Source organism: Rutidosis leptorrhynchoides, chromosome 6 (assembly GCF_046630445.1).
Source record: "Rutidosis leptorrhynchoides isolate AG116_Rl617_1_P2 chromosome 6, CSIRO_AGI_Rlap_v1, whole genome shotgun sequence".
Taxonomy (NCBI): domain Eukaryota; kingdom Viridiplantae; phylum Streptophyta; class Magnoliopsida; order Asterales; family Asteraceae; genus Rutidosis; species Rutidosis leptorrhynchoides.
The window spans coordinates 322,986,465-323,058,553 of NC_092338.1; the positions used below are offsets into that span (position 1 = coordinate 322,986,465).

General features: G+C 32.8%; 1 long non-coding RNA gene across 1 annotated transcript; it reads right to left on the reverse strand.

Annotated features, from left to right (window-relative positions):
• Positions 1-37,874: 37,874 nt before the first annotated feature.
• LOC139851396 (uncharacterized) lies at positions 37,875-49,124 on the reverse strand. Its single transcript, XR_011760607.1, has 3 exons — positions 49,033-49,124; positions 38,251-38,297; positions 37,875-38,117 (listed from the first exon to the last, which is right to left on the reverse strand). It is a non-coding gene; the product is annotated as an uncharacterized lncRNA (long non-coding RNA).
• Between the last annotated feature and the right edge of the window lie 22,965 nt (positions 49,125-72,089).

Here is a 72,089-nt window from a genome sequence, read left to right on the forward strand (position 1 = left end):
ATTTTACGGCAAAGCCTAAAAATCTAAAAATAAAAATAAGTTATGGCAAAACTAAATTTAAAATTAACTACGAACGATAAAAATATTACGATTACACTAAATAAAAGGATACAAAATATAAAAATAAAAAGTGATAAAATTACTTATTTTTATAAAAATATTATTTTCATATTTATTTTATAAAAGTATTAATTTTTATATATAATAAAACTAAATATAATTAATTAAAACTAATTAATTAAAACTAAAACTAGATAATAAATTAATTAAACTAATTTAGGGTTTTTAAAAAATAATAATAATTAATATAATCCGTAATTAATACGAAGTAGGGTTCCTGGGTGCGCCTGTCAGGGTGGCTCCGCGAGTCGTGGAGTTTTAAGCTTGCAAACTCCGCGAGTCGTGGAGTTTGAAAGACGTTTTTTTTTTAATTTTATATTGTTTTTCTAAAATGATATATAAATATATTTATAGAAAAATAAATTAAAAATATAGCGTTTCGCCGAATCCCTGGCAGCGGCGCTAAAAACTTGATGTCGTAGCGTGGGGGTACGAAATAGTTTATATTTTTACTAGGAAATACTATTAAATATGCTACAATTTTATACAAGTTTTAATTATTTATTTACAAATGGGATATACCTAAACCTTGCTACAACACTATAGGCAGTGTACCTAATCGTAGAGTAGTATAGTTTTTAGGAAGTCCGGTTCGTTCCACAGGGAGCGGGCTTATTAAACACTATATTTTAAATAACTATACTTGTACAAAATATATATAATTATATATTACAATTATTATTATTATAAAAGGGGTTTACCGTTCAATGACTGGTTTGTCGATTTTATATTTTAAGCGAAGCGTATAGTAAATGACGATATTTAAATAACGATAAAATAAATAACAATAATTAAAATGACAATAAATAAAAGTACGAGGAAATATGAAATAAAATATATTATGCTTATTTAAACTTTCGTAACCATGATGGTTGACGTGTTGATTTTAGTTTTATACCCATGGGTTAATTGTCCTTTGTCCTGGATGTATTTGAAATCTATCTGGTTTTTGTCCATAATAGTTCATCGGTCATAATTATAAACTGCTCAGCAAATTTAACCATATACCCTAAGTCAAATATTCCAACTAACTGGGGATTCGAACTGTAACAAGGTCTTAATACTTTGCTTAATGAATACACCAGGTTATCGACTGTGTGTAAACCAAGGTTTTAATACTTTGTTAACAATTACACCAATTACCCTTGAATTTAATCCACCCCTGTTTTAATGAGTCCATTGACTATTAATCCATCCCAGTGTCCGGTCAAATGAACAATAATTCGTACTTATAAATATCCCGCCCATCGTGTCCGATTAAGCGTATGTGGTTATATATAGATACGTCAAATCATAACCTTTATATTAAATTAACTAGGTATCGTTAATTTAATATAAAGCCCATTAATAGCCCATAGTTTAATTTCCATAAGTGTCGTTCTTTTGTCAAAACCCCAATTATGGTACAAAACCCAATTACCCCATCTTTAATATTTAGCTCAACATCATAATTACTTCGGCTCAAATAAGCATAATAATAATAACTTAAGTACGAGACATTAATTTAAAAATGAGAACATAGCTTACATTGATTATTTATCGCGTAGTAGTACACGGACAGAGCTCCGACTTTAAAACCCGTAAAAATAACTTTTACATAACCCAAACTAATCTAATATAACACTATATATATATATATATATATATATATATATATATATATATATATATATATATATATATATATATATATATATATATATATTATATATATTATATATTTATTTATATTATACTACGGAGTATTATTATTATTATGTATATATATATATTTTTTTTAAACTGCAGAAGCTCGTGGCCTTTTATAGGCATTTTGGAATCTGGCTGCTCCGTGAGTCGTGGAGTTTTTGGCCTTCAAACTCCGCGAGTCGTGGAGTTTGATTTTCCAGCTCACATCATTTTGGATCTTTGCTTATCGATGTTATTAAATAATAATATAATATATATAATTTTTAAGAATTATTTATATATTATATTTTATTTATGTGCATAGTTGACTTGTAATTTTTGCACCGTTGCGTCGCGCGTTGAGAGTTGATTCATGTCCCGGTTCTGATTTTTCGAACGTCCTTGCGTACAATTTAATATCTTGTACTTTGCATTTTGTAACTTGTACTCTTGTCATTTTTAGACGTTTTTCATCAATAAATTGAACCTTTTGAATTGTATCTTGTACATTTGAGCTTTTTGGACGTTTGTGTCTTCAAATCTTCGTTTTCGCCTTTTGTCTTCGCACTTATTTATTTAAACAATTACAATTTAAAATAGGACAATTACAACTAGATAATTTACATATTGGGAGGATATTGCTACTAAATATATGTTCATTTGAAGCACTATCAAATCATCAGCGTCAGATCATGAGTCGGCTATCACCTCAGGATCACTACGTACCGACCCGACCTGCTTACTATCCTCCACACCAGCCCGAGATGAGACCACCATATACTCTCTACGACCCTAACCAGGCCTACCAGTACACCTATCACCAAACATGGAACCCGATCGATGACATGAACTGGAACCCCTATCCAGATTGATATAGTTCCATTGGTGATTTTTATGAATTTTATCTTTTTATTATTTTTATTTATTTATGTTTAAGCATACAAATATTGATACTTTTATGTAATATTTAATATTTTTATTATGTTGTACTAATATTTCATATTTGATTTGAAAGTGTGATTTTAAGTCCCATTTCAAATTACCATGCATGTTTATATTTGTATGTATGTATATTGTCAATTGTATACAACAGGGTAAAACAGCGCATTTTCAAAGACTGGCATTAAGTTCAGCAAAAGCTACTAATTTTGACGACAAAATGAAAAACAAATGTGATGTAACAACAAGACAGAATGAACAAATGATGTGCACCATTTATCATTCAACAAACAAACGCCAATATGTTTGGAAACTTTGGTAAAATTTAATCGTTTTTCTACGCTAATCACCCTCAATAATTTAAAATGTTACTGATTTCTTGCAAATGAGGGCATTGCAAGATCTTAAGTGTGGGAAGGGTTAAATTCTTTCGGATTTTAAAAAAAAAAATAATTTAAACACTTGGTTACCATTAAAAATACTAGTAACGCAGTAGTTGTATTAGAATCTAGTGCTCTCTGATAATAAAGAACAACCCTAGTCTTATATACTAACTACCCAATTCTAGTAAAATTTTCAAAATTTTCAATTAAATGAATTCAAAATCATGTTTATACATATTTATGAACGATAAAACTAGGTGTTAACACCGAAATTATTGTTACCTCGGAAAGGACATAAATTGAGAAACAACCCAAAATGTTAGAATTCATTTAAAATGGAATAGAGGACAATAAAAAGGCAAAGAAAGGAAAATAAAAGCCAAGTGTGGGAAAAATTTACCAAGTTATTTAAAATATATATCACATATTTTTGTACAAATAATTGAAGATACTTTTGTTTTGGACAAAATTAACCGTTTTACCCGGTAAATTGTAAGATATTTGAAAGAAAGATGGATCTACACGATGAATCAATTCCATCATTAAAAGGAAGTAAAGTCTTCCGAAAAAGACACGCGCTTCTTGATTTAGGTCAGGAAGTTGTCGTCCAGACCAGTTGTAGAGTCTACGAAAAACCTTGAAAAGTTTTCTCGAAAATCAGCTGGAAATCCACGGACCTCAGCATCAAACAGGGTCGCCAAGTGGTCAGACTTATCCTAATCATGAGAGGATCTGTCTCGTAAAATAGGGAGGGCACCGTGCAAATTAGCTTGATAAGACTAATGAATCAGATCCCCAGAAAGGATAATCTCCTTAAAGATCAAAAATCAGCTTTTAAGACTGATATTACTCAATCCTAGAGATTGACTTTTAAATATTGAGAATTACAAACTCATGGAATTCAATGATATCTAAACTCGAGCTTGAACGAGAAAATATTTTGATCAAAATTACAAACCGATTTATTTTCTGAAAACCCATTTTTAATGCGTTCATTACCATTGAACGTAAAATCCTAGGAATTTATCTGGAATTCATTAGGTCACCTGAACCAAATCGGGTGTCAACCGTAAGAACGGTGGTTGCATAGCATGGTCAAAGACAGGACCTTGTGCCAGACCAAAAAATTATAGAGTGAGCTTTACTCTTGCTCCTACAAAGGATAGTAATTGCATCCGACACGATATAGACCATAATTAAAAGCATGTCAGGGAACATTGCCTTAACAGTTGCTTGTTCAACGCTTTCCTTTACAACCGGACGGTAGTTTACCGAAAGGTAATATACGGAGAAAATAAACTGGACGTGTTGCTTTCCCAATACAAGGTTAGAAAGTGGGTGACACAAAACCGCAAGTTTTGAGCTAAAATTTTCAAATCTGAAACCCACCAAACCCACAAAAACATTTTGCAAACACCGGTGAAGGGTTATTCCGGAAAACTTATCTAGGGTAAAAGCTAGATTGAATTTTCAAAAAGATCAAATGTTTTCATAAAGATCTAATTTCCTAAAGGATCTAATTTTTCATAGTCATGTGGGACTGTAAACCACATCGTTACTACCATTGTTCATAACGCCGTATAGAAATCACTGATGTACAAAGTGTGAAGAATAAAGAAGTGATTCTAGTATTTTTATTTAATTATGACATCATCATTTTATAGATTTAATATATACTATATATATATATATATATATATATATATATATATATATATATATATATATATATATATATATATATTAATTATAATTTTAATTTTAATTTTAATAATAATAAGGGTATGTTAGCGAATGTTGTAAGGGTGTAAGTCGAAATTCTGTCCGTGTAACGCTACGCTATTATTAATCATTGTAAGTTATGTTCAACCTTTTTAAATTAATGTCTCGTAGCTAAGTTATTATTATGCTTATTTAATGCCGAAGTAATCGTGATGCTGGACTAAATATTAAAATTGGGTAATTGGGCTTTGGACCATAATTGGGCTTTGGACCATAATTGGGGTTTGGATAAAAGAACAACACTTGTGGAAATTAGACTATGGGCTATTAATGGGCTTTATATTAACTAAACGATACCTCGTTAATTTAATATATAGACTTATAATTTGACGTATTTATATATAACCACATACGCTTGACTGAGTACGGTGGGCGGGATATCTATAAATACCAATAATTATTCATTTGACCGGACACGGAACTGGATTAATAGTTAATAGACTTGTTGAAACAGGGGTGAATTACATACAAGGGTAATTGGTGTAGTTGTTAACAAAGTAATAAAACCTTGGATTACACGCAGTCGATAACCTGGTGTATTCATTAAACAAAGTATTAAGACCTTGTTACAATTCGAATCCCCGATTAGTTGGAATATTTGACTTCGGGAATAAGAATAATTTGACGAAGACTTCCGCACTTTATGATTATGACTGATGGACTATTATGGACAAATCCGTATGGACATATCGAATAATCCAGGACAAAGAACAATTAACCCATGGTAATAAACTAAAATCAACACGTCGAACATCATGATTACGGAAGTTTAAATAAGCATAATTCCTTTATTTCATATTTAATTTCCTTTATTTCATATTTAATTGCACTTTTAATTATCGCACTTCAATTTATTGTCATTTTAATTATCGTACTTTTTAATTATCGCAATTTTATTTACCGTTATTTTATTTATCGCACTTTAATTATTGTCATTTATTTTACGCTTTAAATTAAGTTATATTTATTTTTAATATTTTACATTAGGTTTTAACAGCGACTAAAGTTTTAAAATCGACAAACCGGTCATTAAACGGTAAAAAAAACCCCCTTTTATAATAATAATAATACTACTTATATATAGTTTGTATTTTTTAAAAATATAGCGTTAAACTTGGCGAGTTCCCTGTGGACGAACCAGACTTACTAAAAACTACACTACTGTATGATTAGGTACACTACCTATAAGTGTTGTAGCAAGGTTTAGGTATATCCATTCTATAAATAAATAAATATCTTGTGTAAAATTGTATCGTATTTAATAGTATTTTGTAGCAAAAATATAACTATTTTGTATACACCTCTACGCACATCAGTGCCCAAACCTCGTGAACCTCGAGTCTCTAAGGGTTGAACTTTACATGGATGGTCTCCCTAAGAGCATCAAACATGGAGTGATGTCATCCAAGCCTGCTAACCTACAAGAAACTTTGAAGATGGCCCGCCAATTGATAGAAACGGTGGACGAAATTGAAGTGCCGGCACCTAAGGCTGAGGATAAATCGGGTGGCAACAAAAGAAAGTGGGAAGCCCCCTAATCGAGCAACAACAACAACAACTTCACCAAGAAGCCCTTCACCTCTGACGGCAAGAAAGGTTATGCCGGATACCTACCTTATTGTAACAAGTGCTACAAACATCATCTTAGTGAATGTGGTAAACCATTTTGCATGAAATGTCAAAGAAGTGGCCATGTGGCCCACGATTGTAGGAATACCGCTCCCGTCGCTCAAAAGGGGCCCAATGTACCAAAAACGGGTGTTTGCTTTGAATGTGGCCAACCGGGTCATTTTAGGAATGCGTGCCCAGAGAAGAAAGCCAACCCCAATGCACGCGGTCGAGCTTTCAACATTAACGCCGAGGAAGCCCGAGATGACAACTAGTCACGGGTACATTTCTTCTCAATAACTCTTATCTTTCTTGCTTATTCGATTCGAGTGTCGATCAATGCTTTGTATCCAAGACTTTGGCTCATACTCTTTGCACTCCACCACTTCCCCTAGACACTACTTATGCCATTCAACTCACCAACTGAAAACTATTGTGTGCCGACAAACTTTATCAGGGGATGTACGTTAAACTTTTTGGCTAAGGAATTTGAAATTGACTTGAAACCTATAGAACTAGGGAGCTCAAAACCTATTTGTTAAAAAGAAAATGTTTCCCTACGAATGTGTATAGATTAGCGTAAATCAAATAATTTCTGGTTAAGAACCGATATCCTTTTCCCCGTATCAATGACCTCTTTATCAATTACAAGGATCTCGTGTGTATTCCAAAATCGACCTCCATTCCGGTTATCATCAATTGAGGGTTGAGGGAGAAGATGTCTCCAAAACCAATTTCCGAACTCGTTACGGTAGTTATGAATTTCTTTTAGTGTCGTACAGTAACTAAGGCTTCGTCCGTATTCATGGATCTTATGAATCGCGTATGTAAGCTTACCTAGACAAATCCGTCATCATATCCATAGGTGATGTCCTAGCCTATTCAATTCAAGTAAAGAAGAAAATGAACGACATCTCCGTCTCACGCTCGAGCTCTTGAGAAAAGTGCAACTCTACGCCAAATTCTCCAAGTGTGAATTTTAGTTAAACGAAGTCCATTTTTCAAAACCATGTTGTTAGTGGTCAAGGTATTAAAGTAAATCTCGCAAAGATCGAAGTCACAAGTAATCGGAAAACCCTCACTACTCTGACTTGTATTCGTAAAATTTTGGATCTCACTCGTTATTACCGGAGACTCATTTCCGACTTTTTCCATATTGCTCGTCCTTTAACCTCGTTAACTCACTAAGGGAAAAATTTAACCTCTCCGTGTCCGAACCTTGAACGTGATTATCCACACCAACCTTACTAGCCAAATTCGTGTAGCACAAGATAGAACTCAAATATGGAAATATTTCTACGTGAATGCCTGAAAGGCATCCTATTTCGACTCGAAATCAAGGAAACTGAAATTCGTTACATTCGTATGAAGAATTGGAATACTTAATTACGGACCCGATCAATCTTCTCATCACCACGTACCACATTACATAACTCTGTTATTTCACTGTTACCGTCTAATATTACTGGAACCTAAGATAACACACAATCCAAGGATACCTCTTTCTTCTTTGACTTATCGTCCTAATGTTTCCAAAATATGGCCAACTACTACTCAACTCCGAACTATACAACTACGTGTACTATCTCGTTCCCACCAAGTCTCAACATTTGGCCACAAGATGCGCAATATGGCTACATCAAAATGAAAACTCATCCTATTTTAAATTCTCATTTCCACTACAACAAAAGTGGGAATATAGGACCCTTTTTCTGGGACCTAGTAAAATAAGGTCGTAAAAGCTACTTAGATAGGACCAGACGATATTGAGGGTCCCATTATGATATACTCTTTTAGAGTGGGGTCCTAAAGAGCTCTTTTCTCGGACACATTATTTTTGTGTGTCCTAATATCAAATATTTTCATAGGACACTAAGAAAGTTGATCCTAATAGAGGAGCTTATAAGGCCTTTATTCGTTAGTGTCTCATTATGTGTTTATGTAATAGGACACTTGTTATGAAAGTCATATAAAATATACGTTTAGAGGCCATTTATTTTCGAGAGTCTTATTATATTTTAGCATAATAGGACATTTTGTACATATGTCCTATAAATGTATGTTATTAGGACACTTAAATTAATAATAGACATATGAGTTTTTAGGGTCCCAATTATCATATGAGTTAATATGATATAATAGGACATTTAAATTGTGGATCATATAAAGAGACTTTATAAGACATTTAATTGTTGTTGTCTCATTATTTGGTAATGTAATAGGACACATGATATGGCGATCATATCAAATGTACTTTTAGAAGACGTTTATTTGTGTGAGTCGTATTATAGTAGACCATAATAGGACACTTAGATTTACTAAAAGGACTAATTAATTTTTTAAGTCTTAATTATCATATGATTTAATAGGACACTTTAATTGTGAATCATGAACTAGAATTTTATAAGATATTTAGCGTTTTAATGTCGCACTATGTGTTAATTTAATATGACGTTTTATATAAAATTCATATGAAACAAACTATCATAGGACATATATTTGTCCTGGTCGTATTACATCATAAGCGAATAGGGCATGTGATACTTACGTCCTATCATTGTAAATTCTTAGGACACTTTGATGATTTTAATACGACGGAGGAGTTTTTGGGGCATAATTATCATATGATTTCATAGGACACTTTAATTGTGAATTATTAAACAGGACTTTATAAGACATTTAACGTTATGATGTCGCATTATGTGTTAATTTAATAGGACACCTTATATAAAAGTCATATGAAATAAAATATCATAGGACATTTATTTGTCTTAGTAGTCTTACATCAAAAGCTAATAGGACACGTGTTACTTATGTCATATCATTGCAAACTTTTAGGACACTTTGATTTTATAATATGACCAAGGAGTTTTTTGGGCCATAATTATCATATGATTTCGTATGACACTTTAATTGTGAACCATTAAACAGGATTTTATAAGATATTTAACTCGCATTATGCGTTAATTTAATAGGACATCTTATATAAAAGTCATATGAAATGAAATATCAAAGGACATTTATTTGTCTTAGTAGTATTACATCAAAAGCTAATAGGACATGTGATACTTATGTCCTATCATTGTAAATTTTTAGGACACTTTGATTCTTTAATATGACGAGTAAATTTTTGGGGTCTTAATTAACATATGGACACTTTAATTGTGAATCATTAAACAGAACTTCATAATACATTTAACGATTTTGTGTCGCATTATGTGTTAATTGAATAAAACAACTTATATAAAAATCATAAGAAATGAAATATCATAAGACATTTAATTTTCTTAGTTGTATTACATCAAAAGCTAATAAGACATGTACTCGTTATGTCATATCATTGTAAATTTTTAAAACACTTTGATTCTTTAATACGACGGATGAATTTTTGAGGTCTTAATTATCATCTTATTTAATATGACACTTTAATTGTGTATCGTTAAATGAGACTTTATAATACATTTAACGGCTTCGTGTCACATTATGTGTTAACATATGAAGCTCAAGTTGTTCCAGTTTCACCGTGTTTATTGGCCTGTTTCTATGGTGGATGGTGGGCTAGCCCAATCTGGCCCAACAAAAGAGATCACTTGGGTGCTATTTTGAAAAACATGATAACTCAAATTTAGCTTTCCTCTCTAAAGACACTCATTGTTATTTAACATACTTACTGATTTTATTATGTAAAAGAATAAAGCTTTTTTTGTTGACAATTATAAAAAGCGTTGAGTAAATAGATATTGTATACAAGTAGATCGATACAACTGCATTTCATTACACAATATAATGAAAACTTAAGAACATCATATCACAACTGGTACATTTGAGAAGCAACTATGTTTTTAACAAATTGTCAGGATTAATCGTAGCCTCACGAACAATATTTGAGAAACATGTAATTGTAAAGAGGATTATCGGTAATGACACTGTTAGCTTTTCGGGAAACATGAAAACCCACTACATAATCCTTTCTCTAATAATAATCACATTGGGAGTGTTGTCAATTGGTTTGACAGACAATTTTGAACTCTTGTCTTTATTGGAACTGAGAGTTCAATTCTCTCCATTTCCTAAATAACCTGTATGAGAGTTGTATATTATCAACCAAATTCGTCACTAGTAAGTCAGCATATATAGATGACTATGTGTAGCTAAATACAAAGCAAAATAACATAAAAGTACTACGATATGCATAACCGAAAAGATACATAACCCAAAATAAACATAACTAGTTCCAAAGAAACTGAAATAACCAGTACTGGACACAAACAAAACAACATCAGTTTCATCATTAAAAGATCACAAACCCGGAAGACTTATTGGTCTCTCTCTAAGCATTTTATCAAACAACTACTCGTATATACCAAGGATCAATAACATCCAAAAGCAAAATAATAAGATCCACATCATATAATCCAGAATAGTAAACAAAATATCCAAAAGATACTAGTTGCAAAGTATTGCACTACTTATCAAATAGTACCGAAATTAGCATAACGATCAAAGTACATAACCCAAACTAAACAAGAGTTCAGTCTGCACCAAAAAAGCACAAACCTAAACAAACAGTTGTTGATTACAAGTTACCAACTCAGAAGGTTTGCGAATCACTGGAAGTACCTGAAGTTTCATCATTTATAGGACGACAAGCAGCAGTTGATTTTGTGAATTTAATGGCAGATTGACCAGCAATATTACCAGATGAAGGACCGAGAGCACGACTAGAGGAAGGAGCAGGAGGAAACGAATGACCAAGTTTTCAACAAACCGCAATGGCAAGTAAAAGCATATATATACACATATATGGTCAATAAAACCCAATACCAGAAGCAGTTTTTCAACATATAGTAGTCAATGAAGTATCAATCAGCATAGTTATACATGTGATGACCCGGGAATTTCCGACCAAATTTAAACTTGATCTTAATATGATTTCGACACGATAAGCAGAATCTGTAATTCGAGTCTCAAAATTTTTGAACTGTTTTAATATATTCACTTAACCTTTGACTACTCCCGACGATTCACGAACAATTGCGTATAACGAATGTGTAAAAATATATATAAATATAAATATAAGTATGTATATAACATTTTGAGTTAATAAAATACCTTTAACAAATTAGAATTAATTATGTAAAATAATAAACAGAATACTTAAGTATTATCAATAATCAATATTATTAATATTAATGTTATTATTAATTTTTTAAATTTTTATTTAAAAAGTTATGATTATTAAATTTAAAATGTTAAATAGAAAATTATTATAAGGAAGATTAAAGATATAATTTTAATTATTGTCATGATTATTTATTATCATTGTCATTTAAAATTATTATTATCATTATTTTTTTAATTTTATAATTATATTTATTATTATCAGTATTATTATTATTTATAGAATTATTATTATTATTGTACTTATTATTATATATATAAAAAAAGATACAATAAGTGAACTTATAATTGAATCAGTTTCAAGTCATTATCCAACTTTATTTGATTATGGGTTTTGTCTGCAAAAGAGATACAGTCCATTCCAATTAACAAGAATCAATTTACAGATTGATAACAACTTGTTGTTTTTACTTATCTTTCCTTCTGTCCTTGTGATTGATTCTGTCGAGTCAATTAAGCTACAAAACAAGTTTTAATCGAATCTTGATACAGTAATCGATTCCACTATCTACAATATATGTATTATTTTACTTGTGCCAAATCACCTCCACAAACACACACATCTTATTTTATTTTTTTCCTGTTACTTGAGTGTAAGCATCACTGCAACCATCTCCTCTTCTCATCCGAAAACTACCACAACCACATCTAGTCCTTCATGTTTCTTGTTTAAAAGAATCATCAATAGCAACCACAACCCGGCCAACATGCACCACCTTCACCTCTTTCTCGATCCATCTCTCTTAACCATGATCGAAGATCCAACAAACAATCACCAACAAAGCTTGATAAGCTAGTACTTTTTTACTATTACTAAACCGCCATCTTTAACAGCTATACCACTGCCACCGGCCATCATAGTCGAATGACACCACCACCTAAGCCTCACAACCGTCGGCCACCTTTAAACCACTACGATCAACTCCATCACCAAACCCACAACCCTACTGTCACAAATTCTTTTCCTTCTTTGAAACTGTGAACCGATGGGTGAATGATGATGATGATGTTATTGTTTTTCTGCTTGAACACTGCTACTATCGTGTGTTTTAATCTTCATCGTAGGTGAGTGCTACTGCGTGAGGTTTCTATAATCAAAGATCACCATGATTTTTTTTATTTAATACACTTGAGCCACTTGGAAATAAAAGGGACGTTCTAATTTTTTTAAAACCATATGATTATGTTATGAATGATTAAAGTGTGGATGTGTGGTGTTTTATAATCCAAACAAACCCCACTTGTACAAAGTATGGCTACTAGTGGGATCCTGATCAACATTCCACGTAATCCTTGAGGTCCGATTTTGTGCAACTACTGCATTCCTTTCTTTTATTTCAATCGAGCTTAGTATTAAATTCCTGGACTTAATTTAAGTGTAACTTAGGCCGTGAGTTTTTTGTATTTCCGATGGGCTCAAAGTAAACATGGGGCGAGACTTGAAAGCCCATCATTCTTTCCTCATTCCTATTCGACCACACAACAACACACTATTTAGGGTAAATGTTAATGGTGATGAAGGGGTGATACACGAATGAGGATAGTGGTACGTAATCAAGATGATGATTAGGGTGATTTCATAATGATAGTTACAGCTTAGATGTAGCGACGATGATGTTAAATGATGATAAAGATGAAGATGGAGGATCCATGATAAAGATTTATTATAAATGATGATGTTATGATGCGAGTATGATGATGGTCATCATAATAATGATTATGATCGAAGAAAAAGATGATGGGTACACGAAGTTGATGATGGGATGATGTCGATGAAGACAGGATGATCTGATGATACTTAACGATGATATATGATAATGATTATAGTGATCGTTAATGAAGTAACGAGAAAGAATGATGATGATTATTACTGAGGTTGTGAAGAAGATGAAAAGTTGTTTCTTATAGTTAAAAACTTTAATCTGTGAAGTAATACAAGAATGTATCGAATGGTTCCATGGTTCAGTGGGTGTTTGTTATTCGAAGGGTCGCGAGTTCGAACCATGCCTGTGTCAAACTTATTTTTTTTAGGTATAATTACTTTCATACAAGTATTATTATTAATTATTGATATTAGTACTAGGTTAATTATTAATTTATTATTATTATTAGTATCATTATTAATATTAATAATATGGTTAGGATCTTAGGACATAAAGGATGATTAATTTATTAAATAAGTTAATATGATTTAAATGTTAATGGTGAAAATGATGAGAATAAATATAAGCACAAAATAATATATAATTGTGATAAACATTATCATTATGATTATTATAATATTATTATTATTATTATTATTATTATTATTATTATTACTATTATTATTATTATTATTATTATTATTATTAAAAGTATCATTTTTATTAATATTATCAATATTATTATCATTATTAGTAATATTAGTATTAAGAATTATTATCAAAATTACTATGTTTATTGTAAAAATAATACAACTTTTATTTTTATCATTATCATGATTGTATATATAGTATTATCATTTTTATTATCATTATTATTATTACTGTCACTATTTTAGTATTATAATAACTACTATTTTAACAAACAAATGATATTTTTATATATAGTTATTATATATATATTATTTAACATGTTTTCTTTTTTTTAAAAACTAAAATATTATTAATTAATGTTACATATAATATATAAACATATTTTAATTTAATCATATATGTAAACTTTAATACATTATAATTAAAACAGTTCAATATGAACCTAATATAGAAATACTAAGTAATTATTTAAAATATATATATAAATAGATATAAATAAGTTATTTATTAATAGATAGTATATATAAACTTGATTAAATATTATTATATGTTTTAATATATATAAATGATATAGGTTCGTGAATCCGAGGCCAACCCTGCATTGTTCAGTTGTTAAATATCGTCGGATGTATTTTTACTACAAAATACAGTATGGTGAGTTTCATTATTCCCTTTTTAAATGCTTTTGCAATATATATTTTTGGGACTGAGAATACATGCGCTGCTTTTATAACTGTTTTACGAAATAGACACAAGTAATCGAAATTACGTTCTATGGTTGAATGATCGAAACTGAATATGCCCCTTTTTATTAAGTCTGGTAATCTAAGAATTAGGGAACAGACACCCTAATTGACGCGAACTCTAAAGATAGATCTATCGGGCCCAACAAGCCCCATCCAAAGTACCGGATGCTTTAGTACCTCGAAATTTATATCATGTCCGAAGGAGGATCCCGGAATGATGGGGATATTCTTATATACAAATTGTGAATGTCGGTTACCAGGTGTTCAATCCATATGAATGATATTTTTGTCTCTATGCATGGGACGTATGTTTATAAGAAATGGAAATATGAAATCTTGTGGTCTATTAAAATTTATGAAATGATTATTTATGTTAAACTAATGAACTCACCAACCTTTTGGTTAACACTTTAAAGCATGTTTAATCTCAGGTATGAAAGAAATCTTCCGCTGTGCATTTGCTCACTTTAAAGATATTACTTGGAGTCATTCATGACATATTTCAAAAGACGTTGCATTCGAGTCGTCGAGTTCATCAAGATTATTATTTAGCTAATTATAATTAGATATGTTATGAAATGGTATGCATATCGTCAATTTTCGATGTAAGGAAGTTTGTCTTTTCAAAACGAATGCAATGTTTGTAAAATGTATCATATAGAGGTCAAGTACCTCGCGATGTAACCAACTATTGTGAATCGGTTGTAATCGATGTGGACTTTGTCCGGATGGATTAGGACGGGTCCTTTCAGTTGGTATCAGAGCGGTGGTCTTAGCGAACCAGGTCTTGCATTAGTATGTCTAACTGATAGTTGTTTAGATGCATTAGTGAGTCTGGACTTCGACCATGTCTGCATGTCAAAATTTTTGCTTATCATTTTGTGTCAAAAATTACCTGCTTATCATTCTTAGAGAATCACTTGCTTATCATTCTTAGTCAAGACACGACTTACTGCCGCTATTGCATAGACAGTGTATAGATAAATTCATATCTTAGCATGTCTGTTGTTGTTACCTTTGCCTGACAGTTTCCGTAGATTCCTCCGTAACTTATGGGATTTTAGTATTATATATGCATATGTAAATTATGTATTGCAGGGTACTAATCTACATCCTATAATCTATTTCTTATCGAAAATCCTCCATCTGATCGTACGAGATGAATCCTGCAACCAGTTCGAGTCCCTCAGATTCCGATAGCTATTCCGATAGTTATTCCGACAGCTATTCCGACATAGATGTTCAACTAAGCTCCGAAAATAGCGTCATCGTCATGAATCAACCAATCAGCCATTATCGATTCATGTGATGGATTCGTAGTCGACTTAATCAATGGAGACGCACAGAAGGCGATCCCTTCCACCAACCGAATTCATTTCTTGACAATGAATCTGAAGCGTTTACTGGCGAACCTGTTCGAGACACCATTTTCAGTCTCATTTCCAGGGTAACTCGATAAGATTATATTCTATCCACAATTCTGAACCTTATTCATCCGCTCGTTCCGACCGACAATCATCCTGAAGTAATAATTCAACGAACTTCGCGCTCGAATAATCAATTCAGAGATTATGGTGCAAAATGTACCAGCTTCAGCAACATCACTGGCACCAACAGTACCATCAATAATAGCACCAATACCATCAACAATCCATGCTTCAATATCATCATCTATACTTGGAGTATGATCTTCGTTCTACGTATCATTCTACTTCATTTATCTTCGTTCGACATGGCGAATATGTAATCTCTAAAGTTTTAGAGATTATTTATTCTAGTTCCAACCGAAAAACTAAATGAGTTTAATATTAAGTTAACTCATTAAATCCATGATTACATCTGAAGAAAATATATATGTATATATGTTTTCATAAAGATTGTAATTAAAAATTCTTTTGTACAAACTGTTAATGGTGAAAATATTTTTAACGGATAGGTAATACCCGAGTAATATTTAAGATTTCACATTAAAAAGTTACATTGTACAATCTTCAAATCTGATTCAATAGTCATTTCCTATCCTACTTACATCCACAGATATATGAATCCGTTCACCACAAAATAACCATTTCCATTCAAATTTCATATTTGGACTTTGACCTATCAGAATCCAACAAGTGGCATAATGAAGGAAACATTTGACGGAATAAAAGTTGTTAGAAACAAACAAATTAACTATGAGAAATTTTGTTAAGAATCCACGCTAACAAAATCCTAGCTAACTGTTCATAGCTAACTGTAGACTAATCAACTGAGGACTACCAACAGTGGATAATTAAAATGAATTAAAATATTAATTATAACATATGAAACTAAACAAATCTTCAAGTTTGCCACTTGATTTCATCTTAAACCTGATTTGTATCTTGACGATTACAATCTGCGTTCAAACCTTTCATGATTCTTGAAAACACCTCAATCGATAGGATGAACCAACCGCACTTCATCTACGGAAGAAAAGATTGATGCATATAGTGATGCACTTGAAAAATTCTCAGAACTTGAGTAAACGTTTAACACGTATCTGTGCTAACTTCTTTGGCGTTGTTATTACAGAAAGTAACTTTACAATCTCTCTTCAAATTAGCAAATTTTGTCACAGCTCCAACAAGTCAACTTCGACTTTTCGTTCGAAACAACCTTATTATCTCCTTGATTTATATGCATGCTCTTTTATTGTTACCGGGGAACTTTTTATATTCCACCATATTACCAGCAGATGTACCAGCAACCTCGTCGCTTCTTGGTTTAAATCTCTCCGACAAATCGCTATATTTATCTATTGAAGTCTCATCATGTACTCATCTGCATCTGATAACGAGAATTACCATACCAATTACCGGGAAATAGCAATCAGTATTTTGAATCTCGCAATGTCTCTACATTAACAGTTAAATGTATACATATAGCATTTATCTCTTGGAATTAAGATTTTCCATTTCAAAACTCTGAAAAGCACCCAGTCTGCGAATTAATACTCTGAATTTTGAGGAAGCTGAATGAAGCAGTAGAAACCGTAGACAACCGTAAACGACCTTAACCGTCGAAAGTTTAATGATAAAGAATGGAGTATTGGAAACACTCAATAGAAAATTTAGTACCGAAAAGCGGATTTTGCGAAACTATGAAGGAAGCCGTGGACAAATCACAAAGAATAAGTTTGACTTCAAAGAATTCAAATGAATCAATGCATGCTGAAGTCTTTAGCAAATATCTTGCTCCTTACTCTAAACCCTTGCGGACAATATTCTTCATCATCCTCTGATCTTAGAAATTCCAAGATATCATCGTATCTTTCATTATAAATATCCTCCATATTTCTGAAGATCTTTTCGTAACTATTCTTATCTGAAATCATTAATCTATTAGTGCTATCAGTGTTACATCATATAGAAACTGTTAGTTTCTATATTCTGTAAACTTTCGAGCTTAAAATATGAATGTTATTGAAGTAATGTTGGGAATTGATGCATGAGTTAGTATAATATAATGACACTTGATCAACGTGATTATATTACAGTAAGTCATGCTGAGTTTCTAAATAAAACATGATGATTCACAGATTATAACGTCATCATGTGTCATGGTACATAACTCTTTCATTCAAATTAACTTCTGAACATATCAATAAAATATATTCTTGATAGTTTTATTCTCAGTGATTCTGGTAATTTGGCAAATCAAATCGTGCTATTACGTTCTTTCTTGATTATAACATTAAATTCATTCGAAACTCCATACTTATAAATTCTAGACCATTACTCGTTTTACTAAAGATCGAGAGTAGATTAAAAAGACAAAGAGCTTCGAAACATAAGAGAAGATATAAAACTCGACAACAACACTGAAATTACAATAATTAAAAATTAAAACATCAAGACAATTAAAAATTTAAAAGATTACGACAATCAAACTAAAAATACTAGATAGTTCTATTCTCTGAAGACATTGGTATTTCAGCTGCTGCTTCAGCTGCTGCTTCAGCTGATTCATCGAGGTAACGATAACCCAACGTCTCTTTATCTTCAAGAAACACATACAGAGAAATGCGTTTACCACGATCTTCAATGGTATCTTTTATAAAGTACCATTGATTATCGGTACACAAAAAACTTGCTCTACAATTTACATCATAATCGTCTTTATAGAAGAACACAGACGTGAATTCACACGGAACTTTTTCCTTTAGAAAGGATAGCAAGTCTTGTAAACCAACATCACGAATGTCGATATCTTCAAACGAAATACTATCACCCCACTTGTATTCCTTCATTTGATTACGAAAATCACCTCCGTAATGAACATCGAATGAAACAATCATTGGAGAAAGTGTTAGCATTTTGCAGTTTGGGAGTGTTTGATTTTGATTTTGAGAAAGGTGGAAATATAAAAGAAATATATGTTTGAGTGTATAAAATGAAGTATATGGTTGGTATTTATATAGTATAAAAGTGGCCGTTGGGATTTTTTTTTTTTTAGTTTTATTTTACTAACGGCTAAAAATTGAGCCGTTGGGACCTCTCTTATGATAGTTTCATTCGTACTCTTTGAATAATCGAATTATTTTATCCATATTACTCAATAATGATAAAACTCTATTTTATCAACTCATATTCGTCAGGAAAACATATTTATTGTTAGCCATGACGACCTCATTCAAATTTCGGGACGAAATTTCTTTAACGGGTAGGTACTGTGATGACCCGGGAATTTCCGACCAAATTTAAACTTGATCTTAATATGATTTCGACACGATAAGCAGAATCTGTAATTCGAGTCTCAAAATTTTTGAACTGTTTTAATATATTCACTTAACCTTTGACTACTCCCGACGATTCACGAACAATTGCGTATAACGAATGTGTAAAAATATATATAAATATAAATATAAGTATGTATATAACATTTTGAGTTAATAAAATACCTTTAACCAATTAGAATTAATTATGTAAAATAATAAACAGAATACTTAAGTATTATCAATAATCAATATTATTAATATTAATGTTATTATTAATTTTATAAATTTTTATTTAAAAAGTTATGATTATTAAATTTAAGATGTTAAATAGAAAATTATTATAAGGAAGATTAAAGATATAATTTTAATTATTGTCATGATTATTTATTATCATTGTCATTTAAAATTATTATTATCATTATTTTTTTTACTTTTATAATTATATTTATTATCATCAGTATTATTATTATTTATAGAATTATTATTATTATTGTACTTATTATTATATAAAAAAAGATACAATAAGTGAACTTATAATTGAATCAGTTTCAAGTCATTATCCAACTTTATTTGATTATGGGTTTTGTCTGCAAAAGAGATACAGTCCATTCCAATTAACAAGAATCAATTTACAGATTGATAACAACTTGTTGTTTTTACTTATCTTTCCTTCTGTCCTTGTGATTGATTCTGTCGAGTCAATTAAGCTACAAAACAAGTTTTAATCGAATCTTGATACAGTATTCGATTCCACTATCTACAATATATGTATTATTTTACTTGTGCCAAATCACCTCCACAAACACACACATCTTATTTTATTTTTTTCCTGTTACTTGAGTGTAAGCATCACTGCAACCATCTCCTCTTCTCATCCGGAAACTACCACAACCACATCTAGTCCTTCATGTTTCTTGTTTAAAAGAATCATAAATAGCAACCACAACCCGGCCAACATGCACCACCTTCACCTCTTTCTCGATCCATCTCTCTTAACCATGATCGAAGATCCAACAAACAATCACCAACAAAGCTTGATAAACTAGTACTTCTTTACTATTACTAAACCGCCATCTTTAACAGCTATACCACTGCCACCGGCCATCATAGTCGAACGACACCACCACCTAAGTGTAGTGACCCGAACTTTTCCATGTTTATATATATATTAATTGAGATTGATATTTACATGATTAAATGTTTCCAACATGTTAAGCAATCAAACTTGTTAAGACTTGATTAATTGAAATATGTTTCATATAGACAATTGACCACCCAAGTTGACCAGTGATTCACGAACGTTAAAACTTGTAAAAACTATATGATGACATATATATGGATATATATATAGTTAACATGATACTATGATAAGTAAACATATCATTAAGTATATTAACAATGAACTACATATGTAAAAACAAGACTACTAACTTAATGATTTTTAAACAAGACATATATGTAACGATTATCGTTGTAAAGACATTTAATGTATATATATCATATTAAGAGATATTCATACATGATAATATCATGATAATATAATAATTTAAAATCTCATTTGATATTATAAACATTGGGTTAACAACATTTAACAAGATCGTTAACCTAAAGGTTTCAAAACAACACTTACATGTAACGACTAACGATGACTTAACGACTCAGTTAAAATGTATATACATGTAGTGTTTTAATATGTATTTATACACTTTTGAAAGATTTCAATACACTTATCAAAATACTTCTACTTAACAAAAATGCTTACAATTACATCCTCGTTCAGTTTCATCAACAATTCTACTCGTATGCACCCGTATTCGTACTCGTACAATACACAGCTTTTAGATGTATGTACTATTGGTATATACACTCCAATGATCAGCTCTTAGCAGCCCATGTGAGTCACCTAACACATGTGGGAACCATCATTTGGCAACTAGCATGAAATATCTCATAAAATTACAAAAATATGAGTAATCATTCATGACTTATTTACATGAAAACAAAATTACATATCCTTTATATCTAATCCATACACCAACGACCAAAAACACCTACAAACACTTTCATTCTTCAATTTTCTTCATCTAATTGATCTCTCTCAAGTTCTATCTTCAAGTTCTAAGTGTTCTTCATAAATTCCAAAAGTTCTAGTTTCATAAAATCAAGAATACTTTCAAGTTTGCTAGCTCACTTCCAATCTTGTAAGGTGATCATCCAACCTCAAGAAATCTTTGTTTCTTACAGTAGGTTATCATTCTAATACAAGGTAATAATCATATTCAAACTTTGGTTCAATTTCTATAACTATAACAATCTTATTTCAAGTGATGATCTTACTTGAACTTGTTTTCGTGTCATGATTCTGCTTCAAGAACTTCGAGCCATCCAAGGATCCGTTGAAGCTAGATCCATTTTTCTCTTTTCCAGTAGGTTTATCCAAGGAAATTAAGGTAGTAATGATGTTCATAACATCATTCGATTCATACATATAAAGCTATCTTATTCGAAGGTTTAAACTTGTAATCACTAGAACATAGTTTAGTTAATTCTAAACTTGTTCGCAAACAAAAGTTAATCCTTCTAACTTGACTTTTAAAATCGACTAAACACATGTTCTATATCTATATGATATGCTAACTTAATGATTTAAAACCTGGAGACACGAAAAACACCGTAAAACCGGATTTACGCCGTCGTAGTAACACCGCGGGCTGTTTTGGGTTAGTTAATTAAAAACTATTATAAACTTTGATTTAAAAGTTGTTATTTTGAGAAAATGATTTTTATTATGAACATGAAACTATATCCAAAAATTATGGTTAAACTCAAAGTGGAAGTATGTTTTCTAAAATGGTCATCTAGACGTCGTTCTTTCGACTGAAATGACTACCTTTACAAAAACGACTTGTAACTTATTTTTCCGACTATAAACCTATACTTTTTCTGTTTAGATTCATAAAATAGAGTTCAATATGAAACCATAGCAATTTGATTCACTCAAAACGGATTTAAAATGAAGAAGTTATGGGTAAAACAAGATTGGATAATTTTTCTCATTTTAGCTACGTGAAAATTGGTAACAAATCTATTCCAACCATAACTTAATCAACTTGTATTGTATATTATGTAATCTTGAGATACCATAGACACGTATACAATGTTTCGACCTATCATGTCGACACATCTATATATATTTCGGAACAACCATAGACACTCTATATGTGAATGTTGGAGTTAGCTATACAGGGTTGAGGTTGATTCCAAAATATATATAGTTTGAGTTGTGATCAATACTGAGATACGTATACACTGGGTCGTGGATTGATTCAAGATAATATTTATCGATTTATTTCTGTACATCTAACTGTGGACAACTAGTTATAGGTTACTAACGAGGACAGCTGACTTAATAAACTTAAAACATCAAAATATATTAAAAGTGTTGTAAATATATTTTGAACATACTTTAATATATATGTATATATTGTTATAGGTTCGTGAATCAACAGTGGCCAAGTCTTACTTCCCGACGAAGTAAAAATCTGTGAAAGTGAGTTATAGTCCCACTTTTAAAATCTAATATTTTTGGGATGAGAATACATGCAGGTTTTATAAATGATTTACAAAATAGACACAAGTACGTGAAACTACATTCTATGGTTGAATTATCGAAATCGAATATGCCCCTTTTTATTAAGTCTGGTAATCTAAGAATTAGGGAACAGACACCCTAATTGACGCGAATCCTAAAGATAGATCTATTGGGCCCAACAAGCCCCATCCAAAGTACCGGATGCTTTAGTACTTCGAAATTTATATCATATCCGAAGGGTGTCCCGGAATGATGGGGATATTCTTATATATGCATCTTGTTAATGTCGGTTACCAGGTGTTCACCATATGAATGATTTTTATCTCTATGTATAGGATGTGTATTGAAATATGAAATCTTGTGGTCTATTGTTACGATTTGATATATATAGGTTAAACCTATAACTCACCAACATTTTTGTTGACGTTTAAAGCATGTTTATTCTCAGGTGAATATTAAGAGCTTCCGCTGTTGCATACTAAAATAAGGACAAGATTTGGAGTCCATGTTTGTATGATATTGTGTAAAAACTGCATTCAAGAAACTGATTTCGATGTAACATATTTGTATTGTAAACCATTATGTAATGGTCGTGTGTAAACAGGATATTTTAGATTATCATTATTTGATAATCTACGTAAAGCTTTTTAAACCTTTATTTATGAAATAAAGGTTATGGTTTGTTTTAAAAATGAATGCAGTCTTTGAAAAACGTCTCATATAGAGGTCAAAACCTCGCAACGAAATCAATTAATATGGAACGTTTTTAATCAATAAGAATGGGACATTTCAGTTGGTATCCGAGCGTTGGTCTTAGAGAACCAGAAAATTTGCATTAGTGTGTCTTATCGAGTTTGTTAGGATGCATTAGTGAGTCTGGACTTCGACCGTGTTTTCTTTAAAAATGATTGCTTAACATTTTTGTTGGAAACTATATATTTTTAACATATGAATATTATGTGATATATTAATCTCTTAACGTGTTTGATATTATGTGATAGATGTCTACCTCTAGAACAAGTCCCATTGACTCACCTAATAATAATGAAGAGTCAAATGTAAATTGGAATGATTTGTGGACTGATTCACAAGTTCCCGAAGAGGAACCGGAAGAAGAGTCGGAACCGGAAGAAGAATCGGAACCGGAAGAAGAATCGGAACCGGAAGAAGAATCGGAACCGGAAGAAGAAATAGAACCGGTGGGGGAAATAATAAAACGGTTAAGTAAAAGAAAATCCTCAACCAACCGACCAAGGTTAATTATGGTCAATGGTGTTTCCGCCAAGGAAGCAAAATATTGGGAGGATTACCAATTCTCCGATGAATCGGATTCCGAAGAGAATTCCGATGATGTTATAGAAATTACCCCAACTGAATTTAAAAAGGCAAAAGAAAATAATAAGGGAAAGGGCATAAAAATAGAGAAATCTAATTCCAACCCCGATGAACTTTATATGTATCGTCAACGCCCGAAGTCCTTAAGTTGTAACAATGACCCGGGAACCTCTAAACCACCAGGTTTTTCTAAACCAATGTGGACAACGACGGCTCGTATTAGGGGAACATCATATATCCCTAGAAACTTGGCAAAACGAACCAAAACCGAAGAAGAAGAAACGAGCGAGTCGGAATAAGATAGTTGTATTCGTGTGGTGTAATATATGTAATATAGTGTTCTTATGCTTTATGATATATGTAAAAATTGCTTGTATTAATAAGTATTTTTTTATGAATCTAACTCTTGTCTATTTTACAGTTTAAAAACACAAAATGGATAGACAACCCAATATTTTAAGAGACCTACCCGGAGACATGATTGATGAAATCTTGTCTAGAGTCGGCCAGAATTCTTCGGCACAACTATTTAAGGCGAGATCAGTTTGTAAGACATTCGAAGAACGTTCCAAGAATGTCTTGGTTTATAAGAGACTTTCGTTTGAAAGATGGGGGATATCACATTGGGAAACCCATAAGTTACGATGTGTTTACTTTGACGCATATATTGCGGGGAACCCAAATGCTATTTTACGCAATGGGTTAAGAAATTATTTTGACTCAATATATCCGAATATTGGACTTCGTGATTTAGAAAAAGCGGCTAACATGCAACATAAAGAAGCATGTTATGCTTACGGATTAGTAATGTTCGCTTCTCACCAAAGTGAGAACAAGAACATCGGGCTACAACTATTAAACAAAACGTTTCCACAAGTGACGGAGTCGGTAATTGGGGTAAGAAATGAGGTTTTTAGATTATTACGGGACTGTTGGACATTACGTAACCCTCGTCCCTTTGACAACGTTACAACACGCTGTCTTATCAACGGCCATAACGATTATGTTGCACAAGACCAAGGATGGGAAGTAGTCCTAGTAAAACCAGAATGCATGACTTGTTTCTGGACGTATGAATTACGTGTCTTTATTGCCTTTGCTGAACGACTTGTGTACTAGCTAGAATTGTCTTCACAACTATCTTGTATCAAAGTTATTGTGTGCTATATTTCATGCTTTATGTAAAATAAGCGGTATTGTAAGTTTGTAAAATATTGTATAAAAGTTTGAACGCGAAATATTATTATAATCAGTTTTTCATATAGAATTGTAGTAGTTGAATTATATATTAGCTACTAAGTATGAACTTAACGGGTAGGTACTACCCGAATTTAAACTTATAAAACGCTAATATGAAGAAAAAGCTTTTATAAATGAGTTCATATTATGCTACGAAATACTATTAACTACTCTTAATATTCTGTATGATTAACTTGTTCCATTTAACTATTTTGAAGGAAATGGCACCGACTACTCGACACACCGTGAATATGAATGAAGAGGAATTCCGTACTTTTATAGCTTCAAACATAGCCGCAGTACAGGCTGCGCTACATACCAACAATAACCTTGGATCTAGCAGTACAGGAAATCGTGTAGGATGCACCTACAAAGAATTCACTGCCTGCAAACCTTTGGAATTTGATGGAACCGAAGGACCGATCGGATTGAAACGGTGGACCGAGAAGGTCGAATCGGTGTTTGCCATAAGTAAGTGTACTGAAGAGGACAAAGTAAAGTACGCTACGCATACCTTCACGGGTTCTGCGTTAACATGGTGGAATACATATCTAGAGCAAGTGGGACAAGACGATGCGTACGCACTACCGTGGTCAGCATTCAAGCACTTGATGAACGAGAAGTACCGTCCCAGAACCGAGGTCAATAAGCTCAAGACAGAACTTAGAGGGTTACGAACCCAAGGATTTGATATTACAACGTACGAAAGACGATTCACAGAATTGTGCCTATTGTGTCCGGGAGCATTCGAAGATGAGGAAGAGAAGATCGACGCATTTGTGAAAGGATTACCGGAAAGAATCCAAGAAGATATAAGTTCACACGAGCCCGCCTCCATACAACAGGCATGTAGAATGGCTCACAAACTAGTGAACCAGATTGAAGAAAGAATTAAAGAACAGACTGCTGAAGAGGCCAATGTGAAGCAAGTCAAAAGAAAGTGGGAGGAAAACGGTGATAAGAATCACCAATACAACAACAACAGCAATTACAACAATAATCGCAACAATTATCCCAACAATCGCAACATCAATCGCAACTACAACAAACGGCCCAACAACAACAACAACAACAACATCAACTACAACAATCATCCCAACAACAATAATAACCGCAACAACAACAACAATCAGAAGCAGCTATGCCAAAGGTGTGAAAAGAATCACTCGGGGTTCTGCACCAAATTTTGCAACAAGTGTAAAAGAAATGGTCATAGCGCGGCGAAGTGTGAGGTCTACGGACCAGGGGTTAATAGAACGAAAGGAACAAATGGTGTCGGAACGAGTAATGGCGGAGCAAGTAGTGTCGGAGCAAGTTATGCCAATGTAGTTTGTTATAAATGTGGAAAACCAGGCCACATTATTAGAAATTGCCCGAACCAGGAGAACACGAATGGACAAGGACGTGGAAGAGTTTTCAATATTAATGCGGTAGAGGCACAGGAAGACCCGGAGCTTGTTACGGGTACGTTTCTTATTGACAATAAATCTGCTTACGTTTTATTTGATTCGGGTGCGGATAGAAGCTATATGAGTAGAGATTTTTGTGCTAAATTAAGTTGTCCATTGACGCCTTTGGATAGTAAATTTTTACTCGAATTAGCAAATGGTAAATTAATTTCAGCAGATAATATATGTCGGAATCGAGAAATTAAACTGGTTAGCGAAACATTTAAGATTGATTTGATACCAGTAGAGTTAGGGAGTTTTGATGTGATAATCGGTATGGACTGGTTGAAAGAAGTGAAAGCGGAGATCGTTTGTTACAAAAATGCAATTCGCATTATACGAGAAAAAGGAAAACCCTTAATGGTGTACGGAGAAAAGGGCAACACGAAGCTACATCTTATTAGTAATTTGAAGGCACAAAAACTAATAATAAAAGGTTGCTATGCTGTTCTAGCACACGTCGAGAAAGTACAAACTGAAGAAAAGAGCATCAATGATGTTCCCGTCGCAAAAGAATTTCCTGATGTATTTCCGAAAGAATTACCGGGATTACCCCCACATCGATCCGTTGAATTTCAAATAGATCTTGTACCAGGAGCTGCACCAATAGCTCGTGCTCCTTACAGACTCGCACCCAGCGAGATGAAAGAACTACAAAGCCAATTACAAGAACTTTTAGAGCGTGGTTTCATTCGACCAAGCACATCACCGTGGGGAGCTCCTGTTTTGTTTGTCAAGAAGAAAGATGGTACATTCAGGTTGTGTATCGACTACCGAGAGTTGAACAAACTTACTATCAAGAACCGCTACCCACTACCGAGAATCGACGACTTATTTGATCAACTACAAGGCTCGTCTGTTTATTCAAAGATTGACTTACGTTCCGGGTATCATCAAATGCGGGTGAAAGAAGATGATATTCCAAAGACTGCTTTCAGAACACGTTACGGTCATTACGAGTTTATGGTCATGCCGTTTGGTTTAACTAATGCACCAGCTGTGTTCATGGACCTTATGAACCGAGTGTGTGGACCATACCTTGACAAGTTTGTCATTGTTTTCATTGATGACATACTTATTTACTCAAAGAATAACCAAGAACACGGTGAACATTTGAGAAAGGTGTTAGAAGTATTGAGGAAGGAAGAATTGTACGCTAAGTTTTCAAAGTGTGCATTTTGGTTGGAAGAAGTTCAATTCCTCGGTCACATAGTGAACAAAGAAGGTATTAAGGTGGATCCGGCAAAGATAGAAACTGTTGAAAAGTGGGAAACCCCGAAAACTCCGAAACACATACGCCAGTTTTTAGGACTAGCTGGTTACTACAGAAGGTTCATCCAAGACTTTTCCAGAATAGCAAAACCCTTTACTGCATTAACGCATAAAGGGAAGAAATTTGAATGGAATGATGAACAAGAGAAAGCGTTTCAGTTATTGAAGAAAAAGCTAACTACGGCACCTATATTGTCATTGCCTGAAGGGAATGATGATTTTGTGATTTATTGTGATGCATCAAAGCAAGGTCTCGGTTGTGTATTAATGCAACGAACGAAGGTGATTGCTTATGCGTCTAGACAATTGAAGATTCACGAATAAAATTATACGACGCATGATTTGGAATTAGGCGCGGTTGTTTTTGCATTAAAGACTTGGAGGCACTACTTATATGGGGTCAAAAGTATTATATATACCGACCACAAAAGTCTTCAACACATATTTAATCAGAAACAACTGAATATGAGGCAGCGTAGGTGGATTGAATTATTGAATGATTACGACTTTGAGATTCGTTACCACCCGGGGAAGGCAAATGTGGTAGCCGATGCCTTGAGCAGGAAGGACAGAGAACCCATTCGAGTAAAATCTATAAATATAATGATTCATAATAACATTACTACTCAAATAAAGGAGGCGCAACAAGGAGTTTTAAAAGAGGGAAATTTAAAGGATGAAATACCCAAAGGATCGAAGAAGCATCTTAATATTCGGGAAGACGGAACCCGGTATAGGGCTGAAAGGATTTGGGTACCAAAATTTGGAGATATGAGAGAAATGGTACTTAGAGAAGCTCATAAAACCAGATACTCAATACATCCTGGAACGGGGAAGATGTACAAGGATCTCAAGAAACATTTTTGGTGGCCGGGTATGAAAGCCGATGTTGCTAAATACGTAGGAGAATGTTTGACGTGTTCTAAGGTCAAAGCTGAGCATCAGAAACCATCAGGTCTAATTCAACAACCCGAAATCCCGGAATGGAAATGGGAAAACATTACCATGGATTTCATCACTAAATTGCCAAGGACTGCAAGTGGTTTTGATACTATTTGGGTAATAGTTGATCGTCTCACCAAATCAGCACACTTCCTACCAATAAGAGAAGATGACAAGATGGAGAAGTTAGCACGACTGTATTTGAAGGAAGTCGTCTCCAGACATGGAATAGCAATCTCTATTATCTCTGATAGGGATGGCAGATTTATTTCAAGATTCTGGCAGACATTACAGCAAGCATTAGGAACTCGTCTAGACATGAGTACTGCCTATCATCCACAAACTGATGGGTAGAGCGAAAGGACGATACAAACGCTTGAAGACATGCTACGAGCATGTGTTATTGATTTCGGAAACAGTTGGGATCGACATCTACCGTTAGCAGAATTTTCCTACAACAACAGCTACCATTCAAGCATTGAGATGGCACCGTTTGAAGCACTTTATGGTAGAAAGTGCAGGTCTCCGATTTGTTGGAGTGAAGTGGGGGATAGACAGATTACGGGTCCGGAGATTATACAAGAAACTACCGAGAAGATCATCCAAATTCAACAACGGTTGAAAACCGCCCAAAGTCGACAAAAGAGCTACGCTGACATTAAAAGAAAAGATATAGAATTTGAAATTGGAGAGATGGTCATGCTTAAAGTTGCACCTTGGAAAGGCGTTGTTCGATTTGGTAAACGAGGGAAATTAAATCCAAGGTATATTGGACCATTCAAGATTATTGATCGTGTCGGACCAGTAGCTTACCGACTAGAGTTACCTCAACAACTCGCGGCTGTACATAACACTTTCCACGTCTCGAATTTAAAGAAATGTTTTGCTAAAGAAGATCTCACTATTCCATTAGATGAAATCCAAATCAACGAAAAACTTCAATTCATCGAAGAACCCGTCGAAATAATGGATCGTGAGGTTAAAAGACTTAAGCAAAACAAGATACCAATTGTTAAGGTTCGATGGAATGCTCGTAGAGGACCCGAGTTCACCTGGGAGCGTGAAGATCAGATGAAGAAGAAATACCCGCATCTATTTCCAGAAGATTCGTCAACACCTTCAACAGCTTAAAATTTCGGGACGAAATTTATTTAACGGGTAGGTACTGTAGTGACCCGAACTTTTCCATGTTTATATATATATTAATTGAGATTGATATTTACATGATTAAATGTTTCCAACATGTTAAGCAATCAAACTTGTTAAGACTTGATTAATTGAAATATGTTTCATATAGACAATTGACCACCCAAGTTGACCAGTGATTCACGAACGTTAAAACTTGTAAAAACTATATGATGACATATATATGGATATATATATATAGTTAACATGATACTATGATAAGTAAACATATCATTAAGTATATTAACAATGAACTACATATGTAAAAACAAGACTACTAACTTAATGATTTTTAAACAAGACATATATGTAACGATTATCGTTGTAAAGACATTTAATGTATATATATCATATTAAGAGATATTCATACATGATAATATCATGATAATATAATAATTTAAAATCTCATTTGATATTATAAACATTGGGTTAACAACATTTAACAAGATCGTTAACCTAAAGGTTTCAAAACAACACTTACATGTAACGACTAACGATGACTTAACGACTCAGTTAAAATGTATATACATGTAGTGTTTTAATATGTATTTATACACTTTTGAAAGACTTCAATACACTTATCAAAATACTTCTACTTAACAAAAATGCTTACAATTACATCCTCGTTCAGTTTCATCAACAATTCTACTCGTATGCACCCGTATTCGTACTCGTACAATACACAGCTTTTAGATGTATGTACTATTGGTATATACACTCCAATGATCAGCTCTTAGCAGCCCATTTGAGTCACCTAACACATGTGGGAACCATCATTTGGCAACTAGCATGAAATATCTCATAAAATTACAAAAATATGAGTAATCATTCATGACTTATTTACATGAAAACAAAATTACATATCCTTTATATCTAATCCATACACCAACGACCAAAAACACCTACAAACACTTTCATTCTTCAATTTTCTTCATCTAATTGATCTCTCTCAAGTTCTATCTTCAAGTTCTAAGTGTTCTTCATAAATTCCAAAAGTTCTAGTTTCATAAAATCAAGAATACTTTCAAGTTTGCTAGCTCACTTCCAATCTTGTAAGGTGATCATCCAACCTCAAGAAATCTTTGTTTCTTACAGTAGGTTATCATTCTAATACAAGGTAATAATCATATTCAAACTTTGGTTCAATTTCTATAACTATAACAATCTTATTTCAAGTGATGATCTTACTTGAACTTGTTTTCGTGTCATGATTCTGCTTCAAGAACTTCGAGCCATCCAAGGATCCATTGAAGCTAGATCCATTTTTCTCTTTTCCAGTAGGTTTATCCAAGGAAATTAAGGTAGTAATGATGTTCATAACATCATTCGATTCATACATATAAAGCTATCTTATTCGAAGGTTTAAACTTGTAATCACTAGAACATAGTTTAGTTAATTCTAAACGTGTTCGCAAACAAAAGTTAATCCTTCTAAATTGACTTTTAAAATCAACTAAACACATGTTCTATATCTATATGATATGCTAACTTAATGATTTAAAACCTGGAAACACGAAAAACACCGTAAAACCGGATTTACGCCGTCGTAGTAACACCGCGGGCTGTTTTGGGTTAGTTAATTAAAAAATATTATAAACTTTGATTTAAAAGTTGTTATTCTGAGAAAATGATTTTTATTATGAACATGAAACTATATCCAAAAATTATGGTTAAACTCAAAGTGGAAGTATGTTTTCTAAAATGGTCATCTAGACGTCGTTCTTTCGACTGAAATGACTACCTTTACAAAAACGACTTGTAACTTATTTTTCCGACTATAAACCTATACTTTTTCTGTTTAGATTCATAAAATAGAGTTCAACATGAAACCATAGCAATTTGATTCACTCAAAACGGATTTAAAATGAAGAAGTTATGGGTAAAACAAGATTGGATAATTTTTCTCATTTTAGCTACGTGAAAATTGGTAACAAATCTATTCCAACCATAACTTAATCAACTTGTATTGTATATTATGTAATCTTGAGATACCATAGACACGTATACAATGTTTTGACCTATCATGTCGACACATCTATATATATTTCGGAACAACCATAGACACTCTATATGTGAATGTTGGAGTTAGCTATACAGGGTTGAGGTTGATTCCAAAATATATATAGTTTGAGTTGTGATCAATACTGAGATACGTATACACTGGGTCGTGGATTGATTCAAGATAATATTTATCGATTTATTTCTGTACATCTAACTGTGGACAACTAGTTATAGGTTACTAACGAGGACAGCTGACTTAATAAACTTAAAACATCAAAATATATTAAAAGTGTTGTAAATATATTTTGAACATACTTTAATATATATGTATATATTGTTATAGGTTCGTGAATCAACAGTGGCCAAGTCTTACTTCCCGACGAAGTAAAAATCTGTGAAAGTGAGTTATAGTCCCACTTTTAAAATCTAATATTTTTGGGATGAGAATACATGCAGGTTTTATAAATGATTTACAAAATAGACACAAGTACGTGAAACTACATTCTATGGTTGAATTATCGAAATCGAATATGCCCCTTTTTATTAAGTCTGGTAATCTAAGAATTAGGGAACAGACACCCTAATTGACGCGTATCCTAAAGATAGATCTATTGGGCCCAACAAGCCCCATCCAAAGTACCGGATGCTTTAGTACTTCGAAATTTATATCATATCCGAAGGGTGTCCCGGAATGATGGGGATATTCTTATATATGCATCTTGTTAATGTCGGTTACCAGGTGTTCACCATATGAATGATTTTTATCTCTATGTATGGGATGTGTATTGAAATATGAAATCTTGTGGTCTATTGTTACGATTTGATATATATAGGTTAAACCTATAACTCACCAACATTTTTGTTGACGTTTAAAGCATGTTTATTCTCAGGTGAATATTAAGAGCTTCCGCTGTTGCATACTAAAATAAGGACAAGATTTGGAGTCCATGTTTGTATGATATTGTGTAAAAACTGCATTCAAGAAACTGATTTCGATGTAACATATTTGTATTGTAAACCATTATGTAATGGTCGTGTGTAAACAGGATATTTTAGATTATCATTATTTGATAATCTACGTAAAGCTTTTTAAACCTTTATTTATGAAATAAAGGTTATGGTTTGTTTTAAAAATGAATGCAGTCTTTGAAAAACGTCTCATATAGAGGTCAAAACCTCGCAACGAAATCAATTAATATGGAACGTTTTTAATCAATAAGAACGGGACATTTCACTAAGCCTCACAACCGTCGGCCACCTTTAAACCACTACCATCAACTCCATCACCAAACCCACAACCCTACTGTCACAAATTCTTTTCCTTCTTTGAAACTGTGAACCGATGGGTGAATGATGATGATGATGTTATTGTTTTTCTGCTTGAACACTGCTACTATCGTGTGTTTTAATCTTCATCGTAGGTGAGTGCTACTGCGTGAGGTTTCTATAATCAAAGATCACCATGATTTTTTTTATTTAATACACTTGAGCCACTTGGAAATAAAAGGGACGTTCTAATTTTTTTAAAACCATATGATTATGTTATGAATGATTAAAGTGTGGATGTGTGGTGTTTTATAATCCAAACAAACCCCACTTGTACAAAGTATGGCTACTAGTGGGATCCTGATCAACATTCCACGTAATCCTTGAGGTCCGATTTTGTGCAACTACTGCATTCCTTTCTTTTATTTCAATCGAGCTTAGTATTAAATTCCTGGACTTAATTTAAGTGTAACTTAGGCCGTGAGTTTTCTGTATTTCCGATGGGCTCAAAGTAAACATGGGCCGAGACTTGAAAGCCCATCATTCTTTCCTCATTCCTATTCGACCACACAACAACACACTATTTAGGGTAAATGTTAATGGTGATGAAGGGGTGATACACGAATGAGGATAGTGGTACGTAATCAAGATGATGATTAGGGTGATTTCATAATGATAGTTACAGCTTAGATGTAGCGACGATGATGTTAAATGATGATAAAGATGAAGATGGAGGATCCATGATAAAGATTTATTATAAATGATGATGTTATGATGCGAGTATGATGATGGTCATCACAATAATGATTATGATCGAAGAAAAAGATGATGGGTACACGAAGTTGATGATGGGATGATGTCGATGAAGACAGGATGATCTGATGATACTTAACGATGATATATGATAATGATTATAGTGATCGCTAATGAAGTAACGAGAAAGAATGATGATGATTATTACTGAGGTTGTGAAGAAGATGAAAAGTTGTTTCTTATAGTTAAAAACTTTAATCTGTGAAGTAATACAAGAATGTATCGAATGGTTCCATGGTTCAGTGGGTGTTTGTTATTCGAAGGGTCGCGAGTTCGAACCATGCCTGTGTCAAACTTATTTTTTTTTAGGTATAATTACTTTCATACAAGTATTATTATTAATTATTGATATTAGTACTAGGTTAATTATTAATTTATTATTATTATTAGTATCATTATTAATATTAATAATATGGTTAGGATCTTAGGACATAAAGGATGATTAATTTATTAAATAAGTTAATATGATTTAAATGTTAATGGTGAAAATGATGAGAATAAATATAAGCACAAAATAATATATAATTGTGATAAACATTATCATTATGATTATTATTATTATTATTATTATTATTATTATTATTATTATTATTATTATTATTATTATTATTATTATTACTATTATTATTATTATTATTACTATTAGTATTATTATTATTATTATTATTATTATTATTATTATTATTATTATTATTATTATTAAAAGTATCTTTTTTATTAATATTATCAATATTATTATCATTATTAGTAATATTAGTATTAAGAATTATTATCAAAATTACTATGTTTATTGTAAAAATAATACAACTTTTATTTTTATCATTATCATGATTGTATATATAGTATTATCATTTTTATTATCATTATTATTATTACTGTCACTATTTTAGTATTATAATAACTACTATTTTAACAAACAAATGATATTTTTATATATAGTTATTATATATATATTATTTAACATGTTTTCTTTTTTTAAAAAACTAAAATATTATTAATTAATGTTACATATAATATATAAACATATTTTAATTTAATCATATATGTAAACTTTAATACATTATAATTAAAACAGTTCAATATGAACCTAATATAGAAATACTAAGTAATTATTTAAAATAATTATTTAAAATATATATATAAATAGATATAATTAAGTTATTTATTAATAGATAGTATATATAAACTTGATTAAATATTATTATATGTTTTAATATATATAAATGATATAGGTTCGTGAATCCGAGGCCAACCCTGCATTGTTCAGTTGTTAAATATCGTCGTATGTATTTTTACTACAAAATACAGTATGGTGAGTTTCATTATTCCCTTTTTAAATGCTTTTGCAATATATATTTTTGGGACTGAGAATAAATGCGCTGCTTTTATAACTGTTTTACGAAATAGACACAAGTAATCGAAATGACGTTCTATGGTTGAATGATCGAAACTGAATATGCCCCTTTTTATTAAGTCTGGTAATCTAAGAATTAGGGAACAGACACCCTAATTGACGCGAACTCTAAAGATAGATCTATCGGGCCCAACAAGCCCCATCCAAAGTACCGGATGCTTTAGTACCTCGAAATTTATATCATGTCCGAAGGAGGATCCCGGAATGATGGGGATATTCTTATATACAAATTGTGAATGTCGGTTACCAGGTGTTCAATCCATATGAATGATATTTTTGTCTCTATGCATGGGACGTATGTTTATAAGAAATGGAAATATGAAATCTTGTGGTCTATTAAAATTTATGAAATGATTATTTATGTTAAACTAATGAACTCACAAACATTTTGGTTGACACTTTAAAGCATGTTTAATCTCAGGTATGAAAGAAATCTTCCGCTGTGCATTTGCTCACTTTAAAGATATTACTTGGAGTCATTCATGACATATTTCAAAAGACGTTGCATTCGAGTCGTCGAGTTCATCAAGATTATTATTTAGCTAATTATAATTAGATATGTTATGAAATGGTATGCATATCGTCAATTTTCGATGTAAGGAAGTTTGTCTTTTTAAAACGAATGCAATGTTTGTAAAATGTATCATATAGAGGTCAAGTACCTCGCGATGTAACCAACTATTGTGAATCGGTTGTAATCGATGTGGACTTTGTCCGGATGGATTAAGACGGGTCCTTTCAATACACAGCGATAAAATCATTCAAAAACATCCAAGATCATATTACCAAGTATATAGCAGAAAAAACATGTAATATAATCAGATTAACCAATTTCTTTTAACTGCTTTTCATTTAGCATATCAAGGAAGACAACTAATAAGATGTCATGATTTTCACTTACCCACAAAAGTTTCAATACCAATTTAGCAAACTTAAGTATAGAAGAAGACCACCAACAAGATGAACGTTATCAACCGATAATAACAACACAATATTTGAAACCAGAACTACACAAGATGAGACATCAAATGAAATGAACATATTAAGAATAAAATGTGAACATGAGAATAAAAGCTGTTCAGTTTTCCTTATATGGCTCCTCATTGAACCTAAGACCATGACCATGGTTAATCATACTCAAGAATCTGAAGTGGCTCGATCAAACGGTAAAGAAAAAACTAAATAGTGGTGTGCTTAGAACTTGATGAAAACTAAAATATGAAACCGTGTGAAAATATTAACCTTCATTACTTTTTAAAAAAATTTAATGGAAGATTTAATGCAGAATTAGTTTGTTGACCCGCTAAAGAGAAGACTAAGCCCATTGTGTTTAGATCATTGGTCTTGTCCTTTCCAAAGAATTCGGATGCCGTAACATCCATTCTGATGACAAGCTAATAACAACTTTGTGAAATGCAAAGGACAAAGACAGCAGCAACAACAAATTCCAAGAATGGGACAATAGCCTAGTGGCGAATGACTCATTCTCCCTTTGGGGAGGTGAGGGTTCGATTCCCACTAGGTGAGGATTTTCAAAATAATTGGATCAAAAACCATTCTTACCAGGCCCAAATGATCCCTTGGTCCCACGCATGCGAAGATTGAAACAATGACAATGCAGGTTCGTTTATCGGGCCTGGCATGCTGTGGGGAAATGGGTGATGGTGTTTCGCCAGGCTCCAGTGGGCTACCGAAGACCGCTGAATGGGTTAACAAAGTCAACACAGGGCTAACATGTCCCTACCGATACACATGTTTATTGAAACAACAACAACAAATTCCACCAAAGATTGCACTGCCACCAAAGATTGCTCTATTACATTTCAACAAATCATACCACCTGCCATAATAATAATGATATGAAATTAGGGTGATTTAAAGCAAATGTAGCGATATATTTAGTGATAGCACTATCACTGACTGGGTTTAATTTTCAAACTGTTATTCATGTAAGTATTCAATATTTAATTTCAAACAAAAAGAATACAACTTACATATGAAGAACACTTGAAAACAAACTAAAACTTCACTACAAAAAAATAAAATCAGACCAATAATACAAGATTGAAGACGGGGAATGTTGTAAGACTAACATCTTGCCGAAACTTGTATAGAGTAATGCTAAACATGAGTGAATCTTTGCAGTTTCTGCAGACACCAGATGCCACTTTTTAAAGCATTAAACAAGATCCAAGAACTACAGAAATGAGCCTATAAGCTTAGGTCAATATATGAGAAGTATTTAAACATTTTTATACGTAATATAGATATAAAAATATACCACTGGATCCATGTCTTCATCGTCTGCAGCAGCCTGCTTCTGGAAAGCTGATTTTGACATGGTGAAAGGACCCGTTCATATACATTATAAACGATTCACAATAGTTGATTACATCGCGAGGTATTTGACCTCTATATGATACATTTTACAAACATTGCATTCGTTTTTAAAAGACAAACTTTCTTTACATCGAAAAATTGACAGGCATGCATACCATTTCATAATATCCACTATCCAACTATAAATTGACTTAATAATAATCTTTGATGAACTCAAAGACTCGAATGCAATGTTCTTTGCTTCTATAAATTAGTGACTCGTTGTTTATCAAAATATATTATTTTAAATCAGGACGTTTTATGACTAAGTTAATATATATATATATATATATATATATATATATATATATATATATATATATATATATATATATATATATATATATATATATATATATATATATATATATATATATTCTTATTTAGAATTGTAAATTTGTACATAATATATATGTTTGAAATATTTATCTAATGATATAATATTTAGTCTTTCAAAACCAATTACATTTCAAAGTTCGTTTTATATAATTTAACTCGTTTTAAATAATAGTAGTTATTTTACCAAATAATGTTTTTAATATGAAAACTAACTAGTTGATTTATCAAGGGACACGAGTAAAGTACACTTTTGAAATTTAAACGGAAATGATTACTAACTTTTGACTAACTCTCGTTAATGACACTTTTGTAAATCACTTTTATCAAATATTCCGGATATCGTTAAAAAGGAAAGGTTTTCTAAATCAAAGTGGATCTCTTAACAGAGACTCGTAATCCTAATTCAATGTATCTAATAATTCAATCATTTGATATCATCTTTTAATTCCATTGATAACTATTAGAATATATTTTGAAACAAATACGTTTATATAAAGTATTATACGTCTAATACTTTGTTAATGTTTTCAAGTTATAATATATACACATATACATATATAATCATATCTGTTCTTATAATGGTTCGTGAAACTTTGGAATTTGGTCGAGGTTAAATAAATGTATGAACACAGTTTAAAATTCTTAAGATTCAACTTACAAACTTTGCTTATCGTGTCGGGAATATATAAAGATTAAAGTTTAAATTTGGTTGGAAATTTCCGGGTTGTCACAGTACCTACCCGTTAAAGAAATTTCGTCCCGAAATTTGAGTAGAAAGGTCATGAATGATAATAAGTATGTTTTCATGATGCATACGGGCTGAAAATTAGAGTTTTATCATTAGCGAATAATTTGGATAACAATCCATTTATATGAAGAGTACGAATGAAGCTAACATCGAAGAGTGAAATATGTAAGCGTAGATTCATCTTATCATTTGACGTAGATATGATTGATTCCCAGATTTCAAGGGATTTGAAGAAAATCTTCGTAATAAGATTTGATTCTCCGGTAACCAAGGGAATTAGGATCCGCTTTAAATGCGATCATCCATTTTAATTGTTCTGTCGGAGATTTTCTTATAAATTCACCTCCTTCGTTCCCTTACAACTCACACTTTCTGTTGATGCATTTTATGCAAGTCCCTAGACATCTACCCACGTCCATTGCAGGTACAACAGTTTACAAGCCACCATGATTGCTCGTTATTATTCTATCCGTGTTTGTATGTAGTTACAGGAACTGCAGGAACGAGATTTGGATGTTTGACTATGTTAGACTAGGTCAGACGTACGAGTGAAGCCTCATTAGTACGGCTGATAGGCTCATACGCACGGTTGATGCTGAGCTAAGTCACAATTACAACCTAAATGTGAAGACATGAGTGAGTGATCATCCGTGCGGCTGATGAAGCCAACTCGTACATGTGATGAATGAATCGTATGGGTGAGTCAACAGCAGAGGTATATAGAGTCTTATGTTCTTCATTTTAGGTTAAGCCTCTCATTTGTTACACACACTCAGATCTGGTGAGCTCCTCCGATTTTCACTCAACCCAAATCACCCAGGTGGTGAATAATAGCTCTAGGTGTTGATCTAATCACACTTGATTTAGTTGTGGTTTGACTAAATTAATCCCAAAAAGTTTAACCTATTCACTAGAGGGTTTGATTCACTTATTCCGTCATTGTGTGAGTTAAATCTGTTGCTTTCTAGGTTCCTAGTCATGTTTCATCACCTTCTATTCTTTTCCCCTCAACTCATATTTTAAAGTATTCATCAATATGCTCCATCTAGTTCTGATTCTCGATATACTTCTAACTTTCATATCGGTCATTCTTCTTTTTCATCTACCGCCGGAAGAATCTATTTACTTCTTCTATACTCTTGGGTTTATAGTGTTTCTAGTTCTCCCGTGTCTTTATATTGCTATATGCATCGATATATATGGTTTATAATTTTTGGGTTGTCGTTGGCTTTATATCTTCCCTTATATTTCAAAGTCTCTGCTTCTGTCTTCTATAATCTTTGTCATTCACAGTTAATATTCTCTTTTATTTGCTGCAATTTATATCCCAATTTCTATTTCGGAGTTTTGTCTTTTCATTTCTTCTTTTTGCGATTAAGCACCGCTTGTAATGGTCCAGAATTCACAGATATGAATTTCGGAATGAACATTGTTAATGTTCTAGGAAGGAAATTGTGATGGCACGATCTTGACTTGTCAAATTACCAGAATACCTTGGAAAAGGCCGAATCATCAAGAAATATTTTCTTGATATTTTAGAGGTCAAATAGAATACAAGAGTCGTATAACATGGCACATGATGATGTTATGATCTGTGAATCATCACGTTTCATTTAGAAACTCAGCATGACTTACTGTAATATAATCACGTTGATCAAGTGTCATTATATTATACTAATTCATGCTTCAGTTCCCAACACTACTTCAAAATATTCCTATTTTAAACTTGAATGTTTCAGAATTTAGAAACTAAAATAGTTTCTTTTATGATGTAATACAGATAGCGCGAAGAGGTAAATGATTTCAAATAAGAAAAATTAAGAAAATATCTTCAGAAATATGGAGGATATTTATGATGATATCTTAGGATTTCTAATATCAGAGGATGATGAAGAATATTGTCCGCAAGTGTTTAGAGTCAGGAGCAAGGTATTCGATAATGACTTCAGCAGATACTGAATCATTTGGATCCTTTGAAGGCAGGTTTAGCCTTTGTGATTTGTCCACAGCCTCCTTCATACTTTGCTCAATCCGTTTTCCAGTTCTAACTCTTTTTCTTTTTCTGAGCTCTGCCAACACACTACTCTTTATTATCAAACTTTTTACTGTTAAGGTCGTTTTATAGTTTTTGCTGCTTCATCAAAAATTTCGAGAACTATTCCGCAGTTTAGGGTGTTTTTCAGAAACTTCACATTCAAGTATGTAAGTCCAGGAGATAGACGTTATATATACACATATAACTGTTGGCGTGGATATACTACGAGATTTCAAAATACTGATTGCTAATTCCCGATGATTCGTATGGCAATTCTCATTACAAGATGCGAATGAGTAAATGATAGGGTTTTGATAAATATAATGATTTTTCGGAAAATCTCAGATCATTACGGTTGCTGATAAGTTTACAGCTAATGTGGTGAGATATGAAAAGTTCCCCGGTAACAATGGCGAAAGGGCAACATGTTTATCAAGATTATGATAAGGCTACTCCGAATGAAAAATCGAAGTTGTCTTGCTGGAGCTGTGATAGAATTTGCTACTTTGAAAAAGGAATTGCAAAGTTATTTTTTCTAATAAATGCCAAAGGATCTGACACAGATATGTGTTGAATTATGACTTTGGTTTCGAGAGCTTTTTAAGTACATAACTGTGGGTAATATGTGGTTGGATCATCATCTCGATTGCTCATTAATTGATGTGTCTTCAGAAATTTTCGAAGGGTTTGAACACAAATTGTAGTCGTTAATGTACATTTGATGTTCTAACATAGTTTTGAAGTCAAAGTATAGCTTCGAAAGATGTAGGAATCAAAAAGTGATGGTACCGGTTATATCTCGAATTGAATTCTGAGGTTTTAAAATCAAAATATGTAATTGGGTTTGAATGAGTATGGTTGTTTTGATTTCTATGAAAGAATGTATATTATTGTGAAAGTAGGAAGTATAGTTGATCATTTGTTTAATCTGATCCGAAGAATGTAATATATTAATTGTGAATATATATATATCTCTCGGGTATTACCTACCCGTTAAAAAAATTTCACAATTAATATTTTGTACAAAAGAATTTTATTACAGTCTTTATGAAAATATATATGTATATATTCTCTTCAGATGTAACATAGATTTCAATAAGTCAATACTAAATTAAACTCATTCGATTTATGGTTGAAACCAGAATTGAATAATCCCTTGAAGGTTTTAGAGATTACATAAGTATTTCTTCAATAATATTGAAATTATGAATCAATACTTCGTTATTTGTTGAGATGTGATGTTGGTTTTCGTTAAATTCTTGTGAACTTTGCAAAGTACGAATGATGTTATCTGAAAAGTTTCGGTTACATCAATGATGAAGTGTAAAATCAAATATATACTTGATTTATTAGAAATTGGAATTTGTTGAATTGAGACAGAGATTGTAGTTAACGATGGTTAAGTCGCGGGCGAAAGACGTAGATTATTGCATATTTGTAATATGAATTAACCGAGTAGTTAAGATTCACACACAATAGCTTAGTACGGAAAGATTTGTTTTGATTTAAAGATTTATATATATAAGATATACATATAAATCCTTCAGTGGAAATGAGTTAGTTCTTCATAACTCATTGATATAATATACTCGTTGTTGATTCGTAACAATGTCCACAGTGATTCTTGAATTGGCGGAGCTTTTGATGTTATAGGTGCTGCTGATTCTGACGATCCTGATGGCACTGACTGTGCTGGTGATGCTATGATACTGTTTATGCTATTGGTAAAACAAGTCTAACTTGTAAATCACACACCATTCTCGTCAGGGTTTCTATTCTTCCTTCTATCATTTTGGTTCACTCAACTGATTTATGGTTAGGACTAGAATGGATAATCTCTAAGACTTTAGAGATCACATAATCGCCGCAGATTGTTTCTCCAATGAAGTTATGAATCAAAACTTCGTCGTTTGTTGCTGTTGGTCTTCCTTGTTATCTATAGAGCTTATGACGTCGATGCTCGTGGAACAGATTGTGAAGTTGAGGTTTACGACGCGGTTGTGGTTGGGGGTGGTAATGGTACTGTTGGCGTTGATGATGGTGGTACTGGTTATGCTGCTGATGTTGCTGCTGGTGTTTGTAACCTTTGCACCATGTTCTCTAAAGCCACTACCCGAGCGCGAAGCTCGTTGACTTCTTCTATTACACCGGGATGATTGTCGGTTCGAACGAGTGGGTAAATAAAATCTTGAATTTGATGTAATATATAATCGTGACGAGATACTCTGGAAATGAGAGAGAAAATGGTGTTTCGGACTGGTTCGCCGGTAAGTGCTTCAAGTTCTTCTCCAAGAGGGCAATGTGGTGAATGAAAAGGATCGCCTTCCTCTTGTCTCCAATGATTGAGGAGGCTACGAACCCATCCCCAATTCATCCAGAATAGGTGATGACTGATTGGTTGATCCATTCCGGTCACACTGCTTTCGGAGCCTGAGTGGGATTCCATTTCGGAATCTGAGGAACTTGAATTAATGACGAATTCCATTTCGTACAATTGAATAAAAGATTTTTCGATTGAAATGATTTCCAGCTATCGGATAGTATTCTAATTACATAGAATATCTAAATATATAGAGCAAAAGATTTCCTAGGTGACGGAGGAATTTACGGAATATGTCAAGCAAAGTTTACAGTGACAGATACATTAACATATGATTTAGCAGATACGATAAGATATGAATTTTGTCCATACACTATTCATGCAATTAATGCAGTAAGATGTGTCTAGACTTAAGAATGATAAATAGGTAATTTCCTACAGATGATAAGTAGATGATTTTCGATACAGAATGATAAGCAAAACTTTTGACATGCAGACACGGTCGAAGTCCAGACTCACTAATGCATCCTAACGACTTATCAGTTAGACACACTAATGCAAACCTGGTTCGCTAAGACCACTGCTCTGATACCAACTGAAAGGACCCGTTCATATACATTATAAACGATTCACAATAGTTGATTACATCGCGAGATATTTGACCTCTATATGATACATTTTACAAACATTGCATTCGTTTTTAAAAGACAAACTTTCTTTACATCGAAAATTGACAGGCATGCATACCATTTCATAATATCCACTATCCAACTATAAATTGACTTAATAATAATCTTTGATGAACTCAATGACTCGAATGCAACGTTCTTCGAAATATGCCATGAAAGACTCCAAGTAATATCTTTAAAATGAGCAAATGCACAGCAGAAGATTTCTTTAATACCTGAGAATAAACATGCTTTAAAGTGTCAACCAAAAGGTTGGTGAGTTCCTTAGTTTATCATAATCATTCATTTCCATCATTTTAATAGACCACGAGAATTTCATTTTCAGTTCTCATAAATATACGTCCCATGCATAGAGACAAAAATCATTCATATGGTGAACACCTGGTAACTGACATTTAACTAGATGCATATAAGAATATCCCCTATCATTCCGGAAAATCCTTCGGACATGATATAAAACAACATCGAAGTACTAAAGCATCCGCTCCAACGGATGAGGTTGGTTAGGCCCAATAGATCTATCTTTAGGATTCGCGTCAATTAGTAGATCGGTTTACTAATTCTTAGGCTACCAAGCAAAAAGGGGCATATTCGACTTCGATCATTCAACCATATAATGTAGTTTCGATTACTTGTGTCTATTTCGTAAAACATTTATAAAAAATTGCGCATGTATTCTCAGCCCAAAAATATAAAAGGTAAAAAGGCAAATGAAACTCACCATACTGTATTTCGTAGTAAAAATACATATAACGTCATTGCAAGTGCAAGGTTGGCCTCGAATTCACGAACCTAAATTAATTATATATATTTATGTGTTGGTCAATATTTGTCTAACAAATTAGGTCAAGTCATAGTGTACCACAATCCTAATGCTCGAGACTAATATGCAAAAGTCAACAAAAGTCAATTTGACTCAAAATAATTTCCAAAAATATATACATGATTAATATATAGTTTAAATATCGTCGTTTTATATTTTTAAATATTTTTAAAAGATTTATTAGAGTAAATAATATAATTCATTTATTAATAAATAAAAATTTTATATTAAAATTTATATAATAAAATATACTCTTATATATATTAAGTAATAAAATTTATAGAGTTCATCTAATATCATAAAGATAATATGATATGTATTATTAAAGTAATTTTATTACACGTAGTAAAATATGTTTGTACCACATATTTATTTGATAAAATAATATCTACAATAATAGTAAGTAAAAGTTGTATTATTTTGTAATTATTATTATTATTATTATTCTATTACTAAAATATCAATATTTATAATTACTAAAATGACATTATGATAAAATGATAATTCTAATTATGATAACTTTAATATTTACGATACTTTTTAATATTATCTTTAAAATAATAATTCTATTTAAAATGATAATAATAATGATATTTTATAATAACAATGACATTTCTATTAAAATGATAATTTTTGTTAAAATGATAGTTTTAATACTAACGATACTTTTAATAATAATAGTAATGATAAAAATAATAAGAACGATACTTTCATCTAAATCAATATCTTATAATATTTTAATTTCATCATGATACACATACTCATTATTTCCTAATCGTTTCGTTTAATAGCTTTTAATCGACTTTTATATCGTGTTCATAATAATGATAATAATAGTAATCAAAATAATTAGGTGTTACTAATATTAGTTTTAATTACAATAATACTAATAATGATAATTACTATGACATTATTAACGATAATACTAATAATTATTTTAATGATAATATAATAATAATAATAATAACAATAACAATAACCATTTTTAAATAATGATAATAATAATAATAATAATAATAATAATAATAATAATAATAATAATAATAATAATAATAATAATAATAATAATAATAATAATAATTAGATAATTATAATAATAATAATAATAATACTAATTATAACTTTAACAATAATAACGATAGTAATAATAATAAAAATAATAATTTTTAATGATAATTCCTTTTATTGATAAAGATAAGATAAAACTAGAACGGCGATAATAATGACGATAATAATAATCATTTTTAATAATAATACAAAAATTCGGTTGACTATAACTTCAAATCCGTTCATCGAAACCATTCGATATCTAAATGAAAAGTTCTTAATTTTTCGCTAGCTTTCCAACGACATGCATATCTTATACCTTATCTCAACCGCATACGTAACTAATTCAGGATTCAACATATCCTATCTAATAGCAATATCAAAAGTACAAGCATGCATAATCCTATATACTCGAGCACTAGTCAGGGATACACTACTAATATATAAAAGTTAAGTTATGAGTACTCACGTATCAATACTAAGATTCAATATTGCAGGAAAGTACGTAGATGCGACGGAGACGATAAATGCTAAGTTGACCTCAAGAACAATACCCCCGATCCATACCCATAACTTCCATAACTATGACCCATAATTTTCTTAGCCCTATCCTACTCGAAAAACCCATTTGAAATAGCTTGCTCATAACCTCGTCGTAATATTTTATGTATATCTTAATATTACTAATAATAGTAATAATAATAATAATTATTATAATATACTAATATGAAATAAAAATTGGATGTTAGTATGTGTGAGACTCGGTTGAACTAAATGACATATATATATATATATAGCAAATGCAATTCAACTCACGTCCCCATACATCCCCATTTCTTGACTTTTTGAACATCACTTTTACAAGTTAGATGGATCCGTGAGTTACCCATTTTTTGTTTTTTTTTTTTTTTTACTGACACCTAACTCACTCATATGATCAATCATGGTCTAATTTACGTACACATATATATATTTTTAATTATATATTATATTTAATTCTTATAATTATTTAAATATTATATTTTATTCTCGTGCATAGTTGATTTGTAATTTTTACACTGACGTGTTGTACGTTGACCCTCGACTTAAGTACCGGTTCCGGTTTTTCGAACGCATTTTCGTACGCTTAGAAAACTAGCCTTTTACGTTTAGTGACTCGTACCATTATCAAATTTTAGTTTTAGTCACTGATAAATTATTTTATGAAAAATGTAACTTATAAAATTGAGCGTTGTGGTCATTTGCTTCTATAAATCAGTGACTCGTTGTTTATCAAAATATATTATTTTAAATCAGGACGTTTTATGACTAAGTTAATATATATATATATATATATATATATATATATATATATATATATATATATATATATATATATATATATATATATATATATATATATATATTCTTATTTAGAATTGTAAATTTGTACATAATATATATATTTGAAATATTTATGTAATGATATAATATTTAGTCTTTCAAAACCAATTGCATTTCAAAGTTCGTTTTATATAATTTAACTCGTTTTAAATAATAGTAGTTATTTTACTAAATAATATTTTTAATATGAAAACTAACTAGTTGATTTATCAAGGGACACGAGTAAAGTACACTTTTGAAATTTAAACGGAAATGATTACTAACTTTTGACTAACTCTTGTTAATGAAACTTTTGTAAATAAGTTTTATCAAATATTCCGGATATCGTTAAAAAGGAATGGTTTTCTAAATCAAAGTAGATCTCTTAACAGAGACTCGTAATCCTAATTCAATGTATCTAATAATTCAATCATTTGATATCATCTTTTAATTCCATTGATAACTATTAGAATATATTTTGAAACAAATACGTTTATATAAAGTATTATACGTCTAATACTTTGTTAATGTTTTCAAGTTATAATATATACACATATACATATATAATCATATCCGTTCTTATAATGGTTCGTGAATCTTTGGAATTTGGTCGAGGTTAAATAAATGTATGAACACAGTTTAAAATTCTTAAGATTCAACTTACAAACTTTGTTTATCGTGTCCGGAATATATAAAAATAAAGATTAAAGTTTAAATTTGGTTGGAAATTTCCGAGATGTCACACATGGCAGCAGCCTGAGAAGCAAACATGATACCATCATTATACTTATGTCTAAAAATAACAAAAACTCAGATAACCTAGAATGGTAACTTCAGTTTCACAATATAATGCGATTACTACTGAATAAACACAATATCTCTTTAGTTGTCAGATAATTGAATTAATACAATATCATAACCTCTTTCTCAATACATTACAAAGTATAGAAAAATTGTAATCACTCCTTTGTATTATTGAACAAATATAAACTACTGTAACAAGTATCAAACAAACCAAAAGCACAAAAAATCGAAGAAATGTAGCCACAATCTAGGGGAGAAACGATATTTTTTATTAGGACTTCTAATCTAACCTTTATCAAAAATGATAAATTATAACTTGTGTAATTTTAATCAACAGTTTTTTAAATGTATTCAACTCACTAAATCAGTTAAACAAATGGGTTACACACTAGCCTTAATTCAATTAAGAAAATAACCCTAACTTTTCAAATTTCACACTTTACCCAAATCAACAATCAACTAAAATAATCATATGATAAATATCAATTTCAAGAATAACGAGGAAACGAAATCGAACCTATATTGGAGAACAGAGCGACTAGTGCGTGAGTGGTATGTGGTGACTAGAATGAAAAAGAGGTGGATAGGAAGATAAAAAGGGTTGTGGACTGAAATGGTACTAGGTACTAGAGGAATGCTAAAAATATTTTGGTAAAAATGCCGGCAATTGTTTGAGGAGGGAAAGTGAAACTTTTTTTTTTATTACTAAAATTAAAGAGGATATCTGACGTAAGTTCTAGAATGGCGCCTTTTTTCCTATCAATATTTTTGTTTTTTAAGCAAAACAACGAATATTCATATAGAAATGGAGTCATTTTTTTAAAAATAAAAACGTCAACAATCGTGGCTTACAAATCACATGAAAAACGCTCGCAACTAGAAAATTACAAACGCAACTATCTAAAACTGAGCCCCTCTAGATAAAATAAACCACCCCAAACTAAGAGCATACACCTCGATTATAATCTAATACGAAAAAAGAGAAGCAAATATTACAACTAACAAACATAATAAACAACACAATTAAATTAAAAAGAAAGAATGTCATCGACCTCCATTAGTGTCCACCTTCTTCATTTTTTTGTCAACGATATCACGTCTAATTTTTTTGCCCGAGAGATTATTTATCTTAAAAGTTAAAACATTAGACGATCAATCCCGACCAACCTTGCCGTCGACGAAGCGAGCAAACCATGGTTCACAAGACCTTGAAAAAACCTGACTCCATTTGAAGAATAACCCACAACACTACAGCAACCATCACGCTCATCGACCAAAGCTTCATCGAACTAATTTTTTTATTGATTCACCAAAGTCGAGATCTTTAACATTATCGTGCAAGAGATCTTTGGTTCGAATCTTGTCTAGGAAAAATATTTTGTGGTGGCTAGGGAAGGGTTAGAAATACCCAGAAAGTAATCCTGATGGGCTGCTTACATCAGAGTAGAGGGTCGGATTACTCGCACTCCCGGGTAGGAATGGCACCCGCGGGTCATGGGCGCGGATCCACTGCATCCATCACCCGCACCCTTGGATTTTTTACGATCCATTAATCCGCGGATCTTGTTAACGGATTTATTTTTAGATCCATCACCCGTATTCACGGATATTCGCGGGTCACGGGTTTACCCGCGGATCTTATTCATGAAGTATATGTAAATTAAAATGTTCAAAAATAAATATTATAACGTAATTCAAAGTGACATAAAAAACATCATCCAATAATATATTCATGTTTATGATATAATAAAATGAGAAAACATATAATATTAGTTATACTTTTCTTACTAATATATGCGAAGTTAGAATGTTTAAAATTAACAACTAAAATTTAGTTGCTAAAACTAATCATAAGGTACGTTGACGAATTACTAGAGTTATTTTCACTCATTTATAACGGGTATATACGCGGATTATTCAAATGGGTATTACGGATTTTCAGATCGGATTTTACCCGCAACGGATCTATTACATCCATCACCCACCCGTGACCCGTCTGCGGGTACAAAATTACATCCATCACCCACCCGCGGGTAAAGATTTTAGATTTTATCCACGCATCACAGGCGCGGGTATCCGCGGATCTCGGATTTTTTTAGATCCATTGCCATCCCTACTCCCGGGTAACCCGAACATGAAAAATCTTCTACCTTTATTTAAAATAAATGACTTTGCCTTCGATTTCTCATTATCCTTCGATCTACCATTACCTCGATTTTCTTTGACCCATTATTCAATGAGGAAACCCCTCCTTTTTCGAATAGAAATATCATCCACCATTGATACGTTGTTCCTTTTGTTCACATTCTTCATAATATCCAAAGAACCAACATCATTAGCCTTTGAAGAAGAAGTGTCAACGACGGGAGAAACAATCGACACATTGTTCAGAAGTACATCTAGTTCCATCGAACCAAATTTAATTGCCGAAAAATCTGCAACCGAACTAACCCCTTGACCTTGCACAACCCTATTGTCCATACTCGATATACCTATAGTCGAAAGCAACCCTTGATATTGCACCACCCTCAGGCCCAAACTTGAAATACCTGGAGACACCCCTTGATCATGCACAACCCACTGTCCAGACTCATATTAACATGTACAATAGGTTCATTTATTTAAACTGCCTATTTTTGTTTCAGAACAATAAACTTGCGACAGATGGATTATCTAATAGCCTATTAGATTGTTTGATATAGTTACGAGGTGTTTATTTGTATATTTAATCGATCATATATGCAAAATATTACTTTTACGTTGGTTTTTGACTACCGGTAACATTTTTACTATTTATTATTTTATTGGCATATAAAATTATTATAATGTTTTTAGTTTTTTTATAACTACATTTTAAGTTCTCCTCAGCGAAGCGACGCCTCTTTACTCATTATATGATAAATTAGACGATGTGTCATTTAATTCTTTTTATTAATTCACTAATTAGTTGTAAACTAGTTTATAACTTGAGAATTCGTCGAACTTATATATGGCTTAATATTAAATGAATATATTTTTAAAAGGAATTTATATGAATATAAGTAAAGATGAAGTTGAAATTGTATGATGTTATATAGTCATGTAACTAAATACAAAGTATGATATAGAAAATGACATGTAAACTAATGTCATGAAAATAATTCAATTTTTAACTAGAAATTCAAAACGTTCATGGTTTTGGACGAAATTTGTCAAACATTACTACATAATATCGTAACTCTATCAAAGTATTCTTTTATGACCACTTTGATAATTGAGATTCATATAAAATTTGTATATTATGAAAATCAATTATATGTTTGTTATTAAGTGTATTTATGATTTATGATTTATGATTATGATTATGATTTATGATTTATGACTATGAATGGCAACCACGAGATATGAATCCCTTATATCAGGAACCACCCATAATAATAATTTCTTACTTGTCGAGGGCTCTGTTCATTAATTGGTAAATTCTTCGCCCATAACCGTAATATGAGGATACTAACGACCCACAAATTATAAAAATATAAAATCTACAAAATAACAAAAACTAAGAAATATATACAGATGATGTAAAATTGGAAGTATGATAAGCATTACAGTATTCTATCCGTCTCAAATCTATTGTCCATTATTCCATTTTGGAATGTCCCAAATTAATTGTCCAGATTCTTTTTCAGCCAATCTAAAGAGGTTAATCTGGAGATAAGATATATTATTGGTGAAGAATGAAGTTGGTGGAATTCTTAAAACTGTGTGTTTTTTGTCTGTGAAGAATAGATTTGAGATGAAGAAAGTATTATTTAATACTTATCCAACGGCTAATGTAAAAAAATGCTTTGTTAAAGCTTTTCTTATAAACTTATAATATATATATATATATATATATATATATATATATATATATATATATATATATATATATATATATATATATATGGGCAGGATCAATGGGGAAGAAACCAATCGGGGGGAAACAAAAAAAAAAATTCGTTTTTTGAAAAAACTTTGTTCACGAACATTATAGATTGGATGAAAATAAGAACATTTATAAAAGACACTTCGTGATGAATGTTATTATTTTGGCGGAAAAACGATCGACAAAAATAACATTCAAGATAATATTGTCCGTGAAGAATGTTAACGTTTTTTTTTCCATGTTTTGTGAAGTAAAATTTAGCCCGATTTAGAGTTTAGGGTTTAGGGTTTAGGGTTTAGGTTTGGTGTTTTGGGTTTATTCCATAAACCCAAAACACCAAACCCTAAACCCTAAACTCTAAACCGTTCGTGTTAAAAACTCAATCTAAATCCTAAATCTAAACCCTAAACCCTAAATTTCTAAACCCTAATATATAAACCCTAATATCTAAACCCTAATGTCTAAAACCTCAACATACGCTCGAAAAACACGATAATTGTTATATATTACTTCTTCGAGCGTTTTTCCGTCAAAATAATAACATTCATTACGAAGTGTCTTTTTTCTAAATGTTCTTATTTTCATTCAATCTATAATGTTCGTGAACAAAATTTTTTAAAAAAAAAAAAAAAAGAATTTTGCTTCCCCCGCTTCCCCCGATTGGTTACTTCCCTCTTGATCCTACCAATATATATATATATATATATATATATATATATATATATATATATATATATATATATATATATATATATATATATATATATATACTCCGATCCGATAGAGACATAGAGAAGAGAGAATTTAGTATTACAAAAAAATGCCAAATATAAAATTTGAATACGTGAAAGTTGTGAGATTATGATGATTAGCACGAAATTCAAAACTCAAATATTTTTTCCCAAATTTCACCCCGCCTTGTTCTCAAATTCTTTAATCCCACCAAAAACTACTCACCCCAAAATTCATCTAACTCAATTCGTTTCTCACAAATTTTGCTATTGGTTGAATAAGACTAAACCTTCTTTTCTCTTTAGTTCATAACGGTTACGTCTCAAAATCTATGTTCTGTTTATCTTTCGAGATCGAATCATGTTTATCTCTGATTCTACCTTCTATTTGTGACATCGTTATATCGGTATGGTATTAGTTGAACTATGCTTAATCGAACGCTAGATTCGTATATTGTATATGTTTCGACATCAATTCATATTTATCGGTATTATTTCCATATCAAATATGCCTCATCGAAATGCTAGGTTAAGGTATTCATCTTTTATTCTTTTGTGTATTATCTGTCGTGTATTCATGTTAAACCCCTATTATATTAAAAATCTGTTAGATTGAGTAAGTTATTGTTTTAGTTTTGTTTTATTTTTGCTCTGGATTTGAGATTAGGTTTTTTGTCCCCTATGAACAACCAAATCAATGGTTTGTTCGGTCGATTGATCCAACGTTCAGTTATTCACCTTTTGTGTGATTTGCTAATGGTGAACAACATCGATTTGCACGATGTATGTATCAAGATATCAATATCAGGTAACATACTACTTATGTGACCTTATTGACTCAATAACATTGGATTAATCTAATATTGAAGTAACAAATTATAATCAGAGTACAATTTTTATGTGACCTTATTAACTTGAATATGGTCTTCATTTTGCGTGTAATTGGTTATGTTACTCCATGCCATCATCATACAATACAAGTCCCTATATAATTGCACTGATGAGTTTTAATTTAGTAAATGTTTATTATTAACTGTGCTGTAGCTATCTAACATAATTCATTTAGCCACTATATCATGTTTAGATTTATCAATCAATATATCATTAGTTTTAATCGCTTGATATGAATACTGGTCAAGATTATTTATGAGTGAATACACGCCACGTGTTTGTTATAATGCATGCGAGGAAAACAACTAAAATTGGACTTTTATGGTTGTATGTTTGGTTTAATTTAGCAACAGACTTTATTGAAGCTAGGACCTAAATGGAAGTCTGCAATCATTAGATATCCATTTGGGATGTTAAAAAAATCGGTCGGGTCAGATCCATGTGCATACTATGGAGTGTTTTGTACAGATCTGACTAATGAAATGGGTGATCCATCTGGGTCCGTAGTGACAAGTCTATCTTAACCATCATAACCTCAAAGGAATTTTAGTAATAGGTGAAGATGTAAATGGTAATCCTTTAGTTGATTTTTTCAGTATTGACATGATAGTTTTCTATGCCTACAATCAATAGGGGAGACCACTTAAGTGGTAATTTTTAGTTGAATTATTTTATGCATCTGATTTTATGTTATTATACATATTGTATGATGATTTTGCAGATCATGTATATACTTACCGATTTCTGTATTTAATTATTCAATGAGAAAACTTAAGATTAGTACACACTTAATTGCTTACTTTTCTTTGTGTAGATAGCTGAAAACTTTGAAAATGGTTCATATATGTGTGGATAAAGGTTGCTGATGTTTTCTGTTGAGATGTTTTTCGTTGAATTTGGATTCTGGAATGAAGCGTACAACATAGGATGTGAATTGCCTTTGTAAGTACTTATATTTCATTATTTATACTTGCTCAAATTTATGTACTGTCCAAAAGCACTTCAAACAACATCAATTAATTTTCCATTACGATATATGACTTTTCTACTTCAGGGTATTAGTAGGAAAAATATAGTCAACCAGACGAAAAACAAGATGGTGCAAGTCAAGGGTAAAAAAGGTATGCTCGAACTCGTGATGAGCTAAAGGTTATTTCACCGAAAAATGACAATTGTTACTATAGCATTATTAACAGTCAGTTTCGTTTTAATTAAACAGACTTCTTTGGGACAAGATTCAAGTCGTTTGGAGATGTGTTATAAATGTTTCACCAAAGATGCCACTACCAAAAATGAGGAAGCTGCAAATGCAATTGTAAGTATTAAAATTTATAGGATGTTCATCTTGAAGTAATATCTATTTTGTAGCTTAATCTTTAAACATAGGCAACACGTCTTTTTCTCTGGATAATCAACATGTTGTAAGAGTTTATTTGAAACAAATGTAAATTTGATAGTAAAATAAGATCATATATGCATATGGTTACAACATCTTTATGATTTGTTATTATTTGTATAATGCTTGTGTGTATCTATTTGGTATATCTAGTGTAAAAACATTACAGAGAACTTTTACTATTAGGTTACATGTTTAATTAGCTGAACTTAAATTGTGTTTAATGTGTGACATGAATTCTTACAAAGGGTTTACTCGGCATTAAAAGTGAAGAAGCTGCAATTGCACTTGTAAGTATTATTCTTAAAATCAGATTGCGTAATAGAAGTGATAAATACATATCTGAGTGGGTGTGTGCTACTTTAATTATCACGTCATACCCATGATGAAACTTGGTTGTATGGATGTATCTTATTCATATTACCGTTAATTAGCACGTCACGACCATTATCACACTGATCACACTTGTTTGTAGGATCTATCTTATTATGTAAATCACGCTAGTCTTATATTTCAATTAATACTGGAAAACATGAAAAACCTAAGTAAAACACTTACCAAGGTTCAATTGGTGAGCCTGGACCACATATTGTTTTTTCCAAAGTGAGGCGTAACAATAAATATGGTGCAATAGATATGTATGGATTAGGTGTTCGAGTTTCAGATCTTTGAGGTATACTACCAAGTCGTAATGTTGTTTGTATATAGAACATTCAACTGAAGTCAGAAAATGAAGAACTTTCTGAAGAAAATGCACATCTAAAAGCTATGTTAGCAATAAGAAACACCACAGGCCCCACTGTAGTCAATGTAGCTCCACATCTTAAGGTATTTTTCTATTTAACACCTTAATGTGTTTGATATTTACCTTTAACATTCATAATTGTTTCTTGCATACGTATTTCTATGTTGGAGATGAAGTTTTTGTATACAATATACTTAACCATAGCTAGAAGGTAGCAAGAGGATGCTTGAAGAGCTTGAATCCAACTGAGATAGTTAGCGGTATAGAGATTGGAGATGATTGGTGTAAGGTAGACCTTCAACATGTCATTAAAAAAGGTGTAGATTTGGTTAGGCCATTTGATCCATTTCAAAAAGTTGAAGAGGCTATAGGCGTGTGTGTCGCGTGGCCTTCTACGTTCATAGCGGTATGTCTACCATAAATTTGTGATAATATTAGTTTCTTTATAACATGCACTTTTATGCTTGTAAATATATGAATTTTTTATTTGTAGGTGGTACCCTTAGATTAATAATGATACATGTTGATCGAAGACGTTCTTCATTGCTTTTCATTGTTTTTATTTTCTTTGTCAAATGTTATTCAAAGTCTTGATATATTTGATTATTTATCAATTTTTAATGTTTAGGGTTTTTTTTCATTTTATGAGAACAATTTATTGAAATATAATTTTTTTTTATTTTATATTTATTTATAGTAGAAATTATTAATTGGATGTCCATAATCATATTAAATAAAAACCTAATCCGATAAAACTGCTCAAAATCTGAATTAAATAAAAACCAGGCCCGAATATATGGATCCAATAATCCGATTCGGGCCCAAATTTTCAAACCGATCTGAATACCTAAATCGTAAAAGAATCTGAACCAGACCTGAATATCTGAACTGGATCCAAATACCGATCCGAAACTGAACCGGAATTACTATAATTTAATAGGACCCATTTCATGGTTTTAAGGTGTAAGATATTTATATTAGGACTTTATTAGTGGTACTAATCTTAAATATCATTATATTAAGGTTCTTTTATGTGGTACAAAAATAACATTTGTGCATATTAGGACCTTTTTTCTTGGTACTAAACAAGAATATTGATACTTTAGGACCCTTTTTATTGGTACTAATGTGGTATTTTTTTTAATAATAGGACTCTTATTTGGGTACCAACATAATAATGGGACCATTTTTGTTAGTCCTTAAGAAATATAAAACTTAGATAGGACCCCTTTGTTGGTACTAATATATATATATATATATATATATTTTTTTTTTACTTTTGGGACCCTTTTGTATGTCCCAATCTAAATAGAAGTCACTCGATATATACTTGTAAGGACTTTTCTGTGTGGTCCTTATATATATTATAGGACCCGATAATTGGTTTCATAATCTTATTACCTTTTAGGACATTTTTTTGCGTCTATACTTTATACGACTGCCTTAGTTGATACACATGTCCTGTTGGTCCTATTAGGCGAAAAGGTCCTATAAAGTGACATTATAGGACCAATTTGGGTGTCTTATATGTACACTTTTGTTGTAGTGTTCGCTACTATTTTTTTTTCTTTTTCTTTTCGCTCGTACTTCCGTATAAGGAAACCTTTTATCTAAATTCTCAAGGGAGAGAGAGACTCTTCGCGTATTACTAGTATACGCCACGAACGTTTTCTATAGTCGATAAGAAACTTGTTCCAACAAACGTTTTCGAGCCCTAACTAACTTGCTCAAACATATATTTAAAAAAAAATTCTATTCCAACACGGTGTACCATTGTCAATTATCTCGGATCGGAATGCTCGTTTCATTTCTAGATTTACAAGAAGCCTGGGGAACACGTTTAGACATGAGTACTGCGTATCATCCACAACCTGACGGACAAAGCAAAAGTACGATTCAAATCTTGGAAAGACATGTCACAAACTTGTATTGTTGCCTTTAGTTATTTCCTCTTACAACAGTAGTTACCACTCGTGTATTAACGCTGCACTTTTCGAAATATTATATGACCGCAAATGTTGCTCTCCTATTCGTTGGATTGAAGTAGGTGACTAGCAAATCACTGGATCCGAACTCAATCAAGAAATAACCGTTAAGGTCGTTCAAGTCCGAGAAGGGCTCAAGACGGCCCGTAGTCGCCAAAAGGGCTATGCCGATGTTAGACGTAAACCTCTCGAACTCCAAGTGAGTGACCGCGTAATATTGAAAAGTCGCACCTTGGAAAGGTGTAAATTCGTTTCGGGAACTGGGAAAGTTAAATCCGCGATATTGATCCTTTTGAAATCTTGGGGCGTATTGGACCCGCTACATACCGTTTAGATCTTCCGACCCAATTAGGTTCCCGTCTATCTTACATTCCATGTATCAAACTTTGAGAAGTGTCCTGCGGAACATGAACTTGTTATTTCTTTTAGATGAGCTTACTATTGATGACAAACTCCACTTCATGGGATAACCGGTTGAAATTATGGATCGTAAAACCAAACCTTAAGACAACATAAAATCCCGACTGTCAAAGTTCGTGGGAATGCGCAAGGACGTATCTTCACTTATTCGTAGAATTGACAACGCAAGGTCTCGAGGAAGAGACATCGACTATTGCTTCCAACTAAATTTCGGGACGAAATTTCTTTTAAGGTGTGGGTAATGTAACATCCCGCATTTTTCCGTTAAATTATTTTTAACGTCCGTCTTTTTATTTTATATAGTGCACTCGTATCTAGATTCGTATCTTCCATTATTTAGCATTTCTAATATTCATGTTATTTAATTATAACCTATCTCGTTACCTCTAGCGTATTTAAAATAATCGTTTGGTTAAATCACGCACCCGCTTCAAAGTCGAAGGACTAATGTTGCCAAGTGGGCAAAGAATTGACTAGGTCAACTAGTGAAAGTACTTCTCCTCCACTCAATCATTCACCTCCCCATCTCATTTCATACTTCCACTTTTACTCTCAAAAACCCAATTCATTTAATCATCATCTAATTCGGATTTATGAAGCAAACATCAAAACAAATTACATATTTAGAATCCTTGCATCTTCCTCTTCAATTCCATACCAATTTCATCTCATTTGGGTAACTTTCTAAAAATACTAGATTCTTTGTTCTTGATATTTTTTAACTTATAAAAGTGTTAATTAGTGTCTATGGCTCAAGTCTAACATGAATATATGATTTATATGCTCGATCTTGTTATTTTGATGTAATTAGCTTAAACTTGAAATGGGTTAGTTTAATCCTTGATTTTGGTTGATTAAATGTTGTTTAAATGTTAAAGTTCATGTATTAAATGTATTACTAGCATCATTAGCTTCGTTTTGGTATGTAGGTTGATTTAGAAAAGCCTCATTTACAAAATTGTTGAATTCATGATTCTTGGTTAGGGTTTGATGAACTTTAAAATGAACTTTTGATGCATTGAATGCTATGAAATGTTGTTAGTAAGTGTTTAGTTGCAACGTATGTTTAATTACCTATGAAACGGCGTATTATATTTGTGTATTAAGTTCCCGAATCATCTTATGCATTTTATGAACTTGAAACCTTGATGATGAGCGTTAAATGATCATTCGGCGAGAATTCGATTATTTTAAATGATGTTTTTGTTTGATGAAAAGTGTTTAGTTGTATTCCTCGTCAAAATACCTTTTCAACGATATAAGATACGTGTTTTAAATGTTTACGGTTCATTAGTTATGGTTGTTTGAAGTTGGATTCGTGCATTAATCAAAACTGCCAGATTTGCTGAACAGATAGTCTGAGCACCGCTCAGGGTCTTGGAGCGCCGCTCTGGGCCCCTGCAGTCCAAAAATGCACATTTTCGTTTAATTCTAACTATGCTACGCACCCCCGATCAACATGAAACTTGGCCAACATGCTTATATATGATTAAAAACCTCAGAAAAATAGTTCGGGACCCGACCCGAACGTGTTGACTTTTTCGTTGACTTTGACTTGACCAAAGTTGACTTTTGTTCAAACTTAACCAATACTTGTTTAAACCGTTCTAATCTTCTTGTATACTTGATTCTTGCATGAAACTTGACAACTTGATTCACATGCTTTATAATCGAGTCGTAATGAGCCATAGGACTAATTGAACAACTTTGACCAATCGTGTTACCGTTATTGATACAACCTACTTGTTTAGGTCAAGACTAGCATTCGTTCTTGCATACGTTTACTTGTGAAGTACTATTATACTCTTGCACTCAAGGTGAGATCATAGTCCCACCTTTTCAACAACTTTTATTCTTTTAAATCGTGGGCTGAGAAACATATACATTTCATACTTTTATACATTGAATACAAATACGAATACAAAGAAACATACGAGTTAGAACAAAAGTCCTCAATCCAATTATCATTAGTTACACTTGCAGGGTGTAAGTGTAAACGAGTAATTATGTTGTGTGGCCATACGGGTTTGACGAACCCTCATTCAGACGGTTCGCTACCGTTAGTGAATGAAATATAATTTTGTCGAGTATAGTGTAAGTTCTAACACTATAGATTCAAAATTCAGAGGAAAGATTCAGTTAAGCTTTGGTAATTGGGTGCTCGTGATACAAATGACATTTTTAGAATGTAAACGATTCGGATAATCAATTCATACTAAACCTTGTGGTTCAATACAATATACTTACTAAACCTATGATTTCACCAACGTTTTCGTTGACAGATTTTCTATGTTTTTCTCAGGTCCTTGAACGATATGTGTTACATGCTTCCGCTCACTATTTTGATACTTGCTTGGATGTCAATTATACATGCATTTATGGAGCATCTTTTGGCTTTACTTTAAATTGTGTCGCATAGGTTTCATTTGTACTTAAAAACGTTGTATCGTATTAGTCGTTGAACTACTTTTGTAAACTTGAAACATCTTTACATTTGAAATGAATGCGACGTTGTATCGTATTAGTCGTTGTATCATTTTAAAGACTTATGACCACGTAACGGGACCTAAGTAGACGGCACCGTCAATGACGATTTTGTCGGGTCGCTATAGGTCGTGGGACAAAATAAAAAGTAGCTTATAATTGCTTAGGTTCCTCATCCTCTTGAGTTAAATTTTGGGATTGAATTGGGCTCAAGTCTGTTAAAAACACTTTATGGTATTAGAGCTTAACAATGGAGTATTTATAATTTCGAATCTGTAACAGTTTAAGCAATTGTCTCTATGAATTGTTGATTCCTTTTGTTTTCTGTCAAATCGGTTTGCTTCCACGTCTTGTATTATTGTTAATTTATTCAATTTATCATGAATCGAGTTGATTTTCAAAATCCTCTTTATCTTCATCCTTCTGATGATCCAAGCTCACTCACAGTGCAGGAAAAAGTCACTTGAGCATAAATTACCGTTCGTGGAGAAGAAGCCTTGAAAGACATTGCCTACAAAGCGCAAAAGTGGATTTATTACTGGTATTGTCATTAGATTTGTTGATGATGTTGTTAAAGCAGAAATGTGGGATACCTGTAACAATATGGTAATTAGTTGGCTAATGAGTAATGTGAATGAGTCAATTACCAAGTTTATTAAGTTTGTAGGATCTACTGCAGAAATTTGAAAACAGTTGGAAAAGCGTTTTACTCTTAGTAATGGTTCTAGGAAGTATAAACTCAACAAAGATACTTATGCTATAGAACAAAAAGGCATGAGCATTAGTGAATATTATACTAGAATGAAGTGTGTGTGGGAAGAGTAACATTCCATGAATGAATTGCCTAAAATCACCAATGTAACACTTGAAGTCACACTGTTTCTAGTTGTATTAAGTTAACAAAAAGAGGAACAACATTTGTTCCAGTTCTTAAATGGTTTGGATGAAAAATATGGTGCTATAAGGAGTCAAGTGTTGATGCTAAATCCACGCCCTAGCGTTGAGATGGCATGTTCAGTGCTACAACAGGAAGAGTCTCAAAGAGAGGTATTTACTGGTGTAAAAACTGTGTATTTTTTATGGTTTCAGGTAGCATCCACCAGAAAAGTACTGGGAAAAGATTGGTTATCCTGTGTTGCATCACAAGTACAAACAGAAAGAAAGGGATAGAAAGGGAAAAGTATCAGGTAATTTCAAAAGGACAGTTGCAAATGTGCAAGGAAACTATGTGATTTTTACTCCATAACAGTTTGAGTATTTATTGAAAAGAATTCCTCAGATGACTCAAAATGTAAGTGTAGGAGGTTCTGATGATGAGCTAGAAAAAAATCACTTTGTTGCACATATAACTTCTAAATCTTGTGATATATCCAAATGGATACTAGACACATGGGCCACAGATCATATGACACCATTGTCTAATAATCTATTTGAGTCTAGATTACTGTTTTTTAAACCACACATAAGATTACCAAATGGAGATTTATTTGTTATTTCACATATTGGAAAGGTGAAATTAGATAATGATATAAAGCTTAAAGATGTGTTAGTGGTACCCTCATTCAAGTTCAGCCTATTGTTAGTCTCTAAGTTAACCAAAGATATGCCTTGTGTTGTCATTTTCTAGTCATTATTTTGCATAATATAGGACTTGACAACTAAGAAGGTCATAGGACTGGGTGAAAGAAAAGACGATGGATATTATCTGGTGAATGTGCCTCTTCATCAGATTGATGTCAAGTTGACAAAGTTGATACAGAACACTGTTGGTAACACTAGTTTGTTTTCTATAATAAAAGGATCTTGTGCTCAGTCTTGTAAAATAGCTCAGACTTATAGCGTGTGGCACAATAGATTGGGACATGTATCTAATTCTAAACTCAAACATATTTCTTGTGTATATGATTGTGTTGTGAAAAACAAAGTTGAAGTGTGCATGACTTGTCCAATGGCTAAGTTTGTTAAGTTGCCTTTTCAAATAAGTAATTCACATTGTAACACTATATTTGGTCTAGTTCATATTGACATTTGGGGTTCGTATAAGGTGCTATTTGAAGGAAAGTATAGATATTTCTTAACCATAGTAGATGATTATAGTAGGGCTACTTGGATATATCTGCTGAAGCATAAAAGTGAGTGTTTTAATATGTTCAAATCATTTATGAAGTTTGTTAAGAATAAATTTAGTACTACAGTTAAATGTGTTTAGATCGGATAATGCAATGGAATTTGTTAAAGGGCAGTTAGGGCAGTTGTTAGCTGAACAAGGTGTTGAACATCAAACAAGTTATCCAGGTAGACTACAATGGAATGCAAGAGTAGCAAGAAAGCATAGACATATATTAGATACTACTAGAGCTCTTTGATTTCAAGCAAGTCTTCCATTGAAGTTTAGTGGTGATTGTGTAAATACCGTAGTTTATCTAATCAATAGATTTCCTAGTCCTATTTTAAAAAAACACCTTATGAGATTCTGCTACAAAGTCCACCTTCTTATGATCACCTAAGGGTGTTTGGCTATTTTGCTATGGCTAGTAATCCTTCAAAAATTGTTGATAAGTTTCAAGAAAGAGGTGTGCCATGTGTATTCTTGGGATATCCATCACATCAAAAAGGTTATAAATTGTATAATCTCGCTACTCATACAACTTTTGTGTGAAACAACCCAACCCATTATTTAAAACGCAAAACTTTTTTTATATACAAACTGCCCCTGTTAGCTTTGACTCGCAGCGCGCCAGGACCAGCTGCGGTACGGCTTATAACTAATGCTGAAGGTCAGTGGCTGTCATGCCCTCGAGTCCCTTTTCTTTTGTTAACCTGCAGCGCGCCCCAATGGGCCGCGGCGCGGCCTAAGCCTTGGCCTGATGTTGAATTTCATTTTATTACACGAGTCCCATTTTTAGTAACCACAAAACGTCCATTGACCCAAAAACATGTTTAACGACATAAATACATAATTTAAGTACTTTAGTTCATCGATACGGGCACGAAGCCCCTGGAACACAACGACCAATTTTAACATGACCAAAAGACACTTTCGACCCAAAGTGTTTAAATTCCACATTAAACTGAGCATGGTTATTGGGATTGCATTAACCAATCCTACATCCAATCTAAGAGCAAGTCTTCTAAAGCAACCCGCATAATCCACTATTCCCCGCGCTTACCCTTGCCACCTTTTCCACGCGAATCTATAAAAATGTAAACAATGAGAGGGTAAGTTATAAAGCTTAGCGAGGATAAACAGACTATATACATACATATGTGTAAAATGAATGCGTCTACCCAAAACTCCCAAGGTTAACCCCTTAACCTCAAACACATGAAGGTCGGTCGAAACCACATGCGCCCAGTGAATCCGAAACCACACGCGATTCACCACCTTCACCTCAATGACGATAGGGTTGGCTGAAACTACACGCGCCCCAGTAAATTCAAAACCACACGTCATTCACTACCCTAAGTCAAAACAATAATGGGAATGTTCGAAACCACATGCGACATCGTGAATCCAAAACCACACGCGATTCAATAGTGAAGCCGAAACTACACGAGAATCACTACTTTAATCGCCTTAACAACAACAACAACGGGGTTGACCTACTGATAGGTCAGATCATGATGAGATTGAGAGAAATGATAAGATAGAGTGAGATTTGGTTTGTAGGAAGGAGACTCGATATGAGAGAGAATCGGTAAAATTACATTCCATAGCTTCTAGAACTCATTTACAATGCAATGGCTATCTAATTATGACTACTTAGGTTCCTTATATAGCCCTCTTCTATGGAACCTTCATTTAAGCTTAATTCACATTAACACTATACAACTTCGGGGTCCTAACAATCTCTCCCTTAGTGTTAAATGTGAACTTTACAATATAATCCTATTGTGAAATCTTGAGAGGTCCAAATGTTAGTTTCCATCGTGAGCCATCTGGTTTTGAAACTTCTACTTGATTTTCTGAAATTTGCTTAGAAGTATTCCAGACTCCCCACGCTTTCCTTGGATCTCCCTCATGTAATGGATATTCATCCATTTCCTTGAAATACCTTCTCTTTCTCTGGCCACGAAGAATCTCAAACTGTCTTGTACGGATTCGGAGCTTTAAAAGATCTCTGATATGCTTTATAAACTCTCCAAGACCCATTTTTGTATCAAAGTCATCAACCTCGTTTTGACGAATTTTAAGATACTTCAGTGCAGCCTTAAGTGTTCCATCTGAATATTTGTTCAGCTCTTCAGTACGAATGAATACCTTTTCTTTTTGAGAATTTACAAATACAAACCCTTCGGGTTCGAATTGCATTTGAAACATCCTCATATCCTTCAGTCCCTCCGTAAATTGATTCGGACACGTTATTCGAATCTTTTTCCTATTTGCTTCGAGACCTATTTGAAAATCTTCACGTCTCATCAGTTCAATTGTCTCCATCATATATCTTTTCACAGCTTCCAAAGCTTGAGCCTTAGCAAAAGGTCGAATGATGATGATACTGAGGTAGTTGTAGATGTGAATGATGTCAAGCATATCAAGATTATGAAAATCTGCTTCTGTGAACTTGTACTCTTTCTCATCTTCTCTAATAATGTGGAACTGACTGATGACGTCTTTCTTTTCGCTTATCTCTACTCCGACTCGAGCAATATTCAACACTTCTGAAATACGATATTTTCTTTGAAGCCACAAATCATCTTCATCTTTGTTGATATGTTTCCTCCACATAAACTCATACCAATTCCTTTCACTTGCTAGAAGCAATCGTGAACCTATATAAGTAAACCTTTTACTCCTTGGTGTATCATTGATGCGGAAGATCTTGTAAGCATTTTCTTCGATGAATGTGTTTCGTAACGTTATAAAATCATGTTCAACTCCCAATAACAATCTTTGTTCCTGATTCTTAAAGAATATTCCATGGTTGTATTTGAATCTGGAATTTACTGTTTCACTTGATGTAGATGTACCAGAAGTTGAGCTTTCATTAGCATTTGTTGGATGTGAACTCGATGAGGGTGTAGAATTCAATGAATGATCAGTAGGATTTGTTACATCATCATTTGGAACATCATATCTTCAATATGATCAAAGATATCATCTTCAGTTGGATTAACATAAAGATTGTCTTCATCGTTATTAGAAGAATCCATTTCATCATCACTTTCTATTACTAGATCAGGATTCCCTTCATCTACAATCTCTACATCTTCTGGAATTGAAGATACTGAAGATAACTTGCTTAAGATGTCAAACCCATCATCATCCGTTTCTTCAAGATAAAAATCACTTAAGTTCAAATCCTCATCTACTGGTCCACTATCAGCCTCATTATGAACAATTAGAATTATAACTTGCTTAGGCTCCTTATCATCAATTTCATCATGTGTAGAAACCATTTCTGATTCCGTTTGAACTTGTTGAGCTTGTGAATCTAATGAAGACCTCACACCACCACCCTTGGTTGAAATGTTCACCGATAGATATTCTCCATCTACTCCTATCTCCCCCTCATGGCTATTCTAAGGATCAGAATCGTCATGTTCATCATCACGGTGAGGACTCAAAGGAGAAGTGCAGGAAGTAAGTGGATATCGAACACGAGCACGAAACCATGCTTGAAGTAAAGTGCATCGAAGAACATGAAGATTGACTCTAGAAAACATACGACTGAAATATTCTTGCTCCAACGCATCATAGAAATGTGGTAAACGAGAGGGTGATGATGGAAAAGTAACAATGGAAATAGCAGCAGCAGCATCGGATGAAGGCGATGTCGATGGAAGTGTTTGAGTTGCCGTGAGGGCAGGTAAGGATGATTGTGCGGTATTATTCTTATATGTAGGGCTGTACATACTACTAGTCAGATTCGTGATATCCCCTTCTGATGGAGGTTGGGTAACAACCGGAGTTGTCACGGCGAAGTTTCTTTCGAAGCATCCGCCTCCATGACTTTAGTCTCATGGGACTCTGACAGAGTAGCAGAACTACCCGTTAGTTTAGCTCTCGCAGAGATATTACTATCTTCGACTCCTGAAATCATTGATATACCATGAGGTGGCACATCTCTTTCAGTTAAAGACTCTTCCTCCAGACACTGAGATTCAGAATCCAGAAGAGAAGTGGTTTGATCCAATGGATCACTTTCATGAACCAAAGGATCAGTCTGCTGGAAGTTTGATAAATATCCCGAAGGATTGTCATGTTGACTCGTTTCCATGGGACACGGCAGATCTCCCTCATTAAGATAAGCCGGACCTCTAGACCCTGTTGTACGTTGAGGCACAGGAGGGTTCCCAGCCGATACGCAGGGTGCCTTTTCAAGACTTTTCGGCTCCCCTTCGGCCGTTCTAGACTTCAATGATTGAGTTGCCTCAATCGATTGAGTCAACGCAGACTTTACTGCAGAGGAAGACTTTACTTCCTTAGATGCTGAAGCACCTTGCTTTGTAGGATTTATTATTAAGTCCTGTTTAGATTGGATGGGCTTAGTGGTCTTTTTACCATCCGTGCGTTTAGATCTCTTACCTACCGAAGCTTGCGCTTCATTTAGCGTAGGGCTTACTGTTATTATTGGATGTGATACGGAAATGGGTGAGGGTGACCTAAATGATTCTAGGTCTTGGTCCGTATCACCAACGGTTGTAGTAACTGCTTGGCGGATGATAGGTGTCGAAGTCCTAGATCTAGTTACTCGTTGGGTTGGCGGAGTCTGAATCATCTCATCAGGTATATATCGAGTTCTCTTAGGAGAATGTTCGAGAGACGATTCAGATGCTGTTGCTGAAGTGTCGGTGTCACTGCTCACTTTGGGTGTTGTGGAAAGGGTTGGTTCAATCCTAGTTGGACTAGGTTCCCTGATCCTCACGGGTTGAGCTTGGTGTGCTGCCCTAGATCGTTTAAGGTTCACCCTAAGTGGAGGATTAGCTGGTCCAGGTGGTTGTACTACAGGTTCCTCTATAACCTCTGGGGCTGGAACCGCGGCGGGTTCAACTTGTTCTTGTTGTATCGGGTTCGGAAGAGGTATTCCTACAGCCTCAAAATAAGAATGCATACGAGCGTCTTGGGGTTCAGCTAGCCTCACTAGCCAATTTGGAATCGGCGCAGTGAATTAATTATCAGATACCATCGGGGTATTCATCTTCAGCTCCCCAAATCGTTTCATCTGTAATCCATGTGTACCTAGTACAAATATATTTGCATTTCTGCAAGCATTTATAGTATCATGAATAAAGATACAGAAAAACCTTTCGCAAGGGATGTATGAACCCCTTGGTTTATCAACTTGAGCTTGAACCAAATCCCATATTAGTTCTACATAGTCAGGAGCTTCTACTCTTATGAAAGAGTAGAACAACTTCAGCATAGGCACAGTCAGGCTGTCGAATCCATTCCTTGTCATCAGCAAGCATCTGTTGATGATTGAGAAGATCACATACCACCTTGAGTGCAGATATTTCTTCTAAAACTTAGCCGGAGGAACATTGCGGGCTCCAACATAACCAAGATCGAAGACAGATGACATCATCTGCTGAGTAGCAGGAAAAGCAGGAGCATTCTGCACAACAGGAAGTCTAAATATCCTCCTGAAATCAGCCTTAGTGATACTCCTTCTCCCTTGAACTCCTCTCAGTTGAAATTCAAAACGAGCTTGTGTTCCCTCTGGATTTTCAGCAGTAGGTTGTGTAGCTTCCACATTGACTGTAGCTCCAGATCTGTTACAGGTACACTGACTGTAGAGTTTAGAGCAGGCCACAGAGTGTGCCTCTCTAGAATTGCAGTCCAGTAGTTGCAGGGAATGTTGGTTTCAGAGTTGATGAAGTGATTGTTCGTCATTTAGCTGTATAAATAAGAAATAGAAGACCACAAGATATTTAACATAAAGCATATATCTCTATTCTTATTTGCCTTTGAAATCCTTTGTATATGTTTTATCTTTTATATTTTATGATTTTTATGGTTTTTCAAAGATATAAAAATCCTTTATACTCAAATATGAACAAGTAATTGACAATCATGACATTCATATGATATTCATCACAATACAAATTCATCATGCAAAATCAATTATATAACACAAAGAATCAGAACAACACTTAGTCAATTTTTAAACACAATACAAGCAGATTCGGTAGTCATGAAAACTTGAGATTCTGTAACCAAATAAGCTTGAGTTTTCAGATCAGAAAGATATAAAATAAACATGTTAAGTGTTTGAAGATAAAAATCAGAAAGTTTCAAGGTACCAAAAGTTAGACTCGGTATCAAGAGAAGAACATATTCGATATCTCCAAAATTAACATAAAGTCACTCAAACATGCATATTCTATCATGTAAAATCACAACCATAATCAATTAACCACTCAATTAGAAGCAGATTAACATGTTAATCGTATGAACAGACTCGGTACTGTAGATAGAACATATTCGGTAGATACAGAATCCATCAAACAATCAATTAAACATATAATCAAACTTGGTCAAATGATAGATCAATTAATATAACTCAGAGTAGACAAGAATTCATGTTAATTAACCAAATCAATTGAGTTTAATCAAAGATTAGTAGAATACGACTCAGACTCGGTATAATTAACAAAATTTCAAAATTGAGAGTCACAATCCAGTTATTTTGATCTTTTCTGGTTGAAAACATTTAATTATCTCAGATCTACACGTATGTATCTAAAGCAATGATTAAAATGAAATTATACCAAAGATTTGAAGAACAGAAGAACGGATTCGGTAGATTAGGCAGATTCGGTATGTTCAATAAGACTCGGTAGGTAATTAAGCACAGTAAGAGAGTTAGTTTGACTTTGACCCTCCTTTTATAGATACCGAAGATAAAGTACCGAATGAGCTTTACCGAATGGGCCTATTTTACCGAATACAGTCCACTTTTCAAAATTTTATCAATTTAACTTCAAAATCTTGACAAATTGATTTTTCCTATTAAAATTCATTTCAATCTTTTCATGATAAACAATTCTGAGACAATTTTTGAAAACTTTGAACTTATCGAATCTGTACTGTTGGATGTCAGATTCGGTATAATGCTAAAAATAGCATTTATTCAGTAAAAATCAAATATTTTTGGATTTTATCTTTTCCAATTTTTATGAATTTTTTTAAAATAAGATTTGTACTTAAAAGAACTTTGAATTAGTGAACAAAGTACAAATCTTCAGTGATACCAATTGTTAAAACGGGTTGCATACTGAGATGTATACAAGCCTTAGTGAATTATTTCAGATATAAAACAAAGAATTTATGAATTCACTTTTGAAAAACAATATTTTTTTAGTAAATTTTCTCATTTTCTCCCTTTTTCTAATGTGATATACAAGAATGTAAATCAGCATTTTGATAAAATTCCCAAGAAAATGAATTAACTACCCCTTGAAATATGGTATCAATGAGTTACCTCCCCCTTACGTAACCATTGAACAATTATATCTAGGAAGTTATCATAAATCTAAAGGCTCCCCCTTAAAAGATGATATCCAAAGCATATGAAAGTAGTTGCTCCCCCTAGAATGTATCTACTCCCCCTAAACACAAGATCCCAAGAATAAGTCCCAACAGATCTAAGGAATATCAAGCACTATACTCTGCCATGCTAATTTCTTTGATCAAGAACTTTAGCCTAAGTTCATCTAAGGGCTTAGTGAACATGTCAGCCAATTGCACTTTGGTAGGCACAAAGTATAACTCTACATCCCCTTTCTCTACATGGTCCTTAATGAAATGATAACGAATATCTATGTGTTTGGTCTTAGAATGCTGGACCGGGTTGCTTGTAATTGCAATAGCAATTTGTGAATCACAGTAAATCGGGGTCTTAGAAAACTTAAAGCCATAGTCTGAAAGTTGAATTTGCATCCACAAAACTTGTGAACAACAATGAGCTGCAGCAATGTACTCAGACTCAGCTGTTAATAAAGACACACAGTTCTGCTTTTTGGATGACCAACCAACTAGCCTATTCCCCAATATCTGAATTGATCCAGATGTGCTTTTTCTATCAACATGGCAACCGCCATGATCCGCATCTGTGTAAGCAGTGAGATTGAAATCGGATCCATGAGGATACCAGATCCCAAGGTTAGGTGTACCTTTAAGGTACTGAAAAATCCTAACAATCGCTTTGGAATGAGATTTCTTAGGGTGTGACTGAAAGCGGGCACAGACAGTTACAGCAAGTGTAATGTCGGGTCGACTTGCAGTCAGATACATTAAAGAACCAACCATGCTTCGATAAAGTGTAATATCAAAGGGTTCCCCATTAGTATCAGTATCCAGTAAAGTCCTCATTGGGGTTGTCATTGGTTTTAAATCAGTCATTTTAAAATGTTTTAGCATATCATTGATATACTTTGTTTGACTGAGAAAAATCCCGTTCGGTAATTGTTTTACTTGTAACCCCAAAAAGATATTTAACTGGTCAAGCATGCTCATTTCGAATTTGTTGGCCATAAGGTCACCAAATTCTTTGCATAAGGTCGGGGACGTGGAATCAAAAATAATGTCATCAACGTAAATTTGAACCAAGAGAATGTGACCGTGGTTTTTACGGATGAATAGCGTTGTATCAATCGTTCCACGAGAAAAGCCATTGTCCAGCAAATACTTTGTTAAGGTCTCGTACCATGCACGTGGTACTTGCTTCAGACCATACAAAGCCTTTTCCAAGTAGTATACGTGATTTGGATGAATGGGATCGACAAAGCCTTCTGGTTGATCGACATAGACTTCCTCTTGAAGATGACCGTTCAGAAAAGCAGTTTTGACGTCCATTTGAAACACAGTAAACTTCATAAAAGAAGCAAAGGCAAGGAAAAGATGAATAGCCTCAATCCTAGCAACCGGAGCAAACGTTTCGTCATAATCAATACCCTCTTGTTGTTGATATCCCTTGGCTACAAGACGTGCCTTATTCCGAACCACAATTCCATCAGAATCCTTCTTGTTCTTAAAAATCCACTTAACCCCTATTGGTCGTTGACCCGTT